At 43.1% G+C, this 72089-nt stretch overlaps 1 protein-coding gene and 1 long non-coding RNA gene across 2 annotated transcripts; both read right to left on the bottom strand.

The window, feature by feature from the left end:
• Nucleotides 1-40877: 40877 nt before the first annotated feature.
• On the bottom strand, nucleotides 40878-42656 carry LOC147688687 (zinc finger MYM-type protein 1-like). Its single transcript, XM_086939815.1, has one exon. It carries the CDS (start codon nucleotides 42654-42656, stop codon nucleotides 40878-40880), a length of 1779 nt encoding a protein of 592 aa, XP_086795941.1.
• Nucleotides 42657-42805: 149 nt separating this feature from the next.
• LOC147688686 (uncharacterized) lies at nucleotides 42806-56190 on the bottom strand. Its single transcript, XR_015300542.1, has 3 exons — nucleotides 56121-56190; nucleotides 44427-44581; nucleotides 42806-43244 (listed from the first exon to the last, which is right to left on the bottom strand). It is a non-coding gene; the product is annotated as an uncharacterized LOC147688686 (long non-coding RNA).
• Between the last annotated feature and the right edge of the window lie 15899 nt (nucleotides 56191-72089).

Below are 72089 nucleotides of genomic sequence, written 5' to 3'. Positions count from 1 at the left end.
ATTATAACAGATTTAGCATAAAGGTAGTCCTTGCCTTAGAAAGAACTCTTTTTCTTAAATGGTGTAAATCCGTTCAGTAGTTGCTGAGAAAATCAAAAAATAAAAGTTTCAATATATAGAGACGCGGTGGATCTGCGTACCTTGTCGATCACAAGCTTGACTCTAATTGGCTGTCAACACTTCAAACCAGGAAGTGTTGGCAGCCATCTTGTGCCTCAGTAGAATTGAGGTACAAGCAAACAGAAAAACTTAGGAGCAAAAGAAGAAAAGAGGGCAGGGTAGAAACACCCTGACCCCCTAAACCTGATAAGGGGGGTCCCACAAGGACCCCCAGGGCCCCAAAAATATATATATTATTTTTTAAATCACGAGATGTGAAAAAACAAAGCACAGGCTCCCACGCTTTATTATTAATTAGCGCCCGGGTGGGCCAAGTCCTGGGGGCATCTCAAAAAATATTTGTGGGGGCCCAGGGGGTACGGTTGTTCAGGCCTACATGAGGCGTTTGAACCACTAGGAAGGGCCATCACAGCGCTTGCGATGGAAGCAATTCTAAAATGGAGTAGAGCAAGTGCACTCCATCTTTTTTATTGGTAAGGTCACATGTGTAGTGACGCTGTGCTGGATGGGTGTGGTGTGGGTGTATACCAGCCATGAGGGAGTGTGTGTGTGCCATTCTGACAACTAGACCTGGAAGTAAGAAATCACTACAATGGAAATCTGGCCATGTAGGGTTGCTGTGTTTTCCTGGTAGCGTAAGCAGAGTGGGCTGGCCTGACATATGCCAGTGCTGCGCAAGGCTGTGAATGATGACTCCGGAGCTATGGGTGTGGTTCTGTCGTGAGCTATGTGAGAAATCAACTGATTCAGGTGTCCGTGTTGTAGTGCTGCCGTCACCCGGGTCTTAAACGCAAATGTGTCATTATGTCTGTAAAGTCCCACAACATGGCCAAAATGGAAGGTACGGGGTATCACTCACCCTATATTCATCCATAGTTGCACACATAAAAGATGGTGGACATGACGCATTTCTGTGAATATGAACGTTTGTTGTACTTTCAGTGGAGTGTTGTAGTTGTAGTAATACAGGGCTGTGGAAGCTTTAGGTTGCAGTTTTTGGCACATGAAGGGCAGTTAATATATATACGTATGTACTCATTCAGGTATACTGTCAAACTTAGTGCTGGAAATCAGTGTTCAAGGCGCGTCCACATCCTGTTATTGTAGAGAAATGACGTAATCTACGCGTGCCTGAAAATGTACTGTAAATACGGTGCTCAAGTAAATTGTTGGTATAGTTTTGGCTCGACTTATATAAATATGCTAAAAAAATGAGAAATAGCAAACATATATAAATTTACTATGCACTTTCTTTGCAATATTCTAATGGTCTAGCTTGTACGTTCGTATTTGTAGTATGAGCGAGAGAAAGTTGTATAAAATCGAGGTTTTTGTTACTAGCAGAGGTAAGATGGTTGCATACGCTGTTTACAGTATAATATATTGTGGTAGGGCGCAGAAGCAGTATTTTACAAACATAATACATACTTAGACACAGATAGATAGCTGAAGTGGGTACGGGCACGTGTGCTTGACTCCTTTTCATTAGGTTACTGTTGGTAACAAGTAGAATTCTAATCATGATATCATATACAGATATTCAATCCTAAAAGTTTTATGACTTCTGCTGTACAAAGGTGTAGCACTATATGTGAAACAATACACAGAAGATTCTATCGTAAAGGTTTCATGAGTTGTGGTGCAATAAGGTAGGGTCGGTTTGTGTGGAACCCGCGATGATGCGCCGTTCAGGCAGGCCCCACTTTTAAGAATGTCTTTTGGCTACTGAATTTTGTCTTAATAAGGCCACATGGTGATTATTTATGATGCACTGAGTTAGTGGTACGTATGGTGCTCAGCGTGTTGCCTACTGGACTGTATCATCTGTAATCATGATTGAAATAAAAGATGAAACATGTATGGAATACATTGTTGAAATATATATTTTCAGGGACATTATAGTTCAAGTTGTGACCTGTGCTGTCCGCAGTGTAGACTATCATTGACTGTGCCTTTGCACTTGCAGCATGAATTTTGTTTTTCAACTAAACCTAGAACTGATATAAGAGACGTTTTTGAAGGAAGGCTACTAAAGGGATATTGTGTAGGTTTGAGTGGCGTTATACTTTGTTTGGTACTGCACTCTATAAATAATGAATGAAGAGTCAGTTGAATTCTGCCTGAATACGGCTATGTGGCGATGAATTATGGTGCACTGACTTAGTAGTACCTTTGGGACTGAGCGTGTACGTAACCTGTGATGATGCGTGATCCGGGCAGGCCACACTGGGGGTAATGTTTTTTGACTACTGAATTGTGCCTTAAGAAAGCCTCATGGCGATTATTTATGGTGTACTGAGTTAGTGGTACGTCTAGTGTTTAGCGTGTGCTCAGCCTGGGATGATGCGTGGTCTGAACGGGCTGCACTCAAAGCATTGACTGTTGCGTACTGGACTGCATGTACTTTGAGATGGGAAAAAAAGTACCATCAATGGTTATCAATTCTTCAGTAACAAAATGATCAGAATCAAAGGATTCTTCCAGTGGTGTAGCCATTTTTGTCTCAAAAAATAAATTCAGGTTTCCAATGAAGAAAAAGTGAGGTTCAAATTGTGACCGATGCTGCCCGCAGTGTAAACTGTCATTAAGTGTGCCTTTGCACTTGCAGCGTGTATTTTATTATTCAACTAAATCTATAAGTGATATAAAAGAAGTTTTTGAAGGAAGCATACTAAAGGGATATTGTATAGGTTTGATAGGTGTTATACTTAGTTTGGTATTGTACTCTGCAAATAATGAATCAACAGTCTATTTAATTGTGAGCTCTGATGACCGCAGTGTAGGCAGGAGGCCGTGGATAGCAAGAGCCCACGGCCACGTGGGGTTTACTAGAGCTGCACAGTATTGGTAATTTAGCGTGTGTGCAGCCAGCAATGATAAGTGGTGCACTGAGTTAGTGACACCTGAAACAACAAGGTTCTGTGGAGCCTGCGATGATGCGTGGTCAGGGGAGGGGGGAGGCACAGTAATTGGAGAAATGTCTTTTGTTAATTTAATTCTGCATAAATAATTTTTAAAAGTGATAGTATGCCTGATTGACGTAAAACTGTTCACTTTTCTTTACGATGATTTATGGTGCACTACGTTAGTAGTATCTGTGGCGCTGAGCTTGTACGTAGCCTGCGATTATGCGTGGTCCAGGGGGGCCACACTGGGTGGAATGTTTTTTTCCTAGTGAATTCTGCCTTAATAATGCCACAGGGAGATGACTTGTGGTGCTGTGAGTTAGTGGTACCTGAAGAACTCCGCGTGTGCGCACCCTGCGATGATTCGTGGTTCGGGCGGGTCGCACTGGTACAATGTCTCTTGCCTACTGGAATGCGTCATGTGCAATCGACATTCCACCTGAATCGTGAGCCCTCACAAAGTAGATTGAAGGCAGTAGTCAGCACAGACATTGAGGAATGTTTTTTGTCACTTCATTTAACAAAATCTGAGGACATAGAGTACAATTGTCTCTGCCTTAAAGAAAGCAAGGCTGAATTTCATGCTGTCTGTAGTGTAGATCCAAAGCTGAATTCAAGTTGGGAACCCTGCTGTCTGCAGTGTAGATTGAAGGCAGTAGTCAGGACAGACACCGAGGAATGCTTTTTGAGTGAGTGAGTGAGGGAGGGAGGATTTGTAGAGCGCAACTTAGCCCATAGGCATCAAGGCGCATAGAGATGGTACAGCTGTATGGGATAAGAAGAGGTGCAGCAGCTACAGGTAGGCTTCAGAGAAGAGCCAGGTCTTTAATGCTTTGCGGAAGAGCGAATGGGATGTTTGATCCTAGAGCTCAGCTGAAAGCATGTTCCACAGTCTCGGGGCGAGGAGAAGAAGGCCCTCCCTCCCCATCTGGCCTTAGCGACTCGGGGAACGGAGAGAAGATTCTTACTGGCCAAGCGGATGGCCCTACCAGGGGCATAGAGGGACATAAGGGACCTAATATCTTCGGCTCCAAACCCATGCAGAGCACAGTAAGTAAGGCACAGGACTTTAAAATTAATCATGGCCTGCATTGGAAGCCAGTGCAGATCTCTCCTGATTGAGGATCCAGAGGAGCGGCTAGGGGCATCAACCACAAACCTGGCTGCCACATTCTGCACTATTTGAAGGCGTTGGACCAGCCTTTTGTTTATGCCTAAATATAGTGCATTGCAATAATCCAACCTTGAGGACATAAAAGCCACAGTGACCTGTTTTCGGGCTTCAAACGAAAGGTAATGTGCAATCTTTCTCATGATTCTTAGGGCACCACAGCAGGTTGAGACTGTCCTGCTGACTTGCTTGTCAAAAGAGAGCGTGGTGTCCAGAATAACACCCAGGTTGCAGGCAGATTGGGAGGGCAAGGGGCAGGCTCCAAGAGCAGAGGGCCACCAGTCCATTGACCAGATCTCCTGTTTGACTCCGAAGACAAGAACTTCGGTTTTGTCCCCGTTTAATTTCAGGAAGTTCTTGATCATGCAGCCTGCAACTGCTTCCATGCAGTTTCTGAAATTAAGGGCCGTGATATTCACTGATTGGGAAAGGGAGACCATAATCTGGGTGTCGTCGGCATATGATAGTACTTCCAGCCCGAACGATCTTACAAGCCTGGCGAGTGGGGCCACATAGATGTTAAAAAGTGTGGGGCTCAGGGATGAGCCCTGAGGAACCCCACACTGCACAGGCTTGACAGGGGAGAGGAAGTCACCCAGCTTGACCCTCTGTTTTCGCTGATCGAGAAAAGATGTCAAGAGGCTTAGCGCTGGTCCATTCACTCCCATCTCACTGAGGCGGGCAGCCAGAATGGAGGGGGACAGGGTGTCAAATGCGGCTGTAAGGTCGAACAGGACCAGAAGAGTAGTCTGGCCACTGTCGACCTCAGCACGGATGTTATTGACAACCACTGTAAGGGCGGATTCAGTGCTATGTGCCCTCCGGAAGCCATGCTGAGAGGGGTCCAGCAGGCTAGATTTATCCAGGAAGGCACTCAGATGATAATTGAGATGGGCCTCGAGCATCTTAGCGGGGGCAGGAAGCAGGGAAATGGGGCGATAATTCTTCAAGATCCCAGGATCTAGGGTGGCCTTCTTTAGGAGGGGCTTGACTATCGCCATTTTTCACGATGTGGGAAAAACACCTTCGGAGATTGCCAAGTTCATCACCTCCAGGAGAGGAGGCAGCACTACCTCCCTAGACTCTTTGAGAATTCTCAAAGGGCAAGGGTCTAAAGGGGATCCGGATTTAAGCTTATCCAAAAGCCGATTCAGTAGTTCTAGTGTCAGGGGGCGAAATTTAGAGAGGGTGCTGCAGAGTTCATGGTCCTGTCTTTCCTGTGGAGCTGACACAGGGAGGGGTGAGCTCTCTGAGTCTAGGTTGAGGGCTTCAAGGGCCGTGTGAATGTCCATTATCTTAGTTTGAAAAAAAATGGAAATCTGATCACACAGTTTTTGGGTAGGCACTGTGGAATCCGGTGACTGAAGGAGAGACAGGGAAACTACAATTTTAAACAGTTCCCTCGGTGAGCTAAGAGAAGCAGTCAGCTTTCCAAAGTATGCTTTCTTTTCCGTCAGCACCGCGGTTTTGTACCCCTTGAGCAGGCATTTGTGTTTTTCTTTCTCCTTTGGGTCGAGGTGCAACCTCCAGAGTCTCTCTTGTTTCCTGCAACCCTGCCTTAGTAGTCTGAGGGAATCAGAGTACCAGGGAGCCGAAGGATGTTTCCTGGCAGAATAGTGATGCTTAAGCGGGGCAAGGATATCCACAGCGCTTGTAATAGTATTAAAGAGGTCAAGGGCAGCCGTGTCGGTATCCCTCACGGGGAGGTGCCTAAGGCTAGACATCCAGGGTGCCAGTGTCTCATGTTCAAATCCCTGAAATTCCTTTTCAGTACCCACTTGCTGGAATCTAGTATGGGCACAGCAAGATGAGGAGATGTAAATTCGAAAGGAACGGCCATATGGTCTGACCAGGACAAAGAGAGGGGGGCCCTATTTCTAGCCTGGAATCGTTGGTGAAGGTCCTGTCCAGGGTGTGTCCAGCTGAATGAGTGGGGTTTCTTACTCCTTGTACCAATCCACAGGAAGCCAGGGAATCTAACAGGAGAGCGGTACCACAGGAATTCGAATTTTCCAGATGGAAATTGAAATCTCTGAGAATGGTCATGTTGGGTCTATCAACATATGGTTCCAAAACTTTCAGTAGTTCATGGCTAAAAGTAGACCTAGGGCCAGGGGGCCTGTAGATCAAAATGCTGGTGAAAGACACAGTATGGGAAGGGTTAAGCACAAAATACATCGCCTGGAAAGGGTCCAGAGGGTAGGGGAGGGGCTCGGTCAGGCATCTTATAGAGGTTTTATACAGTGTGCCCAACCCTCCCCCCCCTGCGACCCACTCTGTCCATTCTTGACAGGGCATATCCCTCGGGATAGCATTTAAGAGCTCAGGCCCTGAAAAGTCGGAGGCCAAGTTTCAGTGATGAAAGCCCATGAGGGATTTCTATCAGAGATGAAATCTCTGAATGCAATGTTGTTCCTGACTAACGAGCGTGCATTAATAAAAAAACATAGTTTCCTTATTCGGTAGGGAAGGATCTTGCTTCTTGGGCAAGGACAGTTTATGTGAGAGGTCAGAGGTGGCAGAATTCTCAATACAGCGGCACTTAAAAGCTTCGAGTAAGTTCTCAGGTGAGGACGTATGATTACAAGGCTGCCAGAGGGGTTTAAGAGCTTGTAGTCCACATAAGGAGTAGAAAGGACTTACTGAGACATGAAAATGTGTATCATCAGCCTCCTTGGCCCCTGGTGCTTCCTCAGCGCTGACGGGCGCAGACGGGGTGGACTCTGGCGCGACTCCGGCGCTGGTACGGCGCATCCGCTGTTTGCGTCCGCTGCGCGGAGGCATGCCCGTCTCCCTAAGTACTGGCAACTAGACTGCTAAGGGTGATGCCACCCACCAAGGATGGCCGCTGCCGAGTTCGACCGCCCGGGTCCGTGGGTCTCAGCACCTGACTCGGCTGAGCTCCACCCGAAAGTGGGGAACAGAAATTAAAACTGCCGAGCTTTCAACAAAGTGCAAGGTGAGTTTTAGAGTGAAGTTTAAAAGCACCGAATTAAAAACAGTGGCACCGCTGAGAAGTCACACACACAAAGTAGCAAGGCACACAGCACACCTCCCGGCTTTCCGACCTCAGGAGGGAAACAAACAGCAAGATCTCGCGCCTGCCCTAAGTTTTCTCCTTAAGTACTGGCGACTAGACCGCTAAGGGTGATGCCTCCCACCAAAGATGGCCGCTGCCGAGTTCAACCGCCCAGGCCCCTGGGTCTCAGCACCTGACTCGGCTGAGCTCCACTTGAAAGCAGGGAACAGAAGTTAAAACTGCTGAGCTTTCAACAAAGTGCAAGGTGAGTTTTAGAGTGAAGTTTAAAAGCGCCGAATTAAAAACAGTGGCACCGCTGAGAAGTCACACACACAAAGTAGCAAGGCACACAGCACACCTCCCGGCTTTCCGCCTCAGGAGGAAAACAAACAGCAAGATCTCGCGCCTGCCCTAAGTTTGCTTCTTAAGTACTGGCGACTAGACCGCTAAGGGTGATGCCTCCCACCAAAGATGGTCGCTGCCGAGTTCGACCGCCCGGGTCTGTGGGTCTCAGCACCTGACTCGGCTGAGCTCCACCCGAAAGCGGGGAACAGAAGTTAAAACTGCGGAGCTTTCAACAAAGTGCAAGGTGAGTTTTAGAGTGAAGTTTAAAAGCGTTGAATTAAAAACAGTGGCACCGCTGAGAAGTCACACACACAAAGTAGCAAGGCAGACAGCATACCTCCCGGCTTTCCGCCTCAGGAGGGAAACAAACAGCAAGATCTCGCGCCTGCCCTAAGTTTGCTCTTTAAGTACTGGCGACTAGACGGCTAAGTGTGATGCCTCCCGCCAAAGATGGCCACTACCGAGTACGACCGCCCAGGTCCGTGGGTCTCAGCACCTGACTCGGCTGAGCTCCACCCAAAAGCGGGGAACAGAAATTAAAACTGCTGAGCTTTCAGCAAAGTGCAAAGTGAGTTTTAGAGTGAAGTTTAAAAGTGCCGAATTAAAAACAGTGGCACCGCTGAGAAGTCACACACACAAAGTAGCAAGGCACACAGCACACCTCCCGGCTTTCCGCCTCAGGAGGGAAACAAACAGCAAGATCTTGTCACATCCTTTAACAAAATCTGAAGACATATAGTACAATTGTCTCTGCATTAAATAAAGAAAGGATTAATTCAATGCTGTCCGTAGTGTAGATGCAAAGCTGAATTCAAGTTGTGAACCCTGCTGTCCTTATTGTAGATCGAAGGCAGTAGTCAGCATAGTTATAGACAAATGCTTTTTGTCACATCCTTTTACAAAATCAGAAGACATAGAGTACAATTGTCTCTACCTTAAATAAAGCAAGGCTTGATTCAATGCTGTCCGTAGTGTAGATCCAAAGCTGAATTTAAGTTGTGAACCCTTCTGTCCGCAGTGTAGATCGAAGGCAGTAGTCAGCACAGAAATCAAGAAATTATTTTTGTCATATCCTTTTACAAAATCTGAGGACATAGAGTACAATTATCTCTGCCTTAAGTAAAACAAGGCTGTATTTCATGCTGTCCGTAGTGTACATCCAAAGCTGAATTCAAGTTGTGAACCCTGCTGTCTGCACTGTAGATGGAAAGCAGTATTGAGCACAGATATCAACGAAGAATTTTTGTCACTTATTTTAACAAAGTCTGAGGACATAGAGTACAATTCGTAAATCAAGCTAACTTCAATGCTCTGCGTAGGGTAGATCCAAAGCTGAATTCAAGTTCTGAACCCTGCTGTCCGCAGTGTAGATCGAAGGCAGTAGTCGATACAGACATAAGTCTGCGGTGCTGTGGCGCTAAGCTCACAATGGGCCTGTATAGAGGAGGCATATGGTCATGGCGGCAGCCACGTGGCAGGGTGAGGACCTTCACTGTGGCAGACTCTTTTCTCTTTGCAGAAGTGAACCACGCCCAAGTCGTAGGCTAATTATTTATAGTCTTATGCTGGAGTTGCGTACGTTGGACGAGCCCACTCTGCTTCTGCTTCAAGGGGGGAGACAACACAGCTACATGACCGAGATATTCCCCAGTGACTGAGATCATATGGTTGCATCCACTGAGCAGTACACTACACGTATCAATAGTATATCTATACATGGAAAAGTTTTTGGTGTGTATAGAGAGTTGTGTATAGCATATCACCCGTAGTGTTAGGATTGTGTACATTATTGTTGATGTGCGAGTTCCTTCCCTTATACATAGTTGATTGCCACGTCTCTGAACATTGAGCTAGTGTGCTGTTGAAGGGATATATTACTTTGGGAAGGTTTGTTGTCCTGTTTCGCACTGCCTCTAAGGTAGTAGAGGGGGAGGGGTCAGAAAGGGTGAATGTAGTGGTGGTGGCGCTAGGTGTTGTGATTTTGTTGGGTGTTGGAAGTGCATAATTAGTTCCTCTATCACATTAAATATGGGTGTGAGTTGGGTGTAATTCACGAGGTAGATAGTCGACCTCCTTACACCAGTTAAATGTTGATGTTAATTTGTTACTGGTAAGTGAAGTTATCGCCTGTTTTTTTAGTGGTTTGTGGCGATTTTGTTGGGGGAAGGAATCAATTGAAGAGTGGTGATATTTGCAGTTTTTACTAGGTTGAGATTGGGATGATTATTAAAAAAGAAAAAAACAGATATGCTTAATGAACATTATAATTAGGAATTATCATTTAAAAAACCTTTGAAATTCACTGCAAAAACCATAGGTTTCAGGCAGGTTATAGTTAGGAATTATCATTTAAACAAACCTTAGAAAGTCATTGAAGAAAACATAGGTTTCAGGGGTGTTATAGTTAGCTGGACATTTCACTCATACAAAACCAATGATATTCCTCCAGTATAGTTAGTTGTACTAACTGTAACTCTTGCGCCAGCAATCCACTGGTGATGATGTCACATATTACATCATCCATGACATGGTCAGTGACATCACTGATGACATCACTGATGACATCTTAAATGACATCACTGATGGCATCACTGATGACATCATCCAAGGTGACAATCAGATACACCTCATCGTACACTAGTATACCCTTTCATCACTCACTGTAAACTACAGAGTACCATATTTGAATCTATTGACACAGCAATACAAGTATCTAAAAACCCACGCTGGGATTCCTAGATCTACACACACATCTAATCAATTACCTATAGATTCACTCATAGATGTTGTCAGTGATCAATAGAACACTAGCAAATATACTTATACACCTATATCAACATTACACACCACCACACATCCTACTCAGTTATGCAGTCATCCTACTCACTTTTGCAAACAATGTATCCTATTTACATTTACTCAGCTACACACTTATAAAAATAGCACTTCATTTATTCATATAGATAGTAACTCATACTTATTGTGTTATGAAATCAGTATTACAAGTATACAGTTAACTATACAGTCACTTATGCAATCAGTTCAGTTCATACGCTTTTATTCGGGTGTAATATACAGTCATGTAAGCAATAAAAATAAGACATAATAAAATACAAAACAGGCAGCAAATACCAGCATTTAAAAAACAATGGAAAAACGTAAATCGCCAAACAAGATCATATATTCACAATTTTGTTGGAAAGAACGGGGAAAAGTGCATTATACAATTCAAATTTCAGTTCTCCATTGTTTAAACAGTACAATAAAATGTTAAAGTAAAGTGCATCGTGCTGTTTACATTGATGATGCTGTAACATTTTCCATATTAACAATCAATGGTTTAGGAGCGGTTAGCTGTATCCTCTCTCAGAGGTGGCAGAATTCTCATTACAGCGGCACTTAAAAGCTTTGAGTAAGTTCTCAGGTGAGGACGTATGATTACAAGGCTGCCAGAGGGGTTTAAGAGCTTGTAGTCCACATAAGGAGTAGAAAGGACTTACTGAGACATGAAAATGTGTATCATCAGCCTCCTTGGCCCCTGGTGCTTCCTCAGCGCTGACGGGCGCAGACGGGGTGGACTCTGGCGCGACTCCGGCGCTGGTACGGCGCATCCGCTGTTTGCGTCCGCTGCGCGGAGGCATGCCCGTCTCCCTAAGTACTGGCGACTAGACTGCTAAGGCTGATGCCACCCACCAAGGATGGCCGCTGCCGAGTTCGACCGCCCGGGTCCGTGGGTCTCAGCACCTGACTCGGCTGAGCTCCACCCGAAAGTGGGGAACAGAAATTAAAACTGCCGAGCTTTCAACAAAGTGCAAGGTGAGTTTTAGAGTGAAGTTTAAAAGCACCGAATTAAAAACAGTGGCACCGCTGAGAAGTCACACACACAAAGTAGCAAGGCACACAGCACACCTCCCGGCTTTCCGCCTCAGGAGGGAAACAAACAGCAAGATCTCGCGCCTGCCCTAAGTTTTCTCCTTAAGTACTGGTGACTAGACCGCTAAGGGTGATGCCTCCCACCAAAGATGGCCGCTGCCGAGTTCAACCGCCCGGGCCCCTGGGTCTCAGCACCTGACTCGGCTGAGCTCCACTTGAAAGCAGGGAACAGAAGTTAAAACTGCTGAGCTTTCAACAAAGTGCAAGGTGAGTTTTAGAGTGAAGTTTAAAAGCGCCGAATTAAAAACAGTGGCACCGCTGAGAAGTCACACACACAAAGTAGCAAGGCACACAGCACACCTCCCGGCTTTCCGCCTCAGGAGGGAAACAAACAGCAAGATCTCGCGCCTGCCCTAAGTTTGCTCCTTAAGTACTGGCGACTAGACGGCTAAGTGTGATGCCTCCCGCCAAAGATGGCCACTGCCGAGTACGACCGCCCAGGTCCGTGGGTCTCAGCACCTGACTCGGCTGAGCTCCACCCAAAAGCGGGGAACAGAAATTAAAACTGCTGAGCTTTCAGCAAAGTGCAAAGTGAGTTTTAGAGTGAAGTTTAAAAGTGCCGAATTAAAAACAGTGGCACCGCTGAGAAGTCACACACACAAAGTAGCAAGGCACACAGCACACCTCCCGGCTTTCCGCCTCAGGAGGGAAACAAACAGCAAGATCTTGTCACATCCTTTAACACAATCTGAAGACATATAGTACAATTGTCTCTGCATTAAATAAAGAAAGGATTAATTCAATGCTGTCCGTAGTGTAGATGCAAAGCTGAATTCAAGTTGTGAACCCTGCTGTCCGCATTGTAGATCGAAGGCAGTAGTCAGCATAGTTATAGACAAATGCTTTTTGTCACATCCTTTTACAAAATCAGAAGACATAGAGTACAATTGTCTCTACCTTAAATAAAGCAAGGCTTGATTCAATGCTGTCCGTAGTGTAGATCCAAAGCTGAATTTAAGTTGTGAACCCTTCTGTCCGCAGTGTAGATCGAAGGCAGTAGTCAGCACAGAAATCAAGAAATTATTTTTGTCATATCCTTTTACAAAATCTGAGGACATAAAGTACAATTATCTCTGCCTTAAGTAAAACAAGGCTGTATTTCATGCTGTCCGTAGTGTACATCCAAAGCTGAATTCAAGTTGTGAACCCTGCTGTCTGCACTGTAGATGGAAAGCAGTATTGAGCACAGATATCAACGAAGAATTTTTGTCACTTATTTTAACAAAGTCTGAGGACATAGAGTACAATTCGTAAATCAAGCTAACTTCAATGCTCTGCGTAGGGTAGATTCAAAGCTGAATTCAATTTCTGAACCCTGCTGTCCGCAGTGTAGATCGAAGGCAGTAGTCGATACAGACATAAGTCTGCGGTGCTGTGGCGCTAAGTTCGCAATGGGCCTGTATAGAGGAGGCATATGGTCATGGTGGCAGCCACGTGGCAGGGTGAGGACCTTCACTGTGGCAGACTCTTTTCTCTTTGCAGAAGTGAACCACGCCCAAGTCGTAGGCTAATTATTTATAGTCTTACGCTTGAGTTGCGTACGTTGGACGAGCCCACTCTGCTTCTGCTTCAAGGGGGGAGACAACACAGCTACATGACCGAGATATTCCCCAGTGACTGAGATCATATGGTTGCATCCACTGAGCAGTACACTACACGTATCAATAGTATATATATACATGGAAAAGTTTTTGGTGTGTATAGAGAGTTGTGTATAGCATATCACCCGTAGTGTTAGGATTGTGTACATTATTGTTGATGTGCGAGTTCCTTCCCTTATACATAGTTGATTGCCACGTCTCTGAACATTGACCTAGTGTGCTGTTGAAGGGATATATTACTTTGGGAATGTTTGTTGTCCTGTTTCGCACTGCCTCTAAGGTAGTAGAGGGGGGGGGTCAGAAAGGGTGAATGTAGTGGTGGTGGCGCTAGGTGTTGTGATTTTGTTGGGTGTTGGAAGTGCATAATTAGTTCCTCTATCACATTAAATATGGGTGTGAGTTGGGTGTAATTCACGAGGTAGATAGTCGACCTCCTTACACCAGTTAAATGTTGATGTTAATTTGTTACTGGTAAGTGAAGTTATCGCCTGTTTTTTTAGTGGTTTGTGGCGATTTTGTTGGGGGAAGGAATCAATTGAAGAGTGGTGATATTTGCAGTTTTTACTAGGTTGAGATTGGGATGATTATTAAAAAAGAAAAAAACAGATATGCTTAATGAACATTATAATTAGGAATTATCATTTAAAAAACCTTTGAAATTCACTGCAAAAACCATAGGTTTCAGGCAGGTTATAGTTAGGAATTATCATTTAAACAAACCTTAGAAAGTCATTGAAGAAAACATAGGTTTCAGGGGTGTTATAGTTAGCTGGACATTTCACTCATACAAAACCAATGATATTCCTCCAGTATAGTTAGTTGTACTAACTGTAACTCTTGCGCCAGCAATCCACTGGTGATGATGTTACATATTACATCATCCATGACATGGTCAGTGACATCACTGATGACATCACTGATGACATCTTAAATGACATCACTGATGGCATCACTGATGACATCATCCAAGGTGACAATCAGATACACCTCATCATACACTAGTATACCCTTTCATCACTCACTGTAAACTACAGAGTACCATATTTGAATCTATTGACACAGCAATACAAGTATCTAAAAACCCACGCTGGGATTCCTAGATCTACACACACATCTAATCAATTACCTATAGATTCACTCATAGATGTTGTCAGTGATCAATAGAACACTAGCAAATATACTTATACACCTATATCAACATTACACACCACCACACATCCTACTCAGTTATGCAGTCATCCTACTCACTTTTGCAAACAATGTATCCTATTTACATTTACTCAGCTACACACTTATAAAAATAGCACTTTATTTATTCATATAGATAGTAACTCATACTTATTGTGTTATGAAATCAGTATTACAAGTATACAGTTAACTATACAGTCACTTATGCAATCAGTTCAGTTCATACACTTTTATTCGGGTGTAATATACAGTCATGTAAGCAATAAAAATAAGACATAATAAAATACAAAACAGGCAGCAAATACCAGCATTTAAAAAACAATGGAAAAACGTAAATCGCCAAACAAGATCATATATTCACAATTTTGTTGGAAAGAACGGGGAAAAGTGCATTATACAATTCAAATTTCAGTTCTCCATTGTTTAAACAGTACTATAAAATGTTAAAGTAAAGTGCATCGTGCTGTTTACATTGATGATGCTGTAACATTTTCCATATTAAGAATCAATGGTTTAGGAGCGGTTAGCTGTACCCTCTCAATTGTCAGACTACAATAGATTTCCTAATAGCAATAGAATGTAATAAATAGGACGCTACATGGAAACATAATCCTGGGTTGTCCAAAGAGATCAACAAGTTCATTGCAGTTTTTGTCGATCTTACATTATGCATTAAAAAGATAGGTTTTAAATACAATTTCCTCAAAAAAAGATACAATTTCCAGAATAATAGAAAATGGCAACAAGTTTGACGTGATGTATTATCACAAGGACAGATGGCAGAAGAAAGCTTTTTCATGACTGGGAATGCCACAAGATGATGGGCGATACCCAGCCGAAGACGAGTCAAAACAAAACGATGAGATAGTTTAGAGACAATAGTTAAAGAATCCTGAAAACCATCATTAAGGCCCAATTGCTGATAGAACATAAAAGTTCCATCAATGAGTGAGTTGTATGTATACTTATTTATATACAACAACTGTTACGTACACTGCCATTTATTTTTTCTGCTTTGTTGGACATGTACCATTGAGAAATATATTTGCTCATCACCACAGCCATGAAGATATTCACTCACTAAAACAACTATTATAACACGTAGTCTTAACCTCATATACGTACTGAATTAACTATTCACATATCTTTGGGCAGTCACAGATCCTCAACCGAACCACACATACATAAACTCTCCCATACAGATAATCAGTTAACTAATCAATAACTAATATAGACTTTCACATAGCTAGTAAACAACTGGTGCAGCAGTTTACACAACAACTGACAAAGAAATACAGATATTCACACAGTTTAGTCACTAGCCAATATATTTAGTGAGACACTATAAATTACTCGCGTAAACAATCAATCACACTGCTACTAAATCCTCTATCCAGATATTTATATATCCACTGATTCTTCAATGCAGATTGTTGTATATATATTACATATTTAAATAACAAACCAAACCACATTCACTGGATGATGTCATCAGTGATGTCATTTGAGGTATCATCAGTGATGTCACTGACCATGTCATGAATGATGTAATATGTGACATCATCACCAGTGGATTGTAGGCGTGAGAGTTACAGTTAGTACAACTAACTATAACGGAGGAATTTCAATGGTTTTGAATGAGTGAGATGTCCAGCTAACTATAACACCCCTGAAACCTATGGTTTTTTCAATGAATTTCTAAGGTTTTTTTAAATGATAATTCCTAACTATAACCTGCCTGAAACCTATAGTTTTTTCAGTGAATATATATATCTATATATACATACAAACTCTCACTTGCACTCTCTGTCTCTCTCTTTATCTCTCTCTCTCTCTCTCTTTCTCTCTCTCTCTCTCTCTCTTTGATGTCAGGAAAACACTACCTGATACATGTATTTTGTGGAATCTCCTTTCGAGTCTTTTCTCAAAGATAAACTTGGTTATAATTAACATTTGTTACTTGCACCAAAGCACCAGCTTTTACATATGCTTTCCTATTGGTTTTCCTTTTTAGGTTGAGCATTCAAGAATTCTTTTATATACTTTAGTATATACATATATATTAGTATATACTTATATGTGTATGTACTTTGTGGGCTCTGGAGATCAGCTCTAGGACTTGTCTGCTTCTGCATAGGGACTTTTTTTCTGTTCAACTGCCTCTATTTAACTGACTTAATAAAGAAGAACCAGTATAGGTCAGTAAAATACCAGAATTTGTTTCTGCTGAGGGACTTTCTTTTTTTAATTGTTCTGGCAACTGCCTCAATGTAACTTTCTTGATAGAAAATGACCAGCAGAGGTCAGTAAAATACCAGAATCACTTTATTTATTTATAAGGTTTTATATAGCACGAATGTGACCCAAAAGGGTATCAGAGCGCTTTCCAGTATACTTTATAAAACAAAAAAAGATGAGGTAGTATGCAAGCATTTGGTATTCGTCATTATGTACAAAAAAGATATGTAGTATATGGATAACATAGGTGACCCGTAGCAAACAGAACATTGCACTAAAGACAGTTATTGAGCATTAGGTGGTTGTGATAATAAACATACTTATATATTTTCCTACAATCTACCATAGGTATGTGGAATATGAATAATATAGGAGACCCTTGGCCCACAGAGCATTACCCTAAATTCAGTTAATGAGCATTACAAGGTTGTGATAATAAACTTACATATAATATTCTCCTTCATTTCACCCGAGGTAGGCAGTGATATGAAGAACGTATAGGTGACTGGGTCAGCAAGGAATTAAGTCTTAGGACTTGAATTTGCTTATTAGTAGTAGTTTTACTTCTTTTTTTAATGAGGTAAAGAGATTCCACGTACCCCTAGAGGTAAGGAGTTCCAAATCTTTGGTGCAATCCCTGAAACAGCACTACAACCAATTCTCTTCTTATGGAAGGATTGTGGTTTCAGAAGTAACATACTCGCATTTTGCAGTTGTCTGCATCCTCCCGACCTTTCTAGCTTTAGAGCTAAGTAACTGGGTGTATTGTTATGTAGTGCTTTACGGGTGCTACAGGCAACCTTTAGGTGTATTCTTGCCTCGTGTGGCAGCCAGTTTAGAGCTTTCAGGGTCGGAGAAATGTGGCTATTTCTTTTCATTCCTGATACCAGTCTTGCTGCTGCATTAAGCGATGTCCTCAGCGAAGCCAGCTTGTATTTGGGGAGATCGCAAAGAGTGGTGCTTCCATAGTCTTATCTTGGTAGCACTAGGGCTTGCACTGCCATTTTTAGGTCGGCCTGAGGGAAGAAGGGCTTGAGTGTCCTTAGTATACTCAACTTGTGATTAGCTACCTTAGTGGCATTAGTGATGTGCGTCTACGTATTCAGGTGTTTGTCTATGGTGACTCCTAGGGATTTTGCAGAGTCAATGATGAGGGGAGCACAGTCAAAGGAGGTTAGGTGTTTCAAACATAGGTCTATCTTAGGTGTGTGATTCGGTGGAGCGATGAGAATAAATTCAATTTTTAGGGTATTCAGCATGAGGTGGTTGTTAGTGAGCCAGCTATGCACGTTTTGTAGAAAAGCATTGAGGGAAATGAAGTCTTCTGGAGTGGAGATTTTCAAATACAGTTGGGTGTCGTCCGCATACAGGTGATATAGAATATTCGCTGATTTCAAAGCGTTCGCCAGGGGTTCCATTAATGGATTGAAAATATAATATGATAGGGCTGATCCCTGTGGAAACCCAGGGTTACCACGGAGGGTTGGGAGACTGAATTCTTCATCTTGATTCTTTGTGTTCTGTTGTTTAGGAAGGAGGCGAACCATTGTAATACAGTGCTTGAGAAGCCCATCCTTCATTCAAATAGGGACAATAGGTTGTCATACTTGACCGTATCAAAGGCCGAGGATAAGTCAAGAAGTATCAATAGGCATGATTAGTTGCTTCAAGCATTTTTAGTATGTCATCCATTATGTTTGTGAGTGCAAATTCTGTACTGTGACCCTGACGGAAGCCAGATTGGTGACTGTCTAGGAAGTTGTAATTCTCAATATGGTTGTATCATTGAATTTGTACACATTTCTCCAGCATTTTTTCCATAGTGGGGATGTTGGATATAGGGCAGTAGTTGTTGAGATCACATGGAGTGGCATCGGATTTCTTTAGTATAGGTGTGACATGCCCTATTTTAAGACAGTCTGGTATGGAGCCTCGTTTCAGGGAGGCATTTACAATTTTTGCCCATAGTGGTAGGATAGTTGTTTTTATCATTTTGAATAGAGCAGGAGGAAGGGGGTCAGAGAAGTGATTGGAGGGGCTGATTGCTTGAAGATTGTTATAGATTGTTTGTTGAGAGATTGGGGAGAAGGTGTGTCAGGAGGCATTGTTATTTGTGACTTGCTCTGCAGTATTAAAATGGACCTTGAGTTGTGCACATCATTCAGTATCCTGGACCACAGGTTGTGGGAAAGCCTTCTTAAATTGGATGTCGAGCTCGATGGCCTTAGTCTTTTCATGGAAGAAATTGGCAAGCTCTTCGCAGGTAGGTGTAGCCAGGATGTTTAGTTCCATAGAGTTAGTCGTGTTGCATGCTTGTTGCTTGACGATTTAAAAAACGTTTTTGGGGACTGTTGATTGCTTGGTTCAGCTGGGTTTTGAAAAACTCAGCCTTGGCCTTAAGACTCTTTTTGTTGTATGAGTTCCTTAACCTTCTAAGGTGATCAGTGGTGGGTGCTGATTTCCATAGTCGCTCAGCAGCTCTTAGCTTGCGTCGCTCCGAGTTCAGGGTCCCATTGAACCAAGGTTTAGCATTCTCTAGATTCCTGTCCATAGAAATTGTCTTCCACGAGCACCCGTAGACAATAATTTATTTTTCAAATCTTGTATTTTCAGTGATATGACCACCGAAGACCCTGATTTTATATTAAAAACAGATCTTTGGGCTATACCATTTCCCGCTGAAAGTCAATATTTCTCTGCATGTGTTTCCATAGCTGGTGTGTCACACAGTTTGGGGCTTACTTTCCACCATGTTATAGAACAGTAGATGTTTCAGCACCCAGGCTAATATGCTGCATATAAGGTCCCAAAGGCAAGACCGATTGCATTGCAATCGCTTGTAGATGCATGAAACTGCTTTAAAACGTTATGATTCCTATAATGTCATCATTACTTCTCTTCATGTAGACCGCTTTGCCACTGTGTTCCTACAGTCCTTTCCATGCAATAGTCCCCCAATTTTAAATAATGAGTAAATAGGCAATGAGGAACACGTCCTGGCACTAAAATATAAATCCATGAAATCCATAAAGTGCATCATGTTGGACTCAGCAGGACCTTGAATTCCTTAATTGTCTTTCAGAATCTCAACTGTGGCCTGCTTCTCTTTCTTCCCATCGCTTATTATTGGAGGTTAATGTCCAATGTCACCTTATCCAGAAATGCCTAGTTGTGCACTGCATTGACATAATCCTATGCATCACTGCTTCTTCCTCGTCATTGTCAATTAAATTCTGAAAGTATTTAGCTTCCTGGATATTTTGTTAGCGCCCCATTCGCGCTTCATATTGATCAGAAAAGCTTTTTCCTCGAACGGCGAATGACTCAAAGGCAGGAAAAACAAAAATGCCAACAAAGGCTAACAAAATAGGGGCCTCAATGCGGGTGCCCCAGTCATTCTGATGGGCGCCCCAGTCATTCTGATGGGCCTGCTAATTAAACCAGTGATCTCTGATTAAGGATTTCAGATATATACATAGACTTGTTCTCAAATCCTAAAGGCCACTGCCCACATGCATGAAACTTTAGTCGTATGTTTTTGTAAAGGAACATTCAATATGTTTTCTCCATGCAGACCTAAATCACGGAATACCTAGAAGTAATGAATTCATCTATGTGTCTGTCTGTAGAGTGTATAGTAAAAAGGACATGGCAATATGTGTCCATTTTACTTGGATACACCATCAAAGAGAAGTTAATAACAACCATGCAAGTGTGTATTATCAGGAAAATCAACTTTTTCCATTACTGATTTGAATGCAAACAAATCACAACTTTTGACAGCAAAGGTCAAGCATTTATTCTGATCTAGCCCAGATATATGGCACTTTACCGAAGGTAAGTAGCATTTTTAAAAGAGCCGAAAATAGCAGCTTTTGCTTCCAGACCTCACACAAAGTGATTACACAAGCGTGACACATACATCAATCCTGTCTGCCACAGTCAGGCAATCACAATTGTTTTGCTTAGTCGTTTTAGTTCAATCACTATTTAGCTTAGGCTCCCTAGTGGTCGGGGAGATTATTTGTACAATATTTGTGAAAGTGCACTAGACCTATAATGTGGAATCGAATGTTATTTTTCTTGAAAAAAATGCAGTTATCACAATCTCACAAAATCTAATTTTATTTCACAGCATGACGATGTGGTATCCCATTACGTTTCAGACTACAACGAATGAGTTTACAATCTGAAGTACGCGTTTTTTTAGTTGCAGTACTTCAAAATATTCTAGGAAAGAAGAAAATGTAAACTTCATTAATTTTTAACACAATTTAGGAATATATGTAATTCTTTTACCCTTAACATCTAGGTACCGAAGAAATGCTGCATTAATCATTTGCAATCTATTGGTTGAAAGTAAACAATAAAGTACAATATTTGAAAACATGAGCGATAGGACCTAAGGGCCATATTTATGAAGTCTAATAGTGTGATTCACAATTTTGGGCTGTTGGGAAATACAAAATCCTATTTTGGAATGCGCAAAAGGCATTTGAGGAGATGTAAAATGCAATATTTACTTAGTAGAAATCTCATTTTGAAAATCACAAAATGGCAACTCGCAAATAGGGTTTATGAAATTGCAAAACGCTAACCGCATGCACAATAGATTTACTAATTGTGACAAGCGCAAAATGGCAATTTAGGAAATGCAATAACCATTGATTCAGATCAGGTGGTAAAAAGGTGTAAAATAGAAAAAGACACCCAAAATTCCTCAGACCCTTTCACTATGGCGACTTTTTACGCTTTTGCGAGTCGGATGAGGATTTTGGCTGGGAGGCAAAGAAGGAGGAGGAGACAGGAGAAGATATTCAGGGTAAGGGTCACCCTGTCTGAACAGACTGAGGAAGAGATTTATAAGTAGTCAGCTAATTCTTGATGTAATTACTGATTTACAAACCTCAGCTATGGACCCCAAAACTGAGAAGCAACGGTGTCCAACCACATGTGCAGGTATTGTGTTACCTACACCTCTTAGCTCCTGGCTGTTACCAGGGGGTCATAGCAGTGGCAGTGGGAGTGTCACAAAGTGCATTATCCAGGTTCTTTCACAGGTTCATGAAAGTCATGGTTAGTAAAGCCAACCAATGTATATATTTCCCAAATACCCCACAATTATTTCAACAAACCAAATTAAAGTTCTACTGGGTAGCGCAGTTCCACAATGTCATTGGCTGTGTTGATGGCTCACATTTTGCAATATGTCCCCCCAGCAAATGAATACATATACAGGAACAGGGAAAGCTCACACTCGCTCAATGTGCATGTAGTTGTGATACTTCTTATATCATAGCAGACTTTGTGGCCACATTCCCAGGCAGCACCCACAACTCAATCATGTGCCACAACAGTGGAATACCAAACTGACTGTCACAGGGTGAATTTGGCAATGGTTTCCTACTAGGTAAGAGAATTGCCGACTCAATGAATATAACTGCCAGGACAGTGTGTGTAATGTGACCTAATGGTTTTCCTTCTCATGCTCTTAAGGTGACAGTGCATATGCCTTGCGTCCCTGGATATTTATATCATACCTGACTCCAAAGACAAGAAGTGAAAGGCAGTACAACAGGGCACACAGGACAACACATTTAATGATAGAAACAATGTTTTTAATCCTGAAGTACCGGTTTAGCTGCCTCTACAAGACCGGCGGGGAACTACTGTACAGACCGGAGACGTGCTGCAAGATCATCGCTACATGTGCCATACTACACACTATTGCAATGAAGAAGGGTCTTCACGAGAACCCGATAGAGCCTGATTCCGACTGATGGTGAATTACCACTACTACACGGGCAGAAATAGGGTACACGTGCAGCAGAGAGATGAGCATGATGCACGGAGATCACCAACAACTATGTCTGAGGTAAGAGTAATTAAAACATCTAATATTAAGACATCACACATGATGCTAATGCTTGGTGCATAACTGAGGGAACACCTTTTATTCAGGTAGCCACAACACTGTTTCACTCAAGGATCAACTGTAACCTTGTGGATGTAACATTGTTAAAAATTTACAAAAAAGTATATAATGGCAAACGAAACAAAGACGACTTATTCTTCTGAATGTTTAGCGGTTCACTTTATTTGGACTGTGATGTTGGGTGCCTTCTCAGAAACACTGGGCTGTGAGACTATTGACATGTAAGTCCGAGAAGTGTGTTGGCGTAAATGCCTAGAAATGCAGGCCTCTTAAATGAATGTGTCACTGAATCTAGAGCCCTCTTCACACTCAGATGGGGCAGGATGTTAGGGGTATAGAGGTTGTATGTCTGTATATTCTCAAGGGCTAGGATCACTTGCACTAGGCCACATGCAACATTCTGACCGCAGCACCCCATGTCAGTCTGTATGTTCACAGTATCCCTTGCCAGTGTTGTTGTAACTACTGTCAATCAGTTGACAAGACGAGTGACCAAATCAAAACTTGCCAGGTACTGCCTGTTCCTCTGTCTCTGCACACAGTGATTCTTCTCTATTGCAGCTAGCCACTGGTCTTGCCCTTTTGCCACTTTCTGCATCGATCTAGACATTTGTAGCAGATGTCTATTGACAGTCTGTATTGTATCCTTTGCAGGCGCTGCAAGGAGATGATGGTCCTCTTCAAGCCACCATACACAGGAAACCTCTCCAACATGTCACCTAACAAGTTATCATTATGGACTGTTGATCTTTGGCCTCTGCGCTGTCTGTGTGCCTAGCCCTTTAATGTTGTTGGGGTCCTGCTCTACAATTGTCCCTCATCACTGTCCACAAACTCTGGCAGTGATGAGATCGTTTCTCTCCTGGCATATAGAATTGGGGGGATGGACAGAGTGGATGGTGATGTTGTGTCCTCAATTTCCACATGAGTGTCAGTAGCCCCTTTGGCTGCAATGGTACCACACGCGTCTTGGCTGTGATCTGTGGAAATACATGTAAATAGTTATTGTAAATAAATGGTTAATATTTGTCTACAATATTGTAACTGTGCTTCATGAGTTTGTGACATTTTTATGTTGTACAGATATGTTTGGTGCTGGCCATAAGTTTTAAAAATTTTGCGAAGATTCGTCGACTGGTGCCAAACTTATTCCAAATAGAATGTTGCAGGTTTCCTATGGAAAATAGGTCCTAACTATAACTACCTACTGGCGACTGCCAGATATATATATATATATATATATATATATATATATATATATATATATATATATATATTTATATTTATATATCCAAACAAAAGTTGCCCAAAGAGGAAATGCCACACAAGTACGTATTTTTCCAAGTTTTTACTGCAGGCTACAGACGTGCACAATGTATCCTTGGCCACACAAAGTTCAATACGCCAGACGCGTTTCAGGATTTCCCTTTCTCAATGGCGTTTAAAATCACATGTGAGACATCTTCGAGTTCAATTAAATACATTCAGTCATGATGGGCGTGGCCGCCAGGGCTTATGGTTCACGTAGTTTTTCAATTTACTTCCTTTACTCAGCGTGTCTCTTTATCAGTGTTTTTGTAACGTGCTATATGCATATATTACCTACTGGCAATAGCCAGTAGGTATATATATAGTTATATATATATATATATATATATATATATAAATATATATATATATATATATATATATATATATATATATATATATATATATATATATATATATAGTTAGGACCTAGCTACAATAGGAAATCCGCAACATTCTATTGGGAATAATTTTGGCGCCGGTTGAGGAATTTGCGTGTAATTTTCCACAATTTTGGCCAGCTCCGCTCCTTCCCTGAAAGTTTCAGGTGGATTCGTGAAGTGGGGGCTGAGAAAAAGGGGGGTCCCAAAACGTGTTTTCCCCATGTTGATTTCCATAGGACGGTCTGACAAGTCTACAGCCCGAACCGCTGAACGGAATTACACCAAACTTGGCAAAATTGTAGGAACTGGTACGCAGATGTGCCTTTGCTATGTTTGGTGAAAATTGCTCCAGTGGTTTTTATGAAAATTAATTTCAAAAACACATATATCTATAGAGTGAATGTGTGTGTGGTTGGGTGGGGGGTGTGTGAGTGCCCAAAGATTTGTGAATAGTTGATTCAGTAGATATATGAAGTTAAAACTACATGTTATAATAGTTGTTTGGGTGAGTGAATATCTTTATGGGAGTGGTGATGAGCAAATATATTTCTCTTTGGTGCATGTCCAACAAAGTAGAAAAATAAAAGGCAGTGTATATGTCAGTTTTTGTATATAAATAAGTAGTCATAAGACTCAATGATTCTGTAAGTGACTATATGGATGACTGTATACTTGTAATAATGATTTTATAATACAGTAAGTATGACTTACTATGTGAATGAATAGATGAAGTGGTGTTTGTATAAGTGTGTAGCTAAGTAAGTATGTAAGTATGGTCCATTGTTTGCATAAGTGAGTGGGATAACTTCATATTTTAATAGGTTGTGTGCTGGTGTGTAATGACGATATAGGTGTATAAGTATTTTGGATAGCGTTCTATTTTTCATTGACAGCATGTATGATTGAATCTACAGGTAACTGATTAGATGTGTGTATACATCTAGGAATCACTGAGTGGGTTTTTAGATACTTGTATTGCTGTGTCAATGGATTCAAATATGATACTCTGTATTTTACAAAGAGTGATGAAAGATTTTACTAGTGTCTGAAAAGGTGTATGTGATTGTCACATGGATGATGTCATCAGTGATGTCATTTGAGATGTCATCAGTGATGTCACTGACCATGTCATGAATGATGTAATATGTGACATCATCAGCAGTGGATTGCGGGTGAGTGAAATATAGTTAGTCCAACTAACTATATAGGAGCAATTTCAATGGTTTTGTATGAGTGAAATGTCCAGCTAACTATAACACCCCTAAACCTTAGAGTTTATTGAGTGAATTTCAAAGGTTTTTTAAATGCTAATTCCTAACTATTTAAGGCCTGAAACCTATATATGGCGGCCATGTTTTGCACCCGCTGTAGCTTACCGGTCAGATTTAAAAAAAAAAAAAAATATATATATATATATATATATATATATATATATATATATATATATATATATATATATATATATATATATATATATATATTTTGAAACCAAGAGTCCTGCTGCTTGGGAGCGCACACGACCTCGCTTTGCCTTTTGGCTATTAAAGATGCAGCCTGCCTCCGTGTGTCACTTAATTAATCCTGCTGCCAACGCGTTTCAAGGTTAGACAACCCCTTCTTCCTGGGCTTAAAAACAACACATTAGGGCGCAGCTGCTTCATTACCATCTTTTATTTCGATTGTAAGGGCACCCAGTGGGCGTGTGCAAAGTGTTCATTGATTTGCATGATGGGACTTGCAGTTTTCAAAATGCAGCTACACATTTCCAATGTTCATTTTTAAAGTCATTATTTCATTTCAAAAGGGACCTTAGTAGGTCTGACTCACTCTGGCAGGCTCGAATTTGCATATGGAGCGACGTGCTGATCCAGTGGTGAAGAGTTCAGTACCGGCAGCCTTGTAGCTGGTTAACATCCCCCAGCTTTCAATGGTGCAGCTCCCCACGGTCGGACACCGTGTAAATTGTTTTGAAACCAAGAGTCCTGCTGCTTGGGAGCGCACACGACCTCGCTCTGCCTTTTGGCTATTAAAGATGCAGCCTGCCTCCGTGTGTCACTTAATTAATCCTGCTGCCAACGCGTTTCAAGGTTAGACAACCCCTTCTTCCTGGGCTTAAAAACAACACATTAGGGCGCAGCTGCTTCATTACCATCTTTTATTTCGATTGTAAGGGCACCCAGTGGGCGTGTGCAAAGTGTTCATTGATTTGCATGATGGGACTTGCAGTTTTCAAAATGCAGCTACACATTTCCAATGTTCGTTTTTAAAGTCATTATTTCATTTCAAAAGGGACCTTAGTAGGTCTGACTCACTCTGGCAGGCTCGAATTTGCATATGGAGCGACGTGCTGATCCAGTGGTGAAGAGTTCAGTACCGGCAGCCTTGTAGCTGGTTAACATCCCCCAGCTTTCAATGGTGCAGCTCCCCACGGTCGGACACCGTGTAAATTGTTTTGAAACCAAGAGTCCTGCTGCTTGGGAGCGCACACGACCTACTAAGGTCCCTTTTGAAATGAAATAATGACTTTAAAAACGAACATTGGAAATGTGTAGCTGCATTTTGAAAACTGCAAGTCCCATCATGCAAATCAATGAACACTTTGCACACGCCCACTGGGTGCCCTTACAATCGAAATAAAAGATGGTAATGAAGCAGCTGCGCCCCAATGTGTTGTTTTTAAGCCCAGGAAGAAGGGGTTGTCTAACCTTGAAACGCGTTGGCAGCAGGATTAATTAAGTGACACACGGAGGCAGGCTGCATCTTTAATAGCCAAAAGGCAGAGCGAGGTCGTGTGCGCTCCCAAGCAGCAGGACTCTTGGTTTCAAAATATATATATATATATATATATATATTAATCCAAACACAGTTTCCCATGAGGAAGGGGCCTCTCAGGCTGGTAACTTCTTCCAATGCAAAGAGGCTGTCAGAAGAGACAGGCAACGATGCTAACATCCCTAGCCAAACGCATTTCTGGCTTGCGCCCTTGATCACTGGCCTCATTGAAGAGAAACACACAAAGGATGCAGTCCGTGATTTTATTCAGATTTAGCCCCGCCGACCGGCCTCCAGGCATGCTGGTTTATGTAGTCACTGGGGTGAGTGTGTGACATTGATCCACATTCGGTCCATCACCTGTTGTGTTTGCATATTCCGCCCTAAGTGCGCTGGGGATGCCCAGACGTGGGTCCCAGGCACTCCACACCACTGGAGTCAAGCTAGCCGGGCTGATGAGAGGTGTTACCTCGAAACCGGTCCGGTCCTCGGATGCTTGATTCCGTGTTGGGAAGGACATGGCTTTTGTAGTTCGGACTGGACTGTTCCCATGGGGCACAGGGTCAGAGCTGATTTGCATATCGCCATTGTCTAACCCAGGGTGGTGTGGAGTGCAAAAAAACAATGGATTTGGGCCCAGATCTTTGGACTGGGGTGAGTGTGTGACATTGATCCACATTCCGTCCATCACCTGTTGTGTTTGCATATTCCGCCCTAAGTGCGCTGGGGATGCCCAGACGTGGGTCGCAGGCACTCCACACCACTGGAGTCAAGCTAGCCGGGCTGATGAGAGGTGTTACCTCGAAACCGGTCCGGTCCTCGGATGCTTGATTCCGTTCTGGGAAGGACATGGCTTTTGTAGTTCGGACTGGACTGTTCCCATGGGGCACAGGGTCAGAGCTGATTTGCATATCGCCATTGTCTAACCCAGGGTGGTGTGGAGTGCAAAAAAACGATGGATTTGGGCCCAGATCTTTGGACTGGGGTGAGTGTGTGACATTGATCCACATTCGGTCCATCACCTGTTGTGTTTGCATATTCCGCCCTAAGTGCGCTGGGGATGCCCAGACGTGGGTCCCAGGCACTCCACACCACTGGAGTCAAGCTAGCCGGGCTGATGAGAGGTGTTACCTCGAAACCGGTCCGGTCCTCGGATGCTTGATTCCGTTCTGGGAAGGACATGGCTTTTGTAGTTCGGACTGGACTGTTCCCATGGGGCACAGGGTCAGAGCTGATTTGCATATCGCCATTGTCTAACCCAGGGTGGTGTGGAGTGCAAAAAAACAATGGATTTGAGCCCAGATCTTTGGACTGGGGTGAGTGTGTGACATTGATCCACATTCGGTCCATCACCTGTTGTGTTTGCATATTCCACCCTAAGTGCGCTGGGGATGCCCAGACGTGGGTCCCAGGCACTCCACACCACTGGAGTCAAGCTAGCCGGGCTGATGAGAGGTGTTACCTCGAAACAGGTCCGGTCCTCGGATGCTTGATTCCGTTCTGGGAAGGACATGGCTTTTGTAGTTCGGACTGGACTGTTCGCATGGGGCACAGGGTCAGAGCTGATTTGCATATCGCCATTGTCTAACCCAGGGTGGTGTGGAGTGCAAAAAAACGATGGATTTGGGCCCAGATCTTTGGACTGGGGTGAGTGTGTGACATTGATCCACATTCGGTCCATCACCTGTTGTGTTTGGTTTATGTAGTCCTGCATATCTAACCACCGTGGGTCTTCGTGTTGCTCCCCCTTTCTTAACACATTAAAATCACCCCAGTGGTTTTTGCATTGTAGTCCGTAGCTTTTCCTCTGCCATCCAGATCCCCGACATGGAGTCACCGCCTTCCCTCAGCTCTCCGGTCCTCCGGCACTCTGAATCTGCTTTTCCGCGTCGGGCCCCCTCTGCGACCGACCAGGTCGCTAAACATTAATCCAAACACAGTTGCCCATGAAGAAGGGGCCTCTCAGGGTGGTAACTTCTCCCAATGCTAAGAGGCAGTCAGAAGATATAGGCAACAATGCTAACATCCCTGGCCAAAAGCGTTTCTGGCTTACGCCCTTGATCACTGGCCTCATTGAAAAGAAACACACGAAGGATGCAGTCCGTGATTTTATTCAGATTTAGCCCCGCCCACCGGCCTCCAGGCATGCTGGTTTATGTAGTCCTGCAAATCTAACCACCGTGGGTCTTCGTGTTGCTCCCCCTTTCTTAACACATTAAAATCGCCCCAGTGGGTTTTGCATTGTAGTCCATAACTTTTCCTCTGCCATTCGGAACCCCGACATGGAGTCACCGCCTTCCCTCAGCTTTCCTGTCTCCGAATCTGCTTTTCCGCGTCGGGCCCCCTCCGCGGCCGAGCAGGCCGCTAAACATTATTCCAAACACAGTTGCCCATCAGGAAGGGGCCTCTCAGGATGGTAACTTCTCCCAATGCCAAGAGGCAGTCAGAAGAGACAGGCAACGATGCTAACATCCCTGGCCAAACACACACACACACACACACACACACACACACAAGAGCTCACCATAACATAACTTAACATAACAGCACATGACATATCTTTGCTCAGTATAACATAACATATGATAACATAATTTAACATAGAATAACATCACATAATATAACTAAACACTATTTGCTCCTTTGAAACCAGTTTAACGTTTGTCAACACAGACATTTTTTTGTTAGCAGCTGATTTGGTTCCGGTCTAACACTTTTTTTGTAAGAGGGGACAAGCAGGATTTTTGGCTCTATCTTTGGACTTGATGGGCAAATGTTGCGTCATTAGGCGATTAGATACTGGATTTTGTGTAACCCCTCATTTCTGTTTGTGTCTTCAGTTTGACACTTAAGAAAGAAAGGTTTGTTTTCGTGTATGTGCCAGAGCAAAGATTTTTTATATTTTATGTGTTAGAGTTTGAATGATCCCCTTGTCAGTCTCTTGTTATTTAGTTTATATTTTCTCAAATTCTCAAGGGGTTACTGGTTTGCTCTTGTTTACTGCTAGTTTGATATACAGCCTTTCATTGTCCCTCTTCTTTTGGTACCAGCCAAGTCTTACATCCAATGTAGGTATTTTATGATAGTCTGTATCTAATTCAAATTCCATACAATGATGTATGCAATGGTAACAGAGATATACTTTTCTAGATGAAGATATCTATTCTTTCCCTTCACATAAGAGTTGCTCCTGAAGATATGGCTGTAATATGACCTTTCATTGTCATTGTGGACACTTCCTATTTGCTACTGGTTTTCCAGAGTTTCCTGTAAACAAATCTATTGTACTAAAAATATTAATATAGGCTGAATATTTCACTGGTACAGCTTGTCAGTTTTTTACATGAACCATTATCAAGGGTGGATGGCTTGTGTTTTGACTAACCGTGACACTGGATACTTGGAAAGGCGGTCTTCCATGAACCATTAACTCTTGGTCATGAATTAGCAGTAAAGGTGTCGCTATACTAGAGTGACCTGGGGTGTAGTCTAATCACAATACAACACTATTGTCAGAGTCAAAACAAAGATGTCAATCTCCGGCCAGGATTGTCAGCTTTTGAAAAGGCACATTTCGATACATTCACAATATTTTAATATATGTGCATTACAAAAAGGTCAAATAGGAAAACATTCACAGTGCAATAATTACCAACAGTAATGAAATGCAATTAGAGTGATTTACATGCACACACACACACACACACACACGCGCGTTCGTACACCCACAGACACACTCACACACACATACTATCACATATACTGCTAGCAGTAATTCAATAATTAGGCACACAAGAACATTACTGAACTCGAAAAACTCAAAAAACGTCATGTAGTCACTTGTAAATGGTTGGTTATTGGACATAAAGGGGCCAATTAACAAAATCATTTATGAGCTGGTGTTGTAGCACTTCAGTAGAACACCTTCTTGTAGTCATAAATGCATGGGTGAACTTGCCCTTCAAAGTTTGTACAAAAACAACTTTCATTACTTTCACTCAATCATGAACTATAAAATGGAGGATAACAACCCTTCTGCAGACATCTTCTTCCGTTTTACAGGTTTGTCATCCTTGTGATTCCAACCCTTGAAAGCAGCTAGGGAAGACAAAAGTGAGGCAGTAACAAATCTAACAGTAGCATTCCAGTAAGCACGTACAAAAACAGCATATTTGACCTTCGCCGATTATTTGGTGATTTTGCCACAAACGCTAAAAGGCCTACAACATCAAGTAACCAACCTGCACAAATTCAACTTGGAGAATGGATTGAATTCCAATCTGTCAAAAAAGAAGATGCCTTTTGGAAAGAAGTCTAAGCTCATTGGGTGGGTCCTAGGAGATGCTACTATCGAAATAGTCAAACAATATGATTATCTTAGGTTGATATTTGACAGCAAGATATCATGGTCTAACCATCTAATCATCTGACATCTTAAGTCAACCATGATTACCAAATCTGTCATAAGATTCACAAATTTGTTTGGCAGGAAAGTAATTAAGCTATCAATAAATGTATTAAACGTGAAACTGATTCTTTACTTGCTATATGCATCTCCTGTGCTGAATCAAAAACCATTTTCAGTCTTGATAAAATGTTTATGCAAACTGTACACAATCCTCATCTCCATACAGCTACCACTCATTGTGTCATCAGGCTAGAATTAAATCTAAAATTTATAAGATCACTTCATTACAGAAGCACCCTGAACAACTTCTGTGACTGTGCAAAATGGATTGAGCATCCTTAAAATATTTAAACCATCAGGAAGCAAGTAAAACTGTAAACAAGGACTTAGGGCTGCATGTATTACCCTCAAATGTAAAATTCTACAATCTACCCAAACTAGAGGCACTGACACACAAACCCTCTGTGTACTGCACCAAAGATTTGTAGTTAAGATAAAGTATCGGCCACTAATTCTCGGTAGGGCAAAACAAGATCTTCTGTTTATGCTGCATGAAACTGTGATAGTGTCAGGGACAACGATGTGATAATATAATTTTTTTAAAACCAGGCTTACAAAGCATCTACTTTGTGATTTCAATATATTTTCTATACTCTGAATTGAACCCATCTGTGTTCAGATACAAGTGTACTATTGTATGCCTTGATTTTAAAATACTATGTTTATATCATTTTTACTGAACACCTGATGCTTGTATTGATTGTGATGTTTTATACATTTTATTGTAATCATTTGAATACAACAATACATTTAGATTACAACTACTACTACAGTAACCAGGTAATAAACAAATGTGCATGTCTTCAGTTTGGCAGTTCAGGAAGATAATCCTGTCTCTCGGTTATAGCTTAGAAAGTGTAAGTCTCTCAAAATGTGGACAGTTCATGTCAAGGGCCTTCTGGTGGCTCTGGGCCAGTTGATCCAAGCACCTTGATGAAGAAGGGGCAGGTCGCAGAGTAATTCACAGTAATAATGATGTGAGTGCCTACCAGGATAAGAAGTACATATTTGAGCCACTCAGGTCTTTCTCAAGTCTTCTAGTGCATGACTGTGTAACACACGTAGCATGTGCAGTACAAAATAAAATATAAATAAGAAGCAGGAATGGAGTGTACTTGACAGGCTGTCACTACTCCACTTAGCAGCAAAATCTTGAGGCAGCAATCCTCTAATCCCTGTTAAGGGGTAGGGAGGGCTTCTAGATGCTATAGGTACATGTCTGATTTACTTAGCCTGTCAAATGGCTTCCAAGTTGTCAGTTGCAGATGCAGAAAAGGCTAGCAGAGCTTCATCAGGTCCTTCAGGTTTGTTCTCAAACAAGAGGAAATAAGCAGTACGGAGCTCACATTTTGCAAGCAGCGGCAATGGCACCCACATAGGTTAGCTTTTCAAGAATGTGTTAATTGATTTGGAAGGGAGTTCAAGCTTATAGATCTATGCACATATGCCATGACTTAAAACTATACTAACCTAAGCTCACTGACAATCATGTTTAGTGCATTTCCGTAGAGAGTAATTTCACCCAACCAGGTTCATGCAAAGCTTTCCATCAGAGGGGCATTTGTAAAGGGGACCCACTGCCCATTTGCCAGAGAGCTATATGCAAATTCTTGTGGCAGGGGAATCTTATAAATCAGTGTGGTGGACAGAGGAACAGGACGTGAAGATTATATGGGAAATGGGCTGTCCTTAATTTTCATTATGAGGAGAATTCATGCTCTATTTCATAAATGCCATTGTCACAATTATAAATATGTTTGTGATCACCTAGATATAGCCCTAACAATAATTACATTGTTAGTGCTCGTAAATTATTGCCCAAGCATTTACTTTCGGATAATGGAGATCATTGTTGCAAAACCAATGCACATAATCTTGTCAAGCATTTCCAATCATACAAAAAGTAAGCAATAAGTGATCAATATTCTCCTTACCACTGGGTTTAATTTAGAAGTATCCGACTGTACTCCAAAAACTATGGTTGATACCACCAACCGTGTTCTCTAAAGAACAATCAGAAATGCATTGAAGAGAACCGTTTTCCAATGTAAGAATTAAGTATAGCTGAATGTTTTTCAGTCCATGTGTGAACCAGAAAAGCATCTCAAAGGCACACTATGGGCCAATAGGCTAGCATCATCCACTGACCCACATTTTCATAATTGGATTTTGTTTCTTGTGCGCCATTGAGAAAGTGAGGATGAAAGAATATTCTTACACTTCTGCAGCTTTTTCCTATGTGCTTTTCATTTTCTGTATAAATGTGGTATTTGTATTGTATGAACGTATACAGTGGAGTGCTGTCAGGGTCAAAAGCAAAGATACACAGAGTGATTTGAAGGGTTGGTGTATTCCGAGAGTGGAAGGTGACTGTTATGTGCATGATTTAGTGTACTTTAAAGATAAGTGTCTTACCCAAATTGAGACAGGGTTTGGGCGGTCCTAATGGATGTAGGGATGACATTCTCGATGTTGAGTGCATAGACGGCGAAAGCCTATAACCTACCGTACTGTTTTGCACTTCTTGGTCTCCAGTCTGATGCCACTGAGGTGGTGAGGAGGTCAGTCAGATGATGAGGTAAGCTGGCTCTGATATCTTTGAAGACTCTGATGCTAGACTAAAACATGCATGCAGGCAGCAAGAAGAGAAGAGAGAATTCTGTCAGGTTGGAGATGATATATCTTCAGGTGCTTGATGAGGTGTGCTGCACCATTGATGATTCCCTTTATTCGAACCAGAACCTAAGCACCACGGAGTCGCCCGTACCTCGGATTCCTTGTGTACACAGAACACCAGGAACGTCAATATTACTGTCTTGAAAAGAGATAGATTACACAGATACCCGTGACACTCTGCCTCCATTTACGCTCTCAGGTGAAAGTTGGTCCACGAACCATTTTTACTTGATCACGTTGTAGGCGAAGATTTGCTTTGCAGATTGAGTACAGATATGTGATACAACAAGGGAACTCCTTACCTGAGCACCTGGACCAGAGCAGCGGCAGCGGGCACAGCCTGTAAGCAGGGGCTGCAGTGCAGGGGCAACGAGAGCGAGGGCTTCTCTGCCGACACCCCCAAGAGTCAACTATGGTAAACTACGCGCCATCTGACTTGCAGAACGGCGCCAGGAGGTGCATTTAATCCACGCGCCCCCGTGTCGCGGGACGCCGGGCAAAGCCCGGGCAAAGGGCGGGCCCTCTGAGGCCCTCAGAGGCCTGAGGAGAATGGACTGGGCCACCCCCCTTGATTCCGACTTGATGCACACTAGTAAGCAAATAACAAATTAAGTACTTGCTATATAGCTGCCTGTGACTTGGGTCCTTACTTATGTTTGCGTAACGCCAGCATTATAACACTGCATACATTATGACTTCGCATGTCTCTAAGGGGAAACCAACAGGAGTAAATTGAGGCATGCTAGATGATTATATTATAAAGGTCTCCTCTGGAATTGAAAAGGAAATCACCCTAGCCGAGCGATGAGCTGAGCGGCGTCTCTCTATTGAGCTTATAAAAAATAAACGCTCGTCTTTGGGATTGGCACAGCTAGCAACTTCGCCACTCACCACGATTCACACCGAAAGCGAGGGTCCTGATAGATCGAGTAATGATAGTATTCCACTACTTTTGCGAGAGGGAACTTCCCCATTCAATATAAATAATGCAAATAGTGAGATGAACTCTAATGTCTCCGTGTCTCTTTTAACATCAGAGGCACAAGTCCCTAAAGGTATACCCCCACCAATCGTGGAGGTCTCACCAATAGTGAAGATTGTTCAAAGGGAAAATTCTATAACTCCCAAGCGTACCCGACAACAAGGCCTCCCTCCAAAAAAGAGGATAAAGAGGAAAAGTGGACAGCAAAAAAGTAAGAACACTCGACCTGAGTCTGGCACTCCTAAAAATCGTATCCCAAATCCAATAGTGATACCTGCCATAATCACCCCCCCCATATTGCCCAGTAGAAAAAGCATCCTGTAATGACTTACTGAGTAGTATTGAACACTTATTAAGAGCTTTTACACTACCACTAATAGAGAGACTAAAAAAAATGGAACTCCAGCTGGAGACATTGGAACAAAGAATTGGGGGAAACAGGGGTGTAACCAAGGACATACCAAAGCCTACATTAGTACCCTTAAATCCTCCTGCCCTAAAGGAAGCAAAACTCAATAGTCAAATTAAATCAAAACCTCTGAACCCACTGCCTTCTAAAACATCAGGCCAAAATATTAAAAGCAGTGATAAAGAGAATCAGACTGGAGGGAAACTTAATCCCTCGGCAAAAGTACGAAACCTGAAAGACCCCCAAAATGATGAAAGGGTAGTGAAGACCAAGAGGCATAGAGTAGAACTGCCACCTGAAGCAGTTCCGCTCATAGTTGTTCTCACGGGAGTCCACCCATTAGAGGAGGGTATGTTTTGGCTAAGACAAAACCGCCCACTTCCTCCAAACTTAAATGGTGAAATCCTAAATGTAAAGCATCTCCCTTGGCTGGGACATAGGAAAAAAGATCTAACGGGCGACATTATTGTAATTAATTTCAGAGATCGTAGGGCAGTAAGATATATTTTAAGTTGGCCCCTAGAGAATAGTACCAACGGCATCACATCCTGTGAACTGACTCATTTTCATACCAGACCAGTAATGGCACCGATTAACAATTCTAGGATCCCAGCTCGATATCACGACAATGGCTTTCTACCTGTCTATAACCGCTATGCAGCCTTAGCAGGCATGGAGAGAGTAGACTGACTTTCCCCTTTAGACAAGGAATGGGGAAATGGGGAACAACTACATCAGTACTTAGATCCTATGGAAAATTCAGAGTATCCCCCATTACATAACTTGGGTGAAATGGAGAATCATCCGGATCGATTAAAAGACGATGATGTTTTAATAAAGAATAAAGGCATAGTTTCAGCCCCACATATGCAATTGTGTAAACCAATGTCAACATTACCAGTAGAAGTCAAGTCGAATAATACATGTGATCTAAAAATACTTAGTTGGAATGTAGCGGGAATGGAACCTAGATTGATGGATAAAGATTGGATCGAATTAATCTCAGGTTATGACATAATAATGTTTCAAGAAACCTGGGCACCCTATGATCTGAATGTAATCGTGTTTCACTGTTATAATATAGCGGCTCGTAAATCAAATTTTGGCCGTGCTGTTGGAGGGCTGTTTTTTGCTTTTAGCATTCTGGCTGGGGGGAAACATAGGACTATCAGCACAAGGAATGCCAGCATCCAAGCTATTGAATATTCACGGCATGTTCCTTTCGTTTTGATAAACTTTTATAATAATGATTTTATTTCGACCCCAAACAGGAATTTCCTAGCGCTTACTAAATTTATCTCCAACTTAGAGGATAGCCGGGGCAAAAGTGAAGGACTCAAAATTATTTTAGGTGGTGATTTCAACGCCCAGTTATCAAATAATAATTGGCAAGAAAAACAAGGGAATGGGTATCCGGCAGACCAAAGGGGACAAGAATTGCAAAGTTTTGTTAGATGAGCATATTCTGACAAATATCATGGATTCTGGCCAGAAGACCTCGCTACAGCAAGTGCCTACGCACAGAGGTCGAGTTAGCACCTCTAATATTGATTTTATCTTTGTCTCCCCTGGTATGGCAGACCGCATAATAGCAACAGATGTCTTAGCTACAGACTTTGGGGATCATAACCCCGTAACAGTAACTATGAGGCTAGCCCCCCACCTGTCTTCTGTGTGACACAAGGAGCAAGAGATATAAGTGTAACCACAGATAAATTAAGGCTAAAATGGAAAGGGATAGACACAGCTGGAATCACAAAGTTGCTGCTTACGGAAGAACAGACTTCAATAGATCCTTGCTTAGATTCTACTGCTGATGGCCAGGTTATTGTTTCTTGCTTTAGTAAAATATGCTCTACAGTTAGAACCCTGTTCTCTGTACCAGCAGGCCTGGGCCCAAAAGAACCTAGGTGGTTTGATAATAACTGCTGTGTGGCAAATAGGAACTTACGTAAGGTTCTTACAGAGATTCCCAGAATTAGGGCGAATGTGAGTGCAGCAAGGAAAACTTATAAATTAGCTGTAGAGAAACGGCGAGCCACACTTCTGGGCGAACGCTGGGAGTCCCTGGCTGTAACTGCAGAAGGGAAGTTAAGTAAATTATTCTGGCCCACAGTTAAAGAACTCTGAAATATGGGCCAACAACTTACCCCGATTAGCTGTACCATCTCCAGCAAAATTTGGGAATGCCACTTCTCTAAAATCTATGCCTCTCCACTGAATAGTGAGAATAGTGAGGAGATAAATGATTTTGAGGCATTTAATAACCTAAATTTTAATTTGGGAGAAGTGGAAGAAGCTATCGCCCAGAGTTTGGGAAATAAAGCCCCTGGCCCAGATGGGTTACCCATAGACCTCATTAAATGGCAACTGGGTCTTTGGGCTCCTATACTGGTGAATGTTTTTAATAGTCTTCCTAAAACTAAAATGCCGGAAACTTGGGGTACCAGTATAATAGTCCCCATTCATAAGAAAGGAGACAGGTCTGACCCCATGAATTATAGGCCCCTTTCATTGTTAGATAATTCCCTAAAAATTATGGGGCGTGTTATCTATAACAGGCTCTCTACATGGTTAGAAGATAGTGGGATCCTGTCCCCATGCCAACTAGGATTTAGAAATAGGCTTGGTACAGTTGAACAATGCCTCAACTTGAAACTAATCATTGACAAATATAATATTGCACGGTCGGTTCCTATTTATTTAGCATTTATGGACCTATCCTCAGCTTTTGATTTTGTTAATAGGTCCAAACTTTGGTCTATTTTATTGGAGTATGGTCTGGATACTGCCCTGGTTCACTTTTTAGCTTTTTTACATACAGATTCAAAATCCAGAGTGAGAATAGGTATGGGTGGAGAACTATCAGGAATAATTAATATAGGTAGAGGAGTTAGGCAGGGGTGCGTTTTAGCACCCTTGCTCTTCATAATCTATATTAATGGCCTGAGTAAGTGTCTTGGAAAATCAACCCCTGACGTCCCGCTAATAAATGGGAAACCGGTACCTGCTATTCTGTATGCAGACGATGCAGTGTTATTGGGACGAACACCTAACTCACTCCGTACCCTGGTTTTAAATTTTACAGATTTTATGGATAAACTGGACTTGAGGGTAAATTTAAAAAAATCTTTTATAATGTCTTGTGGGCCAGACAAGCGGCAGATGACCTCCATACAGGTTGGAGAAGGAAAACTTATTGGAACTCATAACTTTCCATATTTGAGAGTGACCTTTGCTGCGAATGGCTCGTGGACTGGGCATTTGGCCCAGGCCACGGGCAAATTCTCAAAGGCCACTAACTCAATTTTAAGTATCCCAAGACCAACACGATATGATGCTATTAAAGCAGTTGTAAAAATGTTTAAACTACAGTGTGTCCCGGTAGCGACCTACGGGGCAGAAGTATGGGGCATTGGGAAAAGTACCACTATCCAGCAAATAGAGAATAGGTTCTGTAGGAAATTGTTAAGTGTACCCATTTATTCATCCAATTTTATCACACATAGCGAATTAAATCTTCCATTTGTATCAGATTTTGTTAATATCCGCCCAGCTTTATTTTGGCACTCGGTTTGGACAAACCAGTCAGCAAAACTTACACAAGAGATAATAACTGACTGTTTAAACTGCGAAAGAGGGAGGAAGATCCAGTGGCTTCAATATGTGTATACTAGCCTGTTGGAAGTAGGTATGAGAAATATTTTTGTTAACCCAATTGAAGCTAGTAATGTTAAGAAATCTGAATTAAAAGAAGCACTAAGAGCACTTTATTTACAGAAAAGGCTGAAGATTGAATCAGGGAAAAATACAGTTGCTAAGTATTTGAAAACTGTGTCGCCTAAATGTACTCTGGCATTGTACTTAACATTACCACTGACTAGTTGGGAAAGAAGTCTATTATTTCGTCTAAGGGCTGGCACTGTGAGGTATTTGTTAAATTTTCCTTTGGGTTATCAGCAAAGCACAGTTAAAATTAGCTGCCCTTGCAGTGGCGGCTGATGGAATTTGAACCTGGTGGGGCTTTTGAAGTAGGCATCAACGAACTGGAGCGAGCGAGCGAAGCGAGCGAGCCCGACGGCAATAAGGAGGGTGTGGGGGGGTTCTACCCCGCGAAGACATTTTTAAAAAATTGGCATTTTTTGGTGCAATTTTCCGCACTATTTCTGTGATAAATGGACTGAAAAATCAGTTCTTCTAGGCATTCATAAAAGAAAACTCATACATTATTTCAGAGAATTTCTGTGTTGCCAAGCAAGACTGACTTCTGAAGAGGACCAGGGTACTAAGCCAGGTTGCACATCCACAAAGAAACGCACTTGTAATTTTGTTCCTACCAAAAGTGACGGCTGGCCATTTCCTTTTCTGCATCAGCTATTCAACGTTGATTGCCCAGTAATCTTTATGACATATTAAATAGCTACATGTATAAGAAATATCAATTTGAAACAAACATTTAATTTTTAGGAAGTCAGCAAAAGCTTTGCATTTTTGAGCAACTCAATTTTGCAAAATAATTAAGTAAATATTGTATTTAAAATAGTTCATATAGCGCTCTGAAGCCCTTGGGTCTATCAGTATTTTAGAAAACCACTAATTAAAAATAAGTTAGGAAATGAGTGTAATATGCATTGCTTATAATATAAGAAATATCCATTAAAAATCTTTCATTTATTTAAGAAAGAAAGAACAAAAACGTTATTTGCATAAGCAGGCTAGGTACAAATGTTTTACTTTATTTTTAAATACTTTGCATGCCACTCTCAGGCCCTTGTGGCAGTCAGTATAGTAGAAAATGGCTACATAAAAATAAAATATGAAAATAAATAAATGTATATTTTAAGAAATATCCCTTCAAAACCAATATGATATTTGTAAACACAAACAAAATTATTTTAAATAATACTATGTAAATTGTTTGAATGCCACTCTCAGGTCCTTGTGCCCTTCAGCCAGCACAGCAGAAAAAGTTAAACAAAAAGAAATTATGGAAATAAATAAATGTACATTTTAAGAACTTTCAAAACCAATATATTTTTAAACACAATTGACAAAATAAAAATAATATTTAAATACTTTGCATGTCAATCTCAGGTAGAAGGGTTCCTGTCCCTGTCAGTACAGTAGAAAATGGTTAAATAAAAATAAATTAGGAAAATAACTAAATGTTGTACATATAAAGACATATACCCTCAAAACACTAACAACAAAAATATTTTAAATAATATTAAAATATGAAAACAAATATATATAAATTCACAGATATATAAGCACACATATATAAATACATATCAACTGTACAGGAGTTGTATGAATATTAAATGGAATGAGAACATTTCCAACAGTACTTCCTAATGTTATCAAACAAAACAAACTGAGCTATAAACACCTGAAACTATGATCACACATCAGATTCATATTTTCTATTTATATAGAAAGTTTGCTCGTCGATCTTTAATATGAACAAACTTTTCGATTGTTCTTTTGTTGAATTCTGGTATTTCCTTTATTAGCTCTTTTTCCATTGACAGCATAGCCAAAGCATTAAGTCTAGCTTGAGTCATAGTGTTTCGCAAAAAAGTTTTTACCCTCTTTAGTGAGGAAAAACATCGCTCAAATTCTGCTGTTGTCATGGGTGTAGTAATGACAACTCTTAAGAGCTTTATGGTCTCAGAAAAGGATTTCTCTAAGTTGTTTTCACATAAAAAGCTAAATAAAGCCATGGCACCACCAGTAGTTTGACGGAAGTCTCGTCTTCCATACAGGACCGAAAGTTCTGTACTCAATCTGGCTTTGTCTAACATAGGATAGGCTTCTACCGTTTCTGCGAGTGCCTCAGCTGGGAAAGATTTGTCATGGCTTTCAAAAAGGTCACTTCGCAATAGTGTTGCACTTACAAGATGCTTTGTGAAAGCAAAGCGCTCTCTGGCATGGACCACAATAATGTCACAGACTTCTTTTGCTTCTTGGGTTAAAGTATTTATTTGCAGTCTCCGGTTTACAAATGTACATTCTTGTGGCAGTGTAGAATCCACACTGTCAATGGATTCTCGTACTTTGGTGATGCTTGTCACAAAGTCTGTAGTAGCTTTCTGGACAGACACAGTGTCAAAGTCTCGCTTTTGCAATTGATTATATAAAATGTCTACCTGGGGCATTATTTTGAAAAAAAGAAACAGAAAGAATATAAACTCTCTATCATCTAATGTTCTACTAAATCCCTTAGCTTCACATATAGTATTCGACTCAAAATCACCACTGTTTGCAATGGTTGACATGCATTCAAGAAGATCTTCTCTGAATTCATAAATTAGCAATATTGCTCGAATATTGAAGTTCCAGCGAGTTGCAGACCCTCTTGGAAGTCTTCTTGAAACTATTTGTTCAAGAATTTCCATCCTTTTTGGGGAACGTGCAAAAAATGCTGTTATACCACCAATCTCTGAAAAGAAAACTTTAACTCTAGATATTTTGGAGGAAGCCTGTTCCATAATTAGGTTAAGTTGGTGGGCATAGCAGTGAATATAATGTGCATTTGGGTAAACATCCCTGATTTTCTTTTGCACCCCACCTGTTGCACCACGCATGACGCTGGCACCATCGTAGCTTTGAGCAATTACTTTTCCTTTAGCAAATTGCTCAGGGAAAACAATGTTTAATTCATTAAGAATGGCTGAGGCAATTGTTTCTGCAGATGAGTCTTTTAGATGTGTGAAACAATAAAATCTTTCAGCTACCTTGCAATTTCCATCAATGTAGCGGAAGACCAGAACTGACTGTGTCTTAGTAGAGACATCAGTTGTATCATCAGCTTGGATAGCTACATAATCAGTGGTTCTCAACTGCTGTATAATATAGTCTCTTATTACTTCCAGCATACAGACCAGCAATTCATTTTGAATAGTTTTAGAAGTGCCTTTAAACACGGTGGCTGTTTTTAAATGTGTTTCCATAGCACTGTCAATGCTGGAGACAAAATCAACAAGGCCCCTGAACACGCCAGGATTTAGAGACTCTTCAGTTTCATCATGTCCTCGTAATGCCAATTCAAAGGCACCACAAAATCGAATACAGTCAATCAATTTTGATAAAATGTATCGGTTTTTATCCACTTCTGCATTATGTTTTCTTACTCCCACACGGTATGCTTCGTTTAATTGCTGTACAATGTCCGATTTTCCAAAAAGAGATAATTTTAACATATTTGTCAAATGGGATTTACAGGAATCATGTTTTTTTATTTTTTCAGCCAGATGCTTTAGGTCAGTAACTCCTGTTTTTATCCAGGTAACTTCACCTCCAAAGAGTAAGCATGGGAAACAGAATAAAGCATTTTTAGAAGCGCTACCAGTAAGCCATTCAATCCTATCATACCATGTACTGGTAAAGCGACGTGTGTACCCCTTTCCCCTATCTTTTGTAGACTGCTCAATTTTAATTTGAGGTTTATCAGCTCCTAATGTTTTCACTTGCAGTTTATCTGCATATGTCAAACCCAAAAATGGGTTTATGAGTAAACTGTCAACTGTGTTCATTGTGTCCAGCAATATATCAGATTGTAAATAGAAAACCTAGCCTGTTTTTTAAAATTCCCTTGGTTGAAGACACAAAAACGATATTACGCAAAATACTAAATAAACACTAATTTAAATTGTCATGCACACACAAGTAACAGCAATTATTCATCCACATCCATCTTCAGTCTGACAGGAATGCAACTGCAGCAGCACGTACAGCTGTTCCCCAAGCGGTATAGCCTTGTAAATTTTTGCAGAATTTCTCCTGGGATCCTGTTAATAATTAAAATATGGTGTGAGGTTCGAGGCTAGGTGCCATAGCATGCACAACACCAGTGGGGATTGAAAAGCTTGAGCATGTCAATTCAGTGATCTGCCTAGAATTTAAAGGGTGTACTTATAAATTTTGACTTGACTTTAGATGGCAAATAATACAAAACATATTAAAAAATGTCTTCAAAAGAATGAGAGACTAATTGAGCAATACCCTTTAAAAGGGTTCTAGGCAGATCTCTGATATATCCAGTACTCATCTGTACCAAACACGGCAAAATAAATGCATATTTTTTCAATTAAGAGTTTAACATTGCAGTTAGACCATTTTGATATTCTACACATTGATGAAATGACCTATTTTACACACAAGACAGACTAAAATTACAGCCTATAGACAGTGCTAGTCCTATCAGTGATCCTATTACTAAATGGACAACAGTCACAAAGTCACAACACATTAGATCGATTTTATATATCAAACTCACTGTACATACTCTGTGTGCAGTAAAAATATTGTGTGCAAAAAAATAGGCTGAAAAACATTGCTGTAAAAAATATTGTCGACTGAAAAAACTAGAATGAAAATAAACAGTGGCCTAAAACATGGTAAAATGCCATGCATTATAGAGCAAAGATGAGTGTACTGGGATCAGGGGTAAGAGGCATCCTCCTAAAGTAGACAGGAGCATTTAAAATGAGGTGGGGTAAAGGGGCCGGAGACTAGCAATGCATTTTAATAATTCAAGTATTAGTTAGCTTTAAGGGATAGTTAGGACATTTTAGGGTAGCACTAAGTGGTAGTAGAGGGCTAAAATGAATTAGAGTAGTACTTTTTTAAGCAGGAAGAAAGGATAAAATATATGGGCAGTTTGGGGTTTAAAGGCTTTAAGGGTGAAAAGCATTAAGGGATAGTAAGGGATTATCAGGCCACAGTTAAATAAATGAAAGTGTATAAAAATATAAAAGATTTCAAAATCAACATTTTGGGAATTTTCATAGTTCATGATGAAAAACAAAAAATGATTCCCTTGAACTTTCAACTCGCTACAAGCTCATATTCTCTGAACTGTTCTGCTAGGATAAGCCAACAGACAGTCCTCCACACCTAAAGACCACACAGTTGGCATCCATATACAGCTGAATGTGGACCTTTGCCGTAAATAGAGAACCATGTCCTACCTTGTGGCCTGAGATTAAGGACCACGAAGCTGAGTTTTGGTCAATGTCCTGTTACAGCAGAGTCAGAACTACCACTTGTCCTCTTTCGATATCTCTCAGTACTGATCTTGAATGTGATTATATCACGATCAGTTTTAACTCCAATTTTTCATGTGCTAAAAGAATTAAAACAATAATTATTACCAGCAATTACATTGCATTCATGTAATGTTTCAAGCCAATGTGCTTCCTGTACAATAATGTTTTACACAAAACAAATAAAAATAATACATTCAGGTGTTTTTAATGGAATGTGCATGAGTGCAAGTGAGCTCCTGGGTCTCTGCAAGCATGGTGATGTGTGAAATTTTGTGTAGAGTTGAATATTTCTGCAAAGAAGTGCATGCCCATGTTTAAACATGAATCTATGTGAACGAATGTGTGTGTATGTTTGAGTATGTGTGCATTGCAGTGAGCACCTGTGCCGCTGGCTCGAAACTCTAGAATCCTGTTGAAGTAGTGAGCAGAGGTATGGGAACACCTCATGTGACTAGAGGAGGGATGGTGAGTTAAGGTTTTACACCGGCTACATTCAGGGGGCTAGAGGACAGATAAGCCAGTGATCATTTCCAGCAACCAGACCCCTAGGTTGAAAACTTTCAACACCAAGGCCACTGCCACCTCTAAATAGCCTATAGTCCATCGCCTTTCTGGAAAACAACAGTTGGCATAGGACGACCCCATGGTTCTACGTGGAGCACTCTCTGCCAGCCGGGTCAGGAATTTTTTTGGTTTATAACTTGCGCTAACTGAAGAAAGTGTTTTACACTGTGGGAAAGCAGGCAGTTTGGCAAGAGATTGGTGATTATTTCTTCCAGGCAGTGCCGAAATGTGATTTTGCCAAGGAAATAAGTGGGACAGACTGCATGCTTTTCACGACCACGATGCACTTACTGCCAGCGTGCTTGCTGCCTAAATGCAGCTACTCAGAAAGCATGCAAGGTAGTTAGGGCCCAGGTGTGCTATAGCTTGAATGAATAAAGCATTCTAGTGTGGTGATGCGGACACCAGCACTAGTCTGACCACTAATGAGTGGTACTTGACAGGACTACAAATGTGAAAGTGAACGCTCTTCAAAATTTCAAAAAGTGTATCTTTTTAACATTTGAAAGCTTTGACATTATGAAGTCAAATTATAGCACCGCACTAAGACTTCATTAAACATAGAAGGAGGGAGGGGCTGACACCTCCACCTGAATAGGGCTATGCCTTTTCCAACACAAATAGCTATATAACCGCCTGTAGTGTGCCTGGAGCCAGAGAAGAAAGGGCAGGGGCCTTTTGAGGATCAAAGACAGCCGTCTTTTATTGTCTCCCCCACTTCAAAGACACATTTTGGTATTAGTACTGGACCTCGCTGTGACATCCCCAAATTAGTTCACTTTGGGGTCTGGAGGAGACTCTGCAACTATGAGGTACAACGCTGCTAGGAAGGACTGCCCCTTTGTCACTTGCTTTGCTGTACTGCCTATGCACTCTGCTCAGCTATGTTGGCCTGCTCCCTGCTACCTCTGCAATGAGGGACAACTGGGTCTCTATATCCTACAAGTTCCCAAGAACTTGTTAGCTTTCCTCCTGTTATGGAAGAATCAGGGCTATTTGTATGTTATTGGGTCACCAGGCACGCTCACATAGTCTAGCGCCTGCTGTGTTGGCGCTCGGTCACCTTTTGCTACTAGTCGTACTCGACACTGCTGTTTCTGAAGATACCGCAGCGGTGTAGATCTTTACCCTCAGTCAGCGCCGGGAGCACCGAGTGGCGTGAGCGCATTCTGGTTGCCTAGCAACACAACGATCTGAGCTCGCTCTCTCCAGGCTCTTTGGGTTGAAGATTCACAAGACTGCACCTACTGTGGCTGAACACCAGTCCTGCCTGCCTCTGTACCTCTTACCAACACGAGCTCCATGTGTGAGGCCCATCAACACAGCAGTATGGGGCCACAGACCTGCCTGTGCTCCAGCGGCCATGCCAGAGCCCAACTCCTCTTCCTACCACATGGACCCCGTGTGCGACACCCCCGACAACGAGAGCAGTGACTCCAAGTCCCAGGTACTGTCCCGAAGGCCTGAGCAGGCTAACTTCAACCCCCATTGCATTGAAAACCTTTTCGAGGCAGAGGAGGCCGGTGGGCTCATTTGAGGATTACTGTAACTCCCTTAAAGGTTCCTGAGCACTGTGATGAGCTATTAACGTTACTAGTACTGGCATAACTCTTGATAGACTATTAGATTGTTGTCCTTTAGGCCTGGTTTTAATTACATAAAGATGGTCTATTTTTCTAGAACTAGTGTGGAGTGTTTTGCTTTGTCTTTCCCTGTGTTACTTTACTATGCGTTGCAGAAATACCTCTTTGATAAGCCTCCTCTGCGCCAAGCTACCAGACAAGGAGCACAGGTAATCTTGCATCTGAATTAACCTGAGTGGTGGTGGGTACTGCTTGGCTTAGGTGTATACCTTAGCCAAACAAAAACCCCATTTGTAACTGACACATTCAGCAGCGCCTGCTATCATTCCGAGCTGCAATGTGCAAGTGGAGGGGTCAGCAGCTTATCAGACTTCACCTGGGCCCATAACAAAGGCCGAAGTTAAAGGGCCTTCAGGCCTCCTTCTGTTCCAAGGAGATATCTGGAGCCTCAAACCTAAAAGCAAATAAACAGCTTCCCTCTTCCTGCTGGACCTCTCAGCCGCCTTCAACACTTCAACACTGTTTCCCACCACACCCTCTGCACAAGATTCCACAATGCCAGCATCCGGAACAAAGCCCTGGATGGATCTGCTCCTTCCTCACTGACCGAACACAGAGAGTAAGACTTCCACCATTCAACTGAAAACCCACAGAGATCAGCTGCAAAGGGTCTCAAGGCTCCTCCCTGAGCCCCAAGCTCTTCAGGCCCTATTTGCAGCCATCGTCAAGAACCACAGACTCAACGTTGTCTCCTACGCCAATAACATCCAGCTGATTCTCTACCTCACAGAAGGACCCACAGCTGCCAAGAGCAACTTCCACAACAGGATAAATGCAGTCACCACCAGGATGAAGGACAGCTGCCTCAAGCTTAACTAACTCAAACAAGACCTAAGTCCTCAACCTGGGATCCACCCCCAAGTGTTGCCACCCCCTCTGCCTTGGATGAATCTTGGTGGCCCAGGCAGAGGGGGTCTGCGGCACTTGGAACCCTCCCCCCACACGCCCACTGACTTTATGCGAAACCGTGGCAACCTCCTGGACTTCTCTCTCTCAATAAACCACCAAATCAACGTTGTTTATTCCTCCTATTTCCACATGCTCCATCTACTTCATGAAATCTTCCAGTGTGCCCCAGTGAGTACAGGAAAACTGTCACCCATGAGCTTGTCAGCACTCTATCCAGCACCACCCAGAAACTCCAAAAGAAACTGCAGAACATCAAGAACACCTCCGCCAAACTCATCCTGAACATCCCACGCCGCAGCCACATCACCGGCCACCTGAGAAGGGAAATATCCATTACAACGAATCCAATACAACGCATGCCATTACAACGCATGACATGACAACACAACGCAAGTACCATTACATCGCAATGCTATTACAATGCTTAGCATTACAATGCAAAGCATTATAATGTATATACCTTTACCACACATGCCTTTACGTGAATTTCTTTGTATAGGCAAGTATGTGTCAGGGGGTCCCATGCTCAGCCCCGGCAGGGCTAACCGATTGTCCGTCTCCTCAACAGGCGGATTACTACGGGCCCTTTAAGGATAGCCTTTGTGTTCGTGACGGAGGCCTCGCATCTGGACCACCTGACTTTTCGGACCTATCAGGAGAGGCCTCTCACCATATGAGGAGAGACCCGGAAGACGCCGTGTCTCCGTCGTGGGAGGAAGAAGTGAGACGCCAGGAGAACCATGCGACCAGGAAGGCGGAAAGCACTGTGGAGACGGAGTCCTTGGGAAGAGACGACACCAGGAGCAGAGAAGGTGCCGGACCGGTAACCGAGGAGGAGCGGACGGAGGCAGCTGTAAAGCCAGGAGGCCATCGACACCGCGTTTCGCCCAGCCACGCGAAGGAGGACGCGTGGCTTTCCCAGGTGCGTGCTCGTTTGGGTTCTTTATTGCACTTTAAGAAGGAAGGGACCGGTTAGGAGGCCGTAGTAGCACCGGGGCACCTCGTTTAACCGTGTTCGACTCACTGAATGTGGTGGTGGTTCTTGCTTATTCCCTCACTCCCTCCCTATTCCAAGAGACTATAGAAATCATATAATGCCCTAAAAGCCACGTTCTTTTCTTTTCCTTCCATGTGCTGGAGTATCCCGGACCCTGACCCAGGAAGTGCCCCGAGGACCACAATCCTGCCAACGGACATTTAATAACGTGTCTGACCTAAGACTTTCTTTTTGTGTTCACCGGTCTGTAAACCGCAATAAAAATAGATAAACAGTCGCCCTCTAGTCTTGGCTCCTTCCATTCTTGTAACCGAAAGGTGACAAGTGGCGAGCCAGCCAGGAGTCAATCCATCTGAATTAAACGAGATGGAGACCTTATTAAATCAATTAAGCGAAGGTCAGTCCAAGCTAGAGTGGGCAATTAACCGGTCTAATGAACAAGCGGACAGTGATAGAGCTACGTTCACTGCGTCCATACAGACACAGGCTGATCACCTTACTAAACTCTCAGAGGGACAAACTCAGCTGTTGGCTGTTCTGGGACAAAGTCGAGCCGCACACCCACCTGGGGCAGTCGTGCCGCTCCAAAAATATGTTCCCGGAGACGACCCTGTTTCCTTCTTTCTAAATTTTGAAAGGGCAGCCCACGCTAGTGCCTGGCCGGGAGAGAGATGGCCCTTTTATCTAGCTCCTCTCCTTACAGGAGAAGCACAAGCAGCTTATCAGTTGGCCAATAAGGATGGTACTGCAGCCTATGGACATGTGAAACAAATAATTCTAGATAGACTGGGAGTCGATGATGAGACTCATCGTTTAGAGTTTCGACAAGAGAGAGGAACTCCAACCGATGCTCCCAAGACTCTTTTCTATAAGCTGAAAGATGCAGCAGACAGGTGGTTGAAACCACAAGAGGGGAATATCTATAATGTGATGAACAAGATTTACTTGGAACAATTTCTTGAAGCATTGCCCTATGGCACCCAACGGTGGCTTCGACAGCACGCAGGGTTGACCCTAGAGCACGCCATTGAAATGGCTAATTCCTATGCAAGAGCCCAAACCAGGCCTGTCTTTCGAGATACCGAAAAACCTGTTGTTAACAAAAACCCCATGAAACCTGATAAAAAACCATACAAACCTCAAAACGAACCTCCTCCTATGAAACCTAGACCTTTGAAGCCAGAACCGCCAGTCTTTACAAGTCCTCAATGTTATGAATGCGGCGAGTGGGGACATATCGCAAAGTACTGCCGTAAAAAGAAAGAGAAAGAGGAAGAGCCCATGGAGGTGGGGTATGCTCCACGTGCATTCTTGTATGCACAAGAGACAGGTCCAGCCTTTTATGTAAGTGTCCTGGTAGACGGTAAGAAAACCTGTGCCCTGTTGGACTCTGGGTGTCGCCATTCTGTGATACAGAAAAACGCCCTGAACAGTTCCTCCTTGCTCTTGGACCGTAATGTAAGGATAAAATGTGTACACGGGGACGTGCGTACGTATTCCCTAGCCAGGGTCATGATAACAACAGAAAAGGGAACCCAAGTACAGTGTGAAGTAGGAGTCCTTCCTAATCTACCTGAGTCACTTATTATAGGTACAGACAATAAGTGGTTTTCTACCCTGATGACAGATGTTTTAGAGAAACAAGGTAGGAGTGGGGTCAGGGAGGGCCTGTTAGCTGAAGAACCTTGGTCCACCGATACCAACTTTAGGGCTGCTCAGTTAAACGATGCTTCATTGGCATCTGCTTGGCAAAAACGCACAGGACAATAACGACCAGAACACACCTACTTATCATTGTTTTATTGAGCAAAACGGGCTTCTGTATAGAGTAGGACAGAGGCAGGCCACTCCCCAGCTAATAGTACCCACCCTGTTCCGTGAGCAAGTAATGTTTTATGCTCATGCACATCTTTTAGCAGGTCATTCTGGTGCCGAGAAGACCACCAATTCCATCATTGAGCATTTCTATTGGCCCGGGGTGTATGCGCAAGTGAAGAAATACTGTCAGGAATGCCAGATTTGTCAGAAGAGGAACCCGTACATACCACCTAAGGTCCCTCTTGTCCCTCTTCCAATCATAGGGAAGCCTTTTGAAAGGATAGGGGTAGACATCATAGGCCCTTTACCGAAGTCACACAGAGGATACCAATACGTCATGGTAATAGTTGACTATGCGACTCGTTATCCCGAGGCGTTCCCATTACGAGCAGCTACCACTAGCGCCATTTCCCAAAAACTGGTCGAATTGTTTGCACGGATGGGATTCCCCAAAGATCTTATAACCGACCAAGGGACACCGTTCGTGTCTCGTCTCATGAAACAAGTGTGTACTCTCCTCAATGTGAAACATCTACGTACCTCGGTGTATCATCCAATGTGAAACATCTACGTACCTCGGTGTATCATCCACAAACCGATGGTCTGGTTGAACGTTACAACGGGTTAATAAAAACCACTCTAAAGAAACTATTGACAGGAGACGGTAAACAGTGGGACCAACTGCTACCGTTGGCTCTTTATGTGTTAAGAAGCCAGTTCCAAAGCAGTTTAGGAACTTCCCCCTTCGAGTTACTGTTTGGAAGGAAACCCCGTACGTTGTTAGAAATAACCAGGGATAGTTGGGAAAAGACAGGCTCAAAAGATGCTGAAGAATTGTTAGACTACTCCCAGCAGCTGAAATCCCGGGTACACAAGCTACGGACACTGTCCTATGAAACCCTAGAGAAAGCACAAGACAAACAAAAGACCTTTTATGATAAAGGCAAGAAGTGGAGAGAGTTAGACATAGGTGATTGGGCTTTGGTCCTTCTTCCTACCTCTACGCACAAACTTCGGAAGGAGTGGCAAGGACCTTTCCAGGTCGTAAGGAAAATAGGTAGGACCACATATGCGTTGAAACTGTCTCCTTCCCGAACCCAGATTTACCACATTAACATATTGAAGAAGTGGTTGGGTTCCCCTCCTAAACCTCATGTTTCAGTGTCGTTAGCGACACCGCCTGCTCATACCATCGAGCATGCTGTTGTGAACTCCGACCTTACAGACCTTAAGAAAAATGATTTGAAGGAGCTGATGCTGACACATCAGGCCATTTTTTCGGATCAGCCAGGTCGAACCACCTTGGCTGAACACCATATTCCGACAGCTCCGGGGGTGATTGTAAAACAGAAACCCTATCGGGTCCCAGAAGCACGAAGGACAGTGATAAAAGAGGAGGTACAGAAAATGTTAGAAGCAGGGATCATAGTACCCTCTAAAAGCAATTGGTCTTCTCCAGTGGTATTAGTGCCAAAGCCTGACGGAAGTAAGAGATTTTGCATTGACTTCAGAGCAGTGAATAAGGTGTCAAAACAAGACGGATATCCTTTACCAAGGGTCGATGAGCTGATAGAACGCCTTGGTGAGGCTCAATACATAACAACCATTGACCTCACCAAAGGTTATTAGCAGGTGCCTCTTTCTCCAAAAGATCAGGAAAAGACAGCGTTCACCACACCTGATGGTCTCTTTCATTTCACTGTCTTGCCCTTTGGACTTCATGGGGCTCCTGCTACCTTCCAACGTCTTATGGATACAGTGTTAGCCCCATATAGACACTTTTCGGCAGCTTACATAGACGATATTGTCATCCATATTCCAGATTGGCAGACCCATTTACAACGCTTGAGTCAAACCCTTGAGGCTTTGGAAAAGGCAGGACTACACATCAATGCAAAGAAGTCACGCTTTGCTTTTTCCCAAGTGAAGTACCTCGGGTACATGTTGGGTAACGGCCAGTTGTTTCCCCAACAAGAAAAAGTGAAGGCTATTCAACGACAGGAGTTTCCTAAAAATAGGCGAGATCTCCGAGCCTTTCTTGGTTTGGTTGGTTACTACCAATGGTTTATACCACACTTTGCCACGCTTTCAGCCCCTTTGACGGATATGTTAAAGAAAACTGCCTCTTCTGTTCCGTTCAAGCAACCCTCTTCCCAAGCTCAAACTGCTTTTCAGGCGCTAAAGGATGTTCTCTCCTCGTCCCCAGTCCTGGTCACACCTGACTTTGACAAACCTTTCTATCTACAGACGGATGCTTCCGGGGTGGGACTGGGGGCTGTTCTGTCTCAGTTAGATCAGGATGGGAGGGAACGACCTATTCTGTACTTGAGCAGGAAACTCTTTCCCAGGGAGACGGCTTATCCCACGATAGAAAAGGAGTGCCTTGCCGTGAAGTGGAGCATTGAGAAGCTTCATTATTATCTGGATGGTCGACGTTTTACGCTGTACTCTGACCATGCCCCTTTGCAGTGGCTCCAACGGAATAAAGGACGCAATGAGCGCATCCTCCGTTGGTTTCTGTCCTTACAGCCCTATGATTTTGAGGTGTGTCACCGTCAGGGTACTGCTCAAACGAATGCTGACTACTTGTCCCGCTATCCACTTTCCCCCGAACGGGAAAAGTCTAGGGGAGGTATTTGTCAGGGGGTCCAATGCTCGGCCCCGGCAGGGCTAACCGATTGTCCGTCTCCTCAACAGGCGGATTACTACGGGCCCTTTAAGGATAGCCTTTGTGTTCGTGACGGAGGCCTCGCATCTGGACCACCTGACTTTTCGGACCTATCAGGAGAGGCCTCTCACCATATGAGGAGAGACCCGGAAGACGCCGTGTCTCTGTCGTGGGAGGAAGAAGTGAGACGCCAGGAGAACCACGCGACCAGGAAGGCGGAAAGCACTGTGGAGACGGAGTCCTTGGGAAGAGACGACACCAGGAGCAGAGAAGGTGCCGGACCGGTAACCGAGGAGGAGCGGACGGAGGCAGCTGTAAAGCCAGGAGGCCAACGACACCACGTTTCGCCCAGCCACGCGAAGGAGGACGCGTGGCTTTCCCAGGTGCGTGCTCGTTTGGGTCCTTTATTGCACTTTAAGAAGGGAGGGACCGGTTAGGAGGCCGTAGTAGCACCGGGGCACCTCGTTTAACCGTGTTCGACTCACTGAATGTGGTGGTGGTTCTTGCTTATTCCCTCACTCCCTCCCTATTCCAAGAGACTATAGAAATCATATAATGCCCTAAAAGCCACGTTCTTTTCTTTTCCTTCCATGTGCTGGAGTATCCCGGACCCTGACCCAGGAAGTGCCCCGAGGACCACAATCCTGCCAACGGACATTTAATAACGTGTCTGACCTAAGACTTTCTTTTTGTGTTCACCGGTCTGTAAACCGCAATAAAAATAGATAAACAGTCGCCCTCTAGTCTTGGCTCCTTCCATTCTTGTAACCGAAAGGTGACAGTATGGTAAAAGCATATGTGTTTTACATGTAAGTATAAGGTAAGTATAGGGTTTAGGGTGGGTTTGGGGTGTAGGGGTATAGGTTTGGGTTGCCAAGATTAATTTTAGGGTTCAGGTCGGGTATATGTTTTGGGGTGCCAAGGTTAATTTTAGGATTCAGGGTGGGTTTGGATTTTAGGGTGCCCAGGGAAATTTTAGGGCTCGGACAAATTTGGGTTTTGTGGTGCCAAGGGTAATTTAAAGTTTAGGGTTTGGGGTTGTAAGGGTGATTTTAGGGTTTAGGGTTGGTTTGGATTTTGGGGTGGTAAGGGTAATTTCAAGGTTTAGGGGGTATGGGTATTAGGGTGGTAAGGGTAATTTTAGAATTTTAAGGGGGTAGGGCTATTGGCACTGGTACAAAGGGTCATTTTGGGGTTGCCTGGGGGTATTATATATATATATATATATATATATATATATATATATATATATATATTCTTTTGTTAAAAGATAGCAAGTGAAGGTCTCTCAGGGAATATATGACATTATATCGCATGCCAACACAAAGAATGCCATTATAACGTGGTTGTAACAACACAAGTGCTGTTACAACGCATTACCATTGCAAAGCACACTATTACCATGCATATACCTTTACCACGCATGCCATTACAAGGCAAAGACATGCGTGGTAAAGGCATATACTTGGTAAAAGTGGTTAAGGTAAGTAATTGTGTGTCTCTGTTTGTGTGTGTGTGTGTATGTGTATATATATACACATACACACACACACACAAACAGAGACACACAATTACTTACCTTAACCACTTTTACCAAGTATATGCCTTTACCACGCATGTCTTTGCCTTGTAATGGCATGCGTGGTAAAGGTATATGCAACACTATTACCATGCATATACCTTTACCACGCATGCCATTACAAGGCAAAGACATGCGTGGTAAAGGCATATACTTGGTAAAAGTGGTTAAGGTAAGTAATTGTGTGTCTCTGTTTGTGTGTGTGTGTGTATGTGTATATATATACACATACACACACACACACAAACAGAGACACACAATTACTTACCTTAACCACTTTTACCAAGTATATGCCTTTACCACGCATGTCTTTGCCTTGTAATGGCATGCGTGGTAAAGGTATATGCATGGTAATAGTGTGCTTTGCAATGGTAATGCGTTGTAACAGCACTTGTGTTGTTACAACCACGTTCTAATGGCATTCTTTGTATTGGCATGCGATATAATGTCATATATTCCCTGAGAGACCTTCACTTGCTATCTTTTAACAAAAGAATTACCTTAGCTCAAGCGCCTCACGCACGCCTACAAACCCCTCCACATCGCCAGACATACATAGCTCAACCACCACTTCCACTTCTACACTCTCCCTTGACATCTCCACTCCGCCCAACTGGCGCAGGCCACCATCACACATCTGTAGACTAGTGCTGGAGAAAGATCCTTGTCTAAACTTCTTGAACGTCCTGCCTCTACACCTCAGGCAATCACCATCACGTCCGCAATTAAGGAAGGACCTCAAGACTTGGCTCGTCAAATCAATCGTAGATCCCCTGCCTCAACACCCCACACACAGCGCCTTGAGACCCTACGGGTGAGTAGTCTTGCTTTAAATAGTAATTGATTTGAAGCAATGGAGCAGAAAGAAAGGCTTAAAGCTTATCACATCATAAGACGCTTGCTTTTGAATTTGTATTTGCAATTTTTTTTAATTTAAATACCACTATTTTGTTTTTATTTCTTTTTATAGTGCTACTCATCCATATGTAGGGTGTCAAAGCGCTTTAGATCACATGTACACATATATTGACAATAAATGAAGAGTGTAAATCAATGTACAGGTTGTGTTACAAAAGTAAGTGAGGGTTACAAGGTTGAAGTGTTGCATGCTGTTTATAGCTCACTGTGCTATATGGGAAGGATTAAAATGTATGCACTGTCACTGCACATAACCAAATGAGCTCTGTATTAAAAGCAGTAACCCACTTATCTAGTTTCATAAAATAAAAATCTGTCATCTGCATATTACATAGAATTTTGCATGGAGTGCACTGCATGACACACATTAACCCTTGCAAGTTTATTTAAATGCACTCATGAGTCATGATACTAGACTAGAGTGTGCTATATGTTAAAATAATTACAAAGTAGTATATTTAAATAATGGAAATATTGCAAAAATAATTTAAATGAACAATAATTAATACTTCACACTTACCCTAGTTATCAGGCAGCTTCTGTCTTGGTCAGTCAGCCGGTTGATGCTAGTTGCTGGCTGGCTGTGCTTCTTCTCCTTTTGTTTTCCAGCAGCTACTGGTTCAGAGAGAGCTGAAACAGTAAAGCTTTCACTTTCAGGATGAAAGTGAAAGCTCTTCTCTGTGCAGCATGTGACACCACGTCACAGGCTCATGAGTTAAGTCTCATGACTCTGTGACATACATAAAATGCTTACAGCGTTTTCTTTTTTTTTTAAATAAAGTTAAAAGTTTATATACAATAATCATTCAGTGTAAAGATTATTTTATTTTTAAAAATGACCTTTCCCAAATGAGTCGTTTTTGAGATGGCTGGGGTCAGTTATGCATGACCCCACCCCCTCCAGTGACGACTAATCAAAGGGTGGGGTGAGGGTGTACTCGTCATCATTCCCCAGCCTTCAATGCAGCCTCGGGCTTACACTGTACCTGCCCGAGGCTGCTGTAAATTTATGATGCTGCCTTGCGTCATTTCTGGGCGGGCCCCAAAAGGGCCATTCTTTATATTCCCGGGCTGGCACCTAATGCGCCCGGTGTTTACACTCCGGCAGTGAGGCTTGGCTTTAGCATTAAATTGTGACACATGCGCAAAGCGCATGTGTCACAAATCACCCCACACGCTGCCTCCATTTCCTGCCTGACCTGCCTGCTGCTGCAGTGACGCTCGCTCGAGTGCGTCCTAAACTGATGGCAGGCAGGCAGGCAGGCAGCAGGATGTCACGGCCCGGGCCGGGGCTTTGATCAGCACTGCAGTGCGGCTCGGGATTTAAAATGCCTGGTAAGTAACATTGCTGTTACTTAGCATTTTACATCCCTGGCTGCTCTAGTATGTCGGCCGAGTCGATAGGGAGGGCGGAGCCCCGCCGCCCTTGAAGGAAAACCGCCGCTGTGCCCTTGTGATGGACAAAGTATACAAAACGATTTGCACTTTCTTTGTTGCTGTAAATTTTACGTGAAATACACTAAATGGTTATTAATTCCGTTTTTTTAAAAATACAGACCTATTACTTTGGAACAATCCTATCAGGCATTGCTAAATTTAGATAATGAAGAAATAATTTGTCGTACTGGTACCTTTTTAAAAATTGCTGTTGGAGCACGTAAAATGATGGAAAATGTTTAAACTGTAATTTAACCTGTACTTTTTTAAACTGTATGTTATGGATAACAGTATTTTATGGGATATGCATTATGATATGTACTTTTATGAATTGAAAAATTCGAATAAAGATTCCTTGAATTGAATTGAATTGATTCCCTTTAGAGTGGAGGTTGTGTGGAGTTTAAGAAGCAACTAAGTAGCTCACTCCAGCCAAACAGTTGCAAGAGTTTGAATGGCATTTCTGAAGTTGCTTTCCTCTATCAGGAAAACAGTGATTTCCCCCCTCCATACTTGCACAAATAAATTACCCTGATCCTAACACAGACTAGATGAAATCGCATAGAGCATTTTGAATCTGATGATAGCAATCACATTATCAACAGGCTAGAAAGTAAAGGTAAAATTTCTAGTGGAAAACAGTCTTGGGATGTACTGACATCTAATATAAAGGTGCACAGCTGAATAAAGAGGGATTAACATGTGTCACTGTCAAAGATGTCCAATCAGGACAAAAAGCATAGAATGGTCTTCTCACAAGGACCCAAGAAGAATCAGGTTTTGGTCCTAGAGGTAGCATTATAAAATCGTATATATTAAATGCTGCATAAAACAGAAAAACTTTTTTTGTTGTATTCTTTTTATTGGTCTAACATATATAATTGTAACAAGCGTCAATGAAAACGGGAATGTACAGACTGCTTTCCACAACCCCAACCCTCTTCTTCACAGGTTACCCTAATAAATAACAGGAATCTCAACAAGCAGTGAAAAAACCCATGCAATCTCTGTACGTTCAATACCAAGTAAGTACATACCATACTCTGTCTTTATCAAACAGCTGTAGAGTTCTCAGGCCTGGGTTAGAAATATAAATTTGCAACCATTGAGATATAGGGCCAGATGTAGGTAGCCAAATACCAGTCAGTAACGTCTGATATTCGATAATTTCGACCGTTACCGACCGGTATTTGGAAAATGAGACGTAGGAGTCAAAATATTACCAAATCGGTAAATACAGGTCGGTATTTACCGATTCGGAGTTTACCGAATCCTTATTTACCGAATTCTTAATTTCCGAATCGGTGTATAATAAATGGTAAAAAATGACTATCGAGATGTAGGAAACTCAAAAAATACCGAATTTCATGAAAATCGGTAAATACCTTGGATTGAAAGCAGTTGGTAACCAGGTGCTGGCTATAAAATAAGGTCCCAAAATGCAACATTTCTACCGGAATGGCGGCATTCCATGTCATAGCGAGACGCCTACGGCTACAGGCAGCAGGAGAGAGGGTATGGAGAAGGGAGGAGCTAGTGTACAGGCAGAGGATAACGTTCTTCCAACTGACTGAGCCAGAGATACTGCAAAGGTACAGGCTACACCCCCAAACCATCCTGGACTTGATCAGGGACCTTCACCCACTTCTGGAGCACGCAACGCCAAGGGCGCACGCCATCCCACCCCATGTGCAGGTGCTCTGTAGCCTACACCTGCTTGCCTCTGGGAGTTACCAGAGTGTGATTGCTGCAGTAGGTGGTGTGTCCCAGAGCTGCCTGTCCCGTTTCTTTAGGAAGTTTCTTGAGGCCATGATGCAGAGAATGAATCATTAAATTGCTTTCCCTGACACACCTGCGGAACTTGCAAAGACCAAAACAGACTTCTATCAACTGGCAAACTTCCCTCACATCATAAGCTGTATAGATGGCACCCACATCCCACTCTGCCCACCTGCAGACACAGAACACATTTACAGGACCCGGAAATCAATGCACTCAATCAAAGTGCAGGTGATATGCAACACTGGCAACCTCATTACAGACACTGTGGCCAAATTTACCGGGAGTACCCACGACTCGTACATCTTCCAGCAGGGGAGCGCCTGAGACAAGCCAGAGAGAAGTCCATCTGCGCCCGTCCGCAACTGGACGGGGCTAGGGGAAATGGTATTTCCAACTGCTGTCCCAGAGTGCCCTGTTACCATTCAGATAAACTATACTGCACGAGAACTATTACGTTTACGTTCACCCTCCCTGTCGGGATGTTCAGGTGAGACAGGAATCCCACCAGAGGGTCCCTTCTCTTGTACCAATTGTCATTTTCAGGCATTATGTTACAGAAAATTGGATGATTTGCAGCATGTGTCGATTCCAGAGCTGGGAGCCAATACACTATTAGGCTGCAAAAATCTATTATGTAACATTCGTTCGCTACCTAAACATTACTCCGAAGTTTGGGAGCTAATCTCCTCACGTAAGCCAGACCTATGTTTTCTTACTGAAACTTGATTAAAACCACATTCGGTTCCAGCAATCACACTAGGAATCCCGGACGGCTATAAGATACTAAGATTAGATCGCCCAGTTAAAACCGGGGGAGGCATAGCCATCATTTATAAAAGCTATCTTTCTATTACAATTCTAGAGGAATGTAGCACTTCTGAATTAGAGTTGATGATTTTTAAGATAAATATGCCAAATAAAACAGGTCATAAAGGAGCTTTAGTCTATCGCCCCCCTGGTCCCTGCGCCCATTTTTCCTTTACCCTGTTGGAGATTCTGGCCGCACACGTAGATCCTGGTAATGAATTCCTACTCCTTGGGATTTAAATGTCCATAGTGAGTTGAAGGAGTATGGTGATGCACAGTCATTATTGACAGATCTTGCTTTACTTGGTCTCACACAGAAAAACATAGGCCCAACACATCAGGCAGGGCATACCCTGGATCTTATATTTTCGCATTCCCCAAATATCAATTGTCTCATTCCTACACAGGTAAAATGGACAGACCATTTTATAGTAGAATTCAATACATCAAATCTAGGTAAAACGCTCCCTCGACCTGTGGCATTGCCCAATAGACGGAGACAATGGCACAAGGTGACTTCTGAAGTTTTTCAAGAGAAGTTTGTTGAGCCCCCTTTTAATCCTAAAGAGGGAATTGAAGCGGCATTGGCTAAATACGACCAAGCCATTTGCACAGCGATAGATACTATTGCCCCTATGAGAGTGTTTCATCCACGTCCTGCTCACAAACAGGAAGGGTGGTTTTCGGAACATCTACGCTCCCTAAAACAAGCCGCCAGAAAGCTGGAAAAGGTCTGGAGAACATCACACAGAGTGGATGACAGGAAAAACTATTGGTCAGCTCTTACTTTCTATCATAAGGCTATTCGGATCGCTCGCAAGAATCACATTGCGTCCCTTCTCTCAGCCGCAGGCAATGCTCCCAGGGCACTATATCAAATTCTTCAATCCTTTGTGGAACCAGTGGCTTGTGAGAGTGTTGAACTTTCCTCACAAGAGCTATGCGATGAAATATCGCAATTTTTTTCAACAAAGATAGATAAGATCTTTGATACCATCATTAATACCAACCGGTTTTCTATGGGAGAAATACCATCCCCACTAGTTGAAGAAGAAACATGCTCAGTCACTCTCAGTGCATTCCCTCCTATTTCGTTGGACGAGGTTCGATGCCTGGTGAGTCAAACCAAGAGTGGTAGTCCTTTGGACTCTATTCCAGCTAGAATGATGCCAGTGGTGGTTAAGACACTGGACACTGGGATTCAACGCCTGGTGAATCTATCGCTGACTGAAGGCCGAGTGCTCATGGCGTGGAAAAAGGCGTCGATAAGACCTATCAGGAAGAATACTACAATCCCCTGGATGGATCTGTCAAATCTCAGACCGATATCCCTACTTCCATTCATGGGAAAGCTCACAGAAAGACATGTAAACAAGCACCTATCGAGCTATATCGAACGGGCCGGCAGTCTAGATCATTCACAGTTTGGCTTTAGGCTGAGGCATAGTACTGAGTCGGCACTACTGTCAGTACCGGATGATCTACGTATGCACCAGGACAGGGGTCATTCAGTAGTCCTGGTGCTATTAGATCTGTCGGCAGCGTTCAACACTATATCCCATAATATCCTGCTCGAATGACTTGCTAAGATCGGTCTTGTGAGTACAGCACTGGCCTGGTTGAGAAGTTTCCTATCTAACCAGATTCAATCAGTTAGCATGGGCACATTTCGTTCAGTGGAAACTGAGATTACCAAGGGGGTGCCACAGGGCTCTTGTTTGAGCCCAACTCTTTTTAATATCTATGTGGCCCCCCTGGCAAAAATCCTGAGAGAGTTTGGTTTCATCCCAGTATCATATGCGGATGATACCCAGCTCCTGTTTCCTTTTAAAACCCTTACCGACGAAGTGAAAACTTCTTTCCGCAGTGGCATGAAGGCGGTGGCAAATTGGATGACCTCTAACTGCCTACAATGCAACATAGGTAAAACGGAGGTTATGCTCTTTTGAGAAGCAAAGGTCCTGTGGACCCCAGTCTGGTGGCCGCAAGACCTGGGCCCGGTCTAAACTGGTTGTGAAGAATCTAGGAGTGCGCTTGGATTGTGAACTCTCTTTTAAGCAGCATTGTAACACCATTGTGGGTTCCTGCTTCCATGTCATCGGATTGTTGAGAAAGGTCTTTCCCCTGCTACCGGATTTCACCAGGAAAACCTTGGTGCAAGCTCTAATACTTAGTCGTTTTGACTATTGTAATGACCTTCTGCTATCAGCCAATGAGGGAGTATTGGCCAAACTCCAAATGATTCAAAACACCGCTGCCAGGTTGTTACTAAATGCCCCCCCTAGAACACCGTCTAAACCTCTCTTGGATAAACTGCACTGGCTCTCAATCCGTAACAGGGTAAAATTCAAGACCTGTTGTTTAATACATAAAAGCCTAAACGGACTAGGGCCTCTGCACTGGAGAGATAAATTCATCCCATACAACCCGGTTCGGTCCCTTAGGTCCAGCAACCAGCTTCTCCTGAGAGTGCCTGCTGTAAGAAAGGCCAGACAAGGTGGTAAAGCTTTATCTGTAGTTGGCCCTACTTTATGGAATAAGCTCCCCTTGAGCTGAGGCAATGCTCAGAACATCTGAGTTTCAGAAAAAAGCTCAAAACTTTCCTTTTTCAGAATTAATTTGCTTCCTATTGACCGCGTGATCATGCTTCTGGTGTTATGGGCGCAGAGATACTCCAGTAGGAGTTAATTCAAGCGTGTTATAAACCCGCAAATAAATAAAATATACACACGCCTTGTTGCTGGCGATTTTGGTGATGGGTACCTGCTAGGCAAATATCTGTGGCACACCCTGATAGTCAATGCAGGTGAATTAATCATGAGTATGTAACTAATGGCACTCTCTTTTCCACCTAGGTGATAGTGCTTATGCTCTGCGGTCCTTTGTCCTCACCCCCTATAATGAATCCATCTAGCAGGAGTGAGAGGCGTTACAATGTGACACACAGAGCAACACGCAGCGTTGTCGAATGCACATTTGGACTTCTAAAAAGCAGGTTCTGCTGCCTCCATAAGAGTGGAGGTGCACAGCAGTACACTCCAATCATCTGCTGCAAAATATTAGCGACCTTTGCCATGCTGCACAATCTTGCCACCAAAGAAGGCACGAGGTTGAGATCACACATCATGAGGACATTGATGATGGTACAGAACAGGCTGCGCCCTATGCAGCAGGAGCAGCACCTGCAACAGATGGGAGACTGAGACGGGCAGAGATCACACACAGCTATTTCTAAGTAAGGAGACACACACAGGCTTAGTATTTGAAGTACATAGTTTAATTGTCACTACAGCATTTAAATGATACCACACCATGGTACTACAATGTCCATTTTTCAGACTGGGTGGTCATAGTTAACCTTACCGTGACCTGTCCTGTGGGTTTAGGGCATCTTCAATGATTGCGCCCACGCACTACAGTGCGGGATGCACGAGGCTGGGTCTCAACGCTTTCAGTGGTGCCTGGGTCAGCAGATTGGCGCCTGCTGCTCCTACGAATGTCAGGGACAGGAGTGCTAGAGCCACTCCTGCTGGTGAAGTCTTCTGTTACCCTGACACCTGTGTCTCCAGCAGTGGCTGCCTGGTGTGTGAGCATAAGCTCCATGGCAGAGGTGACTCTCCCCATCCCCCTCGAGAAATCAGTGCTACAGTGCACAATTGCATCCTGCATGGCGACAGAACGCCGGCACAGCAGGGAGGTTGCTGTAGCAAACCGGTTCATGGCTTTTGTCTGTTGCCGCATGCACTGATGATCCCTGTGCCTCTCGGAGTGGTCTCTATCTAATTTGTCACAGAGAGCACTCATGCACTGTGTCATGTCTGTCATCCCCTTTGCCATGGACTGCATGCTCTCTGTCAAGTTGCCAATACCCTGGTCTATGTTTGACATCTTGCAATTTAAACTGCGTACCTCTCTGTGAACTGCTAAAATTGCCTTTGCCTGCAGGCGCTGGACTTTTACCATGGTGGCCTCAAGATCACAGAAGACCCCTCTCCATCCTGGCCTTCGCATCTCTCCCGTGCCCTATGGCCTCGGACACTGGACCGCACAGCTCCTGATGTAGTCTGCTGCCCAGCGTTGTCAGCCACAGGTGGATTAGTTGGTGTGACACCCTCCTCATCTTCATCATCTGACGTCTCCAGAATCCTGAGAGGGGGCACATCAAGCCTCCTTGGCCTTCCCTGCACAGATGACTGTGATGTTGGTGTGGGGGAAGTGCTGGTGGTTCCTACTCTTTTGACCCAAACAGCAGAGGTGATGGAGGTTGTGGTGTGGTGGGTCGCTCAGGTGTAGTGGCTGCCTGCGCTGTGGTTGTGTCTTTCTGAACAGCGCTATGACCTGCTCTTTCTTTTGTCTTCTCCCTCCTCTCAGTTGTCGGTGCCCTCTCCTCCCTTTCCTGTGCTGTACTGCGTGATGACTCTCCTGTGGACAGATATGGACATTGGGTCAGTGGTGTTGTTCACCTGTGTATCATAATTAAATCACATTCCTATCACACAATTGCCTAGTCTTCATCAGCTTCTCGAAGTAGTGTGTGGCATGCCTTGCTGATTTCTATGGTGACTGCATTGATATATGTACCTATGACTACATCTACCATAATGCATTGCTGGAAATAAGTAAAACCTGTTCTGGAGTGTGATGCAGACACCCACAATGGGGAAGGGGGTCAGGGAAAAGGGTGGGGATTAATGTCCATGCATCTTACCTTGTTTCTTTGTAGCTCTGGCAGAGCTGTCAGCGTCCCCAATCCCATGGATTCTTTCTGGTTCCAGGGTGGATTCAACCAGCTCCTCCAGGTCTGTCAGTCTTGGTGCTCTGTTCCTCCCTCCACCTGTGACTCCGGCTTCTTTTCTCTGTGCTGCAAGGTTTTTTTTGGTGATGATCCGCAGAGCGTACCATCTTTTTTGAGGTAATCTATGTCCCAGTGTATGACCCCCAATGGCATTGACCTTGGACTGGATGTCAAGCCAGGTGTTACGTTTGACAGACTCTGCAACATGCAGAGACTGCTTGCTGAAGATCTGGGTGTGGTGTTTAACCACCTCCTCAACCAGCACCTGCAGTTCTGCTGGGCTGAATTTGATTTTCCTCCTGCACTCAACTGTATCCTTCTGGCTATCCTGGGACTCGATTCTGCTACTCAGGTATGCCTTAGGGAAGCCTGCTCCTCTGTGTTTCCTCCTGCTCACCAAACAGTTCAGTTGCTCTGCACCTGCATGGGTGTGGCCAATTCCAATTTCCTAGGGGTGGTTGCATCTGATTGATTGGTTTCTCTGTAGCTTTGTTGTGGGGTGTGGTGGGTGTTCCTGATTGGTTCACAGGCTCACATGGGTTATTTTTGTGTTTACCGAATCGGTATTTACCAAATCGGTAAATGCCGATTCGTTAATTCCCATTCATTCCTATGGGCCAGGAGGACCATGGGAATGAACACGAGGTGGGTGATGTGAGGGAGTATAAAGGCACATGATGGAGCATGGAGACCCTATGATTTAGTGAAAGCATGTTTATAGTGACTTCAAAACCAGTCACCTAACCCAAAGTGATTTGTGCGGTATCGGATAGTGGCAAGTTCTCAGCAGATACGAAAAGTCTGACTATATACAATTCGGCACAAAATCTGAAAGCTCAAAAGGTGACGGCTTCAGAAAGTAGGTTCATCCTAAGAGAAGACGAAAATTGCTTACAATGATAAAGTGGACTGTAGACTCATGTAGTTTCTAATGTTTGCCAGGTGCAATAATCCTAACACATGAGAGAAGTATGGCATGTGTTCTACAGGCACGAGATTGGAAACGCAAGTATTAAAGCCGTTGTTTTGAGGGGGATCACCCTAAGAGAAGACAGAAAAGGCCATAACATCTGCAGTTTGAAATTGCGCAATCAACAGCGGCTCAGAGGTGCTCTGTGGAAATGCATATTAGTGGTCCGTGTCTGGTGCATACGTATATACAGTAATGAGCAGAAACAGCGGTCCATGCGAGGAAAACATGCTGCGACACATTACACGTGCTAAAACTGAAAACGGCCACAAATATTTAGCAGCTTATAGAGAGTAGTCTCGGTGTTGCTGTGGGCTCTGGAAGTTTACAGTATGATTGTGGCCCATAGACTAGTCACCGTACAATGTCAATGAAAAACGCACATACAGTCAATATAGTATCCCATTGACGAAACATATCACTTGAGGCTTGTGCGAGCGAATATGTAAAAGACACGTTCCTGGTACGAATTAGGCATAAAACCATGTCACGAGTACGATACATGGAAAAATAGAAAGAGAAACGAGATATAGAGCATGGGGGAGTAAAAAAAGGGGGGAAAGAACAAAGGGTAAAAAGGAAAAGGAGAACTTGTCCCGCTCGTGCTAAGGGGAAGTCATGAGGATTACCTGTGTAAAACTTGTAACGGTACTGAAATCTGTGGGAGGAAGGAAACCTTGTGTCAGGATGTGTGGAAGCCGGTGTGCAAGGACAGTAATGAGATAAATAAAAGGCAGAGAGGTGCTCTTACCGTAGTAACGGTGAGTATTTCAAACTGGCTACGAAGGTAGAAAAAAAGGGGGCTGATGGAGGATGAGTGAAACCGGTTCCCTGCCGGTGCGGATGAAACATCATGGGCTTCAGAGGACGGATGCGTCCTGTGTAGAGGCTGCGAGAATCTGGAAGACAGCGGTTGCAAACGGTGTCAGAACATACAGTATGTGTGTACGGTGTTGCTGCCTGGGGGCCAGGGGTATGTGGATTACCGATAATAAGGAGATAGAAGTAATCCAAATGGTGTGCAGCTCAGGGTGATCCAGGTAGCGGATCCCTCGATCGGGCAAGGCTCGTGATTAAGAGCTTTCTGGGAAGGACAATCAGGACGTCACGTGTGAGCGTGATGTGTCGGGTGGAAGTGCGTGGTCAGCCTGGGGAGTTAGAGCGGGAAAGCACATGAAAGGTATACACGGGGCAGCCCTTGATAGCCAGAAATTAGGATTTACGCTGGCAGTGCGTGGGAGGGTGGTCGTGTTGACTTTGTGTGATACATTGGATCTGGATGTATGAAAAGAAAAGACAAGATGGGATTAGAGAGCATGGTTGCAGGAAGGGCTAGTATTAAGGGGGAAAAAGAGAAAAGTAACAGATGGTAAATTAGAGTTCCAAAAAAGATGAAGAGTGCATGCATTGGTTACATTCAAATCAAATTGCAGTAAATGTACATAACGACATATGTGGTACTTCGTGAATGCTATGACAGGAGAATACATGAGAGACTATCCGAATATGTGGACCTGTTCTTAAACCCTATAGTGAAAAACGTACCGTCCCATATCAGGACACCAAGCACATTCTGGGAATTCTCGCAGAAATTCAGTGGCAACCAAACACAATAATGGCCACACTTGATGTGGTTTCCTTGTATACCTCCATTGAACCAGATTTGGGCCTGAGTACTATGACACGTCTTCTACACAACCGACCAGCTGCACTGTGGGCACACACAGACAAGGTGGTTACTTTGATGGACATAATACTCAATAACAATTACTTTATTTAGGATCAAAAGTGGTACAAACAAACCAAAGGGGTGGCCATTGGCTCTACATTTTCCCCTTCATTTGCGAACTAGACATGGGGGCACTAGAAACCGAATGGTTGTGGGGTACGAGAGGAACAGAATGGACGGAATACATCATTTACTGGGGGAGATATATCGACGACTGTCTCCTCCTTTGGTCCGGGTCCCAAGAGGAACTTGACACCTTTTGTTCATATCTGAACTCAAACGACATATACATGGAATTTACATGCCACTCTAGTTCCTCATGTATCTCTTTTCTAGACATTGAACTGTATGTATTGGATAATACCCTCCACAGCAGACTTTTTCGCAAGGAGACCTCATGCAACGCACTACTCCATGCCAACAGCTCGCATCCCCTCCATCAAATACAGACCATACCTTACGGGGAATTTACCAGGGTAAAACGCAACTGCAGCGAGGATACAGAATTCGAAAAGTGTCTCACTGATATGAAACAAAGATTTGCCAAACAGAGCAAACACAATCGAGAGAGCAGCAAAAAGGATTCACAGAGTAAAAGGAGAGCACGCACTTAAAGCCAAGGCCCGGACCATTCCCGAACAACAGCCTGTGAGACTTGTAACGGAATACAATGAAACAAGCGTGGTTCTGAGACAGAGCTTTGATAGACATTGGAGAGCATTACTGACCGATAACACACTGAAGGAATGTATCACCTCCAAACCACAGATTACTTTCAGAAGAGGAAGAACCCTGAGGAAAAGACTCAGCCCAACGGTGCCACGGAGTGGCTGTGCTCCCTCCTGGCTCAAGACACATTCATTAGGATTCCACAAATGAGGTTGCTTTCCAGCTTGCAAATGGGCATTAAATGGAACTAAGGAATTTACTGTTTGGAAGGGGTGGAAATATCAGATTGCAAAGAACATTAATTACAACACCAAATATGTTGTATACGTTTTACTTTGCACATGCAAAACATACTATGTCGGAAGCACGATCAGAAGCCTCAAAGAAAGAATTTTGTAACATGTGAGAGCAATGTGCAATGGGGATGCCAGGTACCCCATGGCCTCTCATGTCAACACCTGTGCCACACAAGGAACTAATAAAGCCTCACTTTCTTTGGAATTGATGTCACAGAACCGAGTGTCAGGGGTGGCAACCACAAATTGAGACTTAGGAGACTGGAAGCCACATGAATAATGCGCCTTCAAGCTGTGAAGCACGGGCTCAACATAGACAATCAGCTACAGTACTTCTTAGGTTCCTAAATTGCATATATGTCCAGTCTACTGTCAGCAACTGTTCCTTGATTAGAGTATAATTTTTTTAACAGTCTTTACGATGTTGTGTGCATTTCTATCTTAGACTATCACACTATAGAGCATAATTCATGTATTCTCCTGTCATAGCATTCACGAACTACCACATATGTCGTTATGTACATATACTGCATTTTGATTTGAATGTAACCATTGCATGCACTCTTCATCTTTTTTGGAACTCTAATTTACCATCTGTTACTTTTCAATTTTTCCCCCTTAATACTAGCCCTTCCTGCAACCACGCTCTCTAATCCCATCTTGTGTTTTCTTTTCATACATCCAGACCCAATGTATCACACATAGTCAACACGACCACCCTCCCACACACAGCCAGCGTGAATCCTCAATTCCGGCTATCAAGGGCTGCCCCGTGTATACGTTTCCCATGCTGTCCCGCTCTAGCTCCCCGGGCTGACCACGCACTTCCACCCGACGCATCACGCTCACACGTGACACCCTGATTGACGTTCCCGGACAGCTCTTTATCGTGAGCTTTGCCCGATCGAGGGATCCGCTACCTGGATCACCCCGAGCTGCACGCTATTTGGACGACTTCTGTCTCCTTATTACCGGTAAGCCACGAAACTCTGGCCCCCAGGCAGCAACACCATACACACATACTGTGTGTTCTGACACCGTTTGCAACCGCTGTCTTCCAGATTCATGCAGCCGTCTACACAGGATGCATCCGTCCTCTGAAGCCCATGCTGGTTCATCCGCACCGGCAGGGGACCGGCTTCACTCATCCTCCATCAGCCCTCTTTTTTTCTACCCTCGCAGCCGGTTTGAATTACTCACCGTTACTATGGTAAGAGCAACTCTCTGCCTTTTATTTATCTCATTACTGTCCTTGAATACCGGCTTCCACACATCTTGACACAAGGTTTCCTTCCTCCCACAGATTTCAGTACCGTTACAAGTTTTACACAGGTAATCCTCATGACTTCCCCTTAATACAAGCGGGAAAAGTTCTCCTTTTTATTTTTACCCTTTGTTCTTTCCCCCCTTTTTTTACTCCCCCATGCTCTATATCTCGTTTCTCTTTCTATTTTTCCATTTATCGTACTCTCGACATTGTTTGATGCCTAATTCGTACCAGGAACGTGTCTTTTAGTTATTGGCTCACACAAGCCTCAAGTGATATGTTTTGTAAATGGGATACTATATTGAATGTATTACATGTGCGTTTTTCATTGACATTGTAGGGTGACTAGTCTATGGGCCACAATCTTACTATAAACTTCCAGAGCCCACAGCAACACCGGGACTACTCTCTATAAGCTGCTAAATATTTGTGGCGTTTTCAGTTTTAGCACGTGTAATGTTTTGCGGCATGTTTACCTCGCATGGACTGCTGTTTCTGCTCCTTACTGTATATATGTATGCACCAGACACGGACCACTAATATGCATTTCTACAGAGCACCTCTGAGCCGTTGTTGGTTGTGCAATTTTACACTGCAGATGTCGTTGTCTTTTCTGTCTTCTCCGTATAGAAAGCCGTATAAAGTTCAAGGCGCTATGCTATATGCTCAAGATTAAGATGGGTGTCGCTCCCCTTTATCTTCAGTCGCTTGTCAAGCCCTATTCGCCTTCCCGCTTGCTCCGTTCCTCCTCTCAATACTTATTCTGTGTTCCTAAGTATAGGTTATCCAGAATGGGGGGGGCAGTGCGTTTGCCAACCTGGGACCCAGACTGTGGAACTCCCTCCCGCTGGCTGTTCGCGCGGAGGTCAACTATGCTTGCTTTCGAAGAGCTGCTAAAACCTGGCTCTTTAATCAGTAGATTTCTTTTTATGGGTGTCAGGTTACTTTCGACAATCAGAGCCGGGAAACCCGTTTGGGTAGCTGTAGCACTTTACAAACTCAATAAATAAATAAATAAATAAATTCTCTTAGGGTGATCCCCCTCAAAACAACGGCTTTAATACTCGCGTTTCCAATCTCGTGCCTGTAGAACACATGCCATACTTCTCTCATGTGTTAGGATTATTGCACCTGGCAAATGTTAGATACTATATGAGGCTACAGTCCACTTTATCATTGTACGCAATTTTCGTCTTCTCTTAGGATGAACCTACTTTCTGGAGCCGTCACCTTTTGAGCTTTCAGATTTTGTGCCGAATTGTGTATAGTCAGAGTTTTCGTATCTGCCGAGAACTTGCCACTATCTGATACCGCACAAATCACTTGGGGTTAGGTGAGTGGTTTTGATGCCACTATAAACATGCTCTCACTAAATCATAGGGTCTCCACGCTCCATCAGGTGCCTTTATACTCCCTAACATCACCCACCTCGTGTTCAGTCTTTATTTTGCCTGCCCCTTTTTATGTTGCTTTTAAATTTATTTTTACCCTTGTATATTGTTTGTTTAATTTTCTATTACTATTCTTCTTCCCCTGTTATGTCCTTCCCAGCCCTGAAGAGTCACATTGGTACAAGATGTGACGAAACACGTTTCGGCTGAATCTTGCATAAACTGTACTGATCAAGATTGAATTATAAATCTTATCTTCACACAGAACAGGACTTTGATTTTTCTGTTTATTGTTCTCATGAGCATTGTCGCAAAGATTTAAGTTCTGATCTCATGACCTATTGACTCTGCAAACGTGTGCACAGGATTTCTTTTCCAAGAGAAAGTAGTGATGGGACCACAGATTACTTTAAATAGGGATATTCAAGTTCCAATGAACAAATAAATAACGAGTTCATCATGTATCACTGCTTAAACTGTGACACTCGCCAAGTGTGTCCAGCACACATGCACATTGCTGACTATAGTACACTACTCGCAAGAAGACTCGATGATGTGAGTACACTACTCACAAGAAGACTTGATGAAGAGAGGGAAACACCACCTTCGTAATGCCTCCATGGCAAAACGTGTGACAAAAAGCCAAAAAGAAGATAAAATGATATAGTCAGCTGGATGACTCCTCCTTTCAGAACTTGCCAATGTCCTGCGTCTCACCAAGAACTGGAATATAACAGGAGAGACTCATGGAAAAGGTATATAAACGCCTATTCTTCCAAAAGAGGATCAGAACATGTGACAGACAGGTCAGGTTACTGTGCTTCATGTGCACAGGACATACTCAAAACTTGCGGCTTCTGTCAACCTCAAGATGGAGTAACACAGCATACGCTGTGCAGGGTGTACATGCTGCACAGCATCAAGTACCAGGGCGCCTCATCATGCCACAAACTGTAGAAGACTGGGCTCATGCTGACCACCAAGAAGACTTGGCGCACAAGCAATTACCGCTGGGGTGAGTGATTATTCAAATACATTTTTAAAATGTTTATCACCGAACCTGCATAACTTCGCCACCATAGTTCACAAAACGCAACACATTACCTGAGTCCATGTCCATTTCACCAAACCTTATTAGTTCAGGTACCACGGCTTAGGACAGCTTCACGGAAAGGACACCAACCACTTAGAGAACTTCACAACGTGGCAGTCAACAACAGCACAATTCCTCCGAGCTGCCAATTAGTTGATTTTGTGTCGCAAGAATGATCAGAACGCTGATCACAATTTCACCAATCCTCTGGGCTGCTACCAAGTTCCTTTTGTACCCCAGACACGGTTAGTAG

The sequence above is a fragment of the Lissotriton vulgaris genome, chromosome 10, assembly GCF_964263255.1.
Source record: "Lissotriton vulgaris chromosome 10, aLisVul1.2, whole genome shotgun sequence".
In the NCBI taxonomy this organism is placed as follows: domain Eukaryota; kingdom Metazoa; phylum Chordata; class Amphibia; order Caudata; family Salamandridae; genus Lissotriton; species Lissotriton vulgaris.
This window is presented reverse-complemented; position numbering and strand designations above follow the sequence as displayed.

Bases quoted from the DNA above. Each gene is read 5' to 3' on its own strand.
- LOC147688687 (XM_086939815.1), bottom strand. From the start codon at position 42,656: ATGTTAAAATTATCTCTTTTTGGAAAATCGGACATTGTACAGCAATTA.